Raw genomic sequence first — 72,089 nt, forward strand, 5'->3', positions numbered from 1 at the left:
TCCTATCTGGTCACGAGGAGTTCGATTTTTGCCTAGCTTTCTTCACAAATCATTCATGGACCTTTGAATCGTACAAAAACGTCAATGAATGAAGAAAATCTGAAGGTAAGTTCTTGAAATTTTGCTTTAGGATTTTCTTCAGATCTGTGAGAAATATTGGGAATAAGATTTTACAATTTGAGTAGGTTAATCTATGGAGGATGGTGCTAATAATCTTTGAAGGAGTCATAGTTGATTTAGATTATAAATAGGAGTTTCAATGTTTATCAAAAGAGGTAGGTATGGATGTTTCTTGCCAACTTTAACTAAGTTAATTATCTATCTTATTAGAAATAAATTATAAGAAATATACATACTTGTGATGATATATATTCTACAAATCTTTTGAACCAATTGTATTAATCCAATTAGGTAGAAAGAAATATGAAAATAGAAAGAAAATAGAAAATAATTGATCTTTTGGAAATCGCAATGTTGAGGAGGAATAAGATAAATGATGGGGGACACATTTCACGTGTTGAGGAGGAAAGAAAGGACCGCTGCATTGGTGAAGAAAAAATAAAGAAAATATTACACCAAGCAGGATTCGAAGACCAGCTACCTAATAACCTGCGTGCATGCAAAAAAGATGATCTGACCCGACTCAGTGTAAGAAAAATCAAACTCCCAGCAAGTGCCCACAGTTTCGAACTCACGCCCTCGATCTTGGTGGACCATTCATGTTGCGCCATATGGCAACACCTTAGCGCATGCCCTCTCCCTTCAGGCACGACCATACGTGCATGGGGCCTATGAACCAATGCGTGATGGACCTTAAGTGGTTAGAACATGTGTAATTATGACATCCATTATAAAATTGCAAAATTTCCATTAGAGAATTGAGAAACATATCTAATTAATTTTTCCAATGTGGTATGATGGAAGAAGGAATATTTTGATTTGTTCTTCAGGTGATTGATGGATGTTATCTCCCTGTTGAGCTTGTTTGATTGTTGATCGTGTGTATGATTTATGTCATGACTTTTATGCATTAAGGCTTGGTAGGAATACCTTCTTAAATAACATATGTGAAAAGATAGACATGATTTATGTATTAGAGACGGTTCCTAGTTATATTTTTTTTTAGTAGAGCACGCATCAAGATCACAGTTAAGATTAGAGTGCTATAGTTAGTGTGGTTTACATGTAGAATCAAAGGTTCGATCTATGTGCACCTAGGGATTGATTAATCCGAGAGAGTAACCTAGAATGTCCTGAAAATTGAGAAAATGGAATTTAAATTGCATGAACGCTCCTAAGAACCTAGTAGACTTCCATAGTGTATTAACATGATTTAAGTAGCCTATAGAATCACGAAACAAGTTGAGTTACTATTGAGTGTAGAGTCGAGATAGGATCGATGTTGTAATCTCGTTAAACCAGATCTTGAGAAGAACTAGGGACTAATGGATAGTTATCTTAAGACATAGACCCCTATAGAGTATAGAACAGAGGAACTTGTAAACCAGTCCTAGTTGGACTAGGGACTACACGAGTAGGTGGAGAGCCCTTATTTAGTGTAGAAATATGTGAACCTATAAACTAGTCCTTCTTTGGTGGACTAGGGACTACACGGGTAGGTGTTAAGGTTAAAGCACCTATTGAGCATAGAAACGAGTTAAGGCCAGCGCTGCGATTAGGGACTACGCAGGTAAGTGGTTTAGCATGAACAATTCAATTGAGTGTAGAAACAGGTCAAGGTCGACGTTGTGACGCCATAAACCAGATTCGACAAGGGACTAGAGACGACACGAATTGATGATGAGTGAGGAATCAATTGGAACTTCGTATAGACGAAAGGAAAGCCGTGAGAATCTACTAGGAGAAGAAAATGATGAGAACCTACATACAAATAAATTGCTTATTGAGTATTTTTTATACTCGTCCCTTTTATTTTCTTTCTTTTTCATGTAGAGGTAGAGAGGTGGTTAGGAACTGTATTGTCATGGAGGGGTATTGTTCTGAAGTGTCAACACTTCAATTTTCAAATTGGGACATTTTTTTATTTTCTTTTATATTTTTATTTCCCATTTGTAATATTTGAAATAACATCACTTTCTAACAATTTAATTTTGGTAACTTCTTTTTCTTGTTTTAAATTTTATTTTAATTTTATTTCTTTTCACTTGGGTCCTTTTAGTCTCGAATCAATTTTCGAAGTTTCAAAAATCGAGTCGTAAAAAATATAGACTTTCATTATTGATAGACTGTTTTGACCGTCTCTATCACTCAAAGGTATTTTCTCTCTTTTGTTAAAGTGTATCTTATTATATACCCAAAAGTTGAAGGTTGTTTGAGTGACGTCCCTTTCTTTTCTTATTTTTTTTTTTGTAAAATTTACCCTTCTATTTAGTTAAAGAATGAAGCATGTTTCTTGCACTTTCTGTTTAAATCGAACCATCGTGTTTAGTTAGAAGCCGAAGCCTAGTCCATTAAGGTGCATTCCTAGTAGTAAGATGCGGGGTATCAGTTATGGGGTTACTATTAGGAATCACGACTCTCCAAAATGGTATGATACTGCCATTTTGAGTGTAAGCTCTCGTGATTTTGCTTTGGGCTTCCCCAAAAGTCCTCATTATCAATGGAGATATAATTCTTACTTATAAACCCATGATCATCCCTAAATTAACCAATGTGGGACTCCCTCCCAACAATCCTCAATAGTTACCCTCAACTAGATTCTACGACAATGTGGGGACTAGTAGTTAGTGAACTTTTCATAGTGATGGGTCCGAAAATGTTGTAAGTAGATTTTTAGGAGCTTGATCTACGAGAGTTGTACCTTGAGTACACTTGTGCCAAAGATAGGCTTCATGTGACGACAACAAGGAATCTTCAACTATTTGTCGGTTGCCAAAGATAGGCTTCACGTGACCAAAATCAAGGAATCTTCAACTCTTTGTTGGTTGAGAATGTGCCCATAGGGAGAGATGACATGATGGAAGTAGCTTGGCAAGATGTAACAATAGTTATTTGAAGAAAAAAACTTTAGATATGTAACGACCCCAGACTTCAAACATAAATATACTTTATCAATAAAAGTACTGTCATGGTCTTACGTGTTCAAAACATAATTCCAAAATGAAATTGAAAATGACAATGAAATAAATTTAAAAACATGAAATGCATAACAACCTATTCTACCATAATTCTAGAAAATGAAATATATTGCTAGCCTATGCACGTGTCATTGTCTCTGTTTTACGATGCTACTATCAACCATATATGGGGCCTTTGTCTTTACTTAAAATTGATGTAGCACACTCCGTGAGTATTTCAAAGAATACTCAGTAAGTGACTCCACTACAGTGGCCGTGAAAAATGAAAACACATGCAATAATGCTCTAGGGATCTATCATTAAAACATCCTAGGAGTGACCTCCAGTCCGGACTAAGTTGGATGTGTAGTACTTTTCTACACACGACCTACATGTGCGAGCGTATATCTCTAAGCGATTTACACCCCCCTGAACCCATCATAGTCGAGCTAGTTGTTCGTAGAAACGTCTGGAGGTTAGTAGGTCCCTGAGTGTTATGCTTGGCATGATCACCATCATCATTGTAGCGTATGCATCTGTACTCATCATCATAAAAGGAAAAGTATCTCAATGCTTATGTACATAGAAAAATGCATGAGGTCCCTATAGTTTCTCGTCTTTAAAATGTCTTTATAACACAACCTTCATTTCATTCTTATATTACTAATAGTAATATATGTGCATTAGCTTTCCATTTTAACATCATAAATGCATGAGGTCTCTTTTTATTTGATTTTATTTTATTCCATAAACCCAAACCGTTACAATTTCTAATAACTTCTTTGTTTAAAATTGCACGTTTCGACCCGAATAAATGCATAACATAATATCTTGTCATTTATAGAAATAAAAATAAAATCTTAACCAAATAAGGCAAAAATGGAAAATCTGAATCATTACAATAACATCACATATTAAGGAAATAACAACATGCATCATCATCGTACGTCGTTATCACAACACTATCAAAATACGTCATAATCATCATAACACATCATCAAACATCACCATACATCATCACAAAACTCAAACAAATCATGATACATCATACGTCATAATTATAAAGCAAAAAGGACACATGCCAGTGCCGTGAGGCATGTGTCGTCATACATCAAGCTAAGTACCTAGCCTATCCTATCGTAAGACCACTTACTTGGTTGGCCTTAGCCGGCGTCCTCCCTAAATAAATACGTTAGCTCCCCTTCCTCGAAAGCTGCACTAGGTGTCACCGGAGTTCGTTTCTTAATAGGTGGTCCCATTTCTTTCATTAGTATTTCACAATTCTAAATTAAATTTAACTTGAAATTGTGAAATAGGGCATCGTAATGACCTTTAATTACAGTCAAAATCGGCTTCTGGAGGGTCAAAACGGTGGGAATCGGTGATGTTGTCTTTCATCGAGTTGAGGAGCCAAAATTTTGAGACCCGAAGCTACCGAGCCGTCTAAGCCAACTTAGTCGAAGGTGCGTCTGGCTACAAGTGTGACAGTTGTCACGGTACGAGAGGGACACATCGCTTCTACTATTTGGGTTGAAGGCGGGGGCGTACAGGTCGCGAGTCTCAGCTGTTGCAGATCACGTGGGCTGGCTGTTTGGGTTGGGTCGAATGTTCGGTTTGGGCCTCGGGTTGAATGGTTGCAGGCACTGCGGGTTTACTAACAGGTTGGGGGCTGTAGACGTACGTGGGCCGCGGTGGCTCTCGACGAATTTTCCTGTCTTTCATTCATCTCTCATGACTCCTACCCTTCACCTTCTTCACTTCCACGGTGTTATCCACCTCCAACGTACCTACAAACGTAGATCTATTGAGGTTTTAGCGAATTGGAGGTGGGTTTCCAAAGCTAACTCAGGCCGTGTGCTTATTGAGTGGGGTCACTTATTGTGCTTATGGTTGGCTGAGCTAGCTCCTACAGTGGGGTCATTTATTGAATATTCTTTGAAATACTTGGGCCATGTTCTACATCATTTTTTTCAAGTAAAGGCAAGGTGCCGTGTATAGATGACGACGGCATGGCAATCAAAGACTATAACAGGCATATGCGAGTAGCATATTTAAATTCCTAGGCGTAGGTTAGAATAGGTTGTTATGAAATTTAGGTTCTTGAATTATTTATCATTATCGTTTTTAATTTTATATCTAAATTATGTTTTTGAATACGTATGACCATGGCGGTGTTTTCAGCGATGATGTTATGTTTATCTTGAAATTATGATTTTAAAGATGATGTTTTAAGAGTTAATTTCGGCATATTACCTTAGGTAGCATAAATCTAGGGTTGTTACATTGTCCATTAAAGTACCTCGAGAAATAGAAAGCCCACTTACGTTTTTAAACCAAATCCAAAATTTATTATAAGCTAGAACTTGAATATATGAAGAAACCACAAGAGTGTTCGTTTATGAGAACACTAATAACATTGTTCTTACAAGGCCAATTAAATCTCTCACTTTTAATGTACAATGTGGCATTGGGCAAGTAAATAGTTATCGGTGCCGAGAAGCCATAAAATGACCCGAAATTTTCTACTTAATTTAAGGTCATCACTAAATACATATCATGAACATTGAATGAGGAAATACTTCACTGAATCTTTCATAAAACATCACCTTCATCTTAAAACACAGTCATCATGGACTTACGTGTTTTGAAAACACCTTTAAAACGACACAACAAAAGACTAAATAAAATAAATAAACGTTTAAATTAAAAACATCTTATTCTAGCCTAAGTCTAAGAGAATAAATGCGACTATCCTATGTATGTGTCCTAGTCTCGAGTTGTGATGTCGCCGTCAGCCGTATGAGAATGTCTTGCCTTAACTTGAAATAGAAATAGCATGTGACTTGAGTATTCAAAGAAATATTCAGTGACTCCACTATTGGAGTTAAATGCAAGATCATGCGAATGCAATGACGAGACCTATCATAACAGTCTGTTTTCCTATGGTACTATCCTAACGGGCAACTTGGATGTGTACTTTATACTTTACACACGGCCCACACGTACGAGTGTGGACCCACCAGTCGGTTCGTACACCGTTGGGCCGCTTTCCTTGTTTGCCGAGCATACTCTGGTAGCTCTCTATGTCGTACAGTCGTTAGAAGTAGTAGCCATCACGACGACATTATGTCAAACATAATGATCGTTCTCTTGCCTAGTAGTGTACGAGTTCGTACCATGCATGAGATACCAATATTTTTCTATTCTCATTATTGTTTGATACAACCCCGTTCTGTAGGTATCATATAGTCATTCATATCATTTCTCATATCGTTTATCATATCGTCATTCATATCATTTATCATATCTTTCATGCAGATTCCGGAGTTGTATTTCATGCTAGTTTGTCGTTTTGCATGTCAAATCATTTCATATAATTCAGATTACATAAATATGTCATATCATAACGTTCCATGCTTCCAGACATAACAATTTTCATCATATACATATCATATCATAACAAATCGCATCACAATATCTCATAAATCATTTCGTTTCGTGAACTTATCCTAGTCTTACTGTTACATGAACATATCTTAACCATATTGTTCTATTAGTCTATCATAATCATATCCGAACCATATTGTTCTATTAGCACGTTATGCGTCCTTCTCGTATTTTTTCTCAAACATATCATTGAGCACATCGTACCATAAGTATCATCATATAATTCACATATCATAACATATACACATCATATCGATTCATAAAAAATTCACACATATAAATATATATGACACGTACAGAACCACGGAGCACATGTCAACATCAAATGTAGTCATGTCAATAGTAAGGCCATTTATTTGGATGACCTTAGTCGAAGTTCTAACACTAACTCCAAATTATCTTGCTTTTGTCCCTCGAATTCGTTTTCACTTATGCCAAGACGCTTCTCCCTAATAAAGATGTTCACTGAATTCCTTCCTCAATTCTAATTCCTAAATTGGGTTAAGTATTTAACAAATTTTTAATCTTTCCATTTAGATTTAATGTTTAGGATATAAATATGTCTATCAAAGCAATGCCCACTAACATACAATTTATTAGATACTATAGTTTCATTATTATATTATTCTGTTCCCCCCGATACTCTTGACCAATTTTTAATCATTCATTTGGCCACTAATAAAAAATTATTGATCTGACCATTACTGATTGATAGTGATTTACTAAAATTGGTATAAAATTATTGACATCTAATTTCTAACTCAAACTTAAACAATTGCACCAGCTTAAAAAGATCTAACGTATTATTGGAGTGTGATTTTCTAAAAATAAAATTAGGATAAAAGGAAAGGGAAGATTTAACATACACCTTAATAAACTTCTACACATAAATCTGCCTCTACCTCTCTTCAAGCCAATCTGCCTCTACCTATTAAGGTCATTTTAGTTTTTTTCAAATCTGGCCTCTTGTTGTAATCTTTTGTTGTTTTTCTCTTTCGTTAGGGAGGAATTTATTTATTTTATATCTATATATATATATATATATTTGGCTACAAGCCACCGGCCTTGTCCCATGCCATTTGAAGCGCATTTGAAACGCAAGTGAAGCGTTGATCTTCCCATCGGACTTAGCTCCAAGACTATCAATATCAAATGTTAATCAATGCCAAAAGTTGAAAAGTAAAGTTTCAAAAAGAGCCCTAAGAAAACTAAATTGTTGAAGTAGTTGTGATAAGTTAGAGAAGAAAAGGAAGTAAATGATTGGAAAATGGAAGAGACTTGAAATGATATTTATAGGCTAATTTTTCCTCTCCGCACGTTTTAAATACTTAGAAAATCATTAAAAAGTTCAATATAGAACGAAAATTGTAATGGTAAGACTCAATTTAATAATATCGGAGGATCTCATATTCGATGATACTAACTATAAATTATAGTAAAAATATATCATAAAAACTCACAGTATCTACATTTTATACCGTGAAGTACCAACATTTGTGAATATAAGACATTAATTAATTTTTCAATTCTATATATTTAAAGTTTGTTTTGTTCTTGAAATATATATATATATATATATCCAAATGAACTTCTGGAAGTAACACATATGATTGAGTTTCCATTTTTGTGTTGTCTATTCAACTTTGAAATAAGTTCACAACATACTTACCATATAAGAATTACAATCGATTCTCTAATAATATTTGTAATAAGTCCAAAAATAAATTATGTGCCAATTTATATTTACATGAAATTTCAAATTTAACTTAAAATAAGTTTTTTTTTATATCAAATTTATATGGTTCACTTAACTATTTTGTCTATTAATATGACTCGGAGCGTGTGCCGTGGGTGTTTTGACCTTTGTTTACTAATTTTGTTTGTAGTAGAAATTCCGTCCTTCAAATATGGAAAATTGAGCATATAAGGCCTCCTTGATCCTCGAACAACTTCTCCTTAATTGAAGTTCAACTCCTTCTTAGAGTCCTTGAATAGAGTATACCCTTTGTTCGACATAGAAACTATGACTACACCTTTGATACTGTTTGATTATTGTCGTAGTAAAAATTTCGAGACTCACAACTTCTTTGTTTGATATTTGATGATTCTATTGACATGACTAAAGATGAGATAATAAGCTCTCAGCGGTTTGCTTTTGGTTTTCGCAAAATACCTCATACCAATGGAGATAGTATCTCTCACTCATGATTTTTTTCCTTAATTAACCAAGGTGGAACTCGAACAATTCTCAACAGGTTTATACTAACTACAAAACTCAAACCATTTTAATTCAATATTTGTCGTCAAAAGTCATGAGTTTATAAACATTCAAATGAGAATGCTACCTATGGGTCAATATCATTTTTATGAGAACTGTTTTGAGTCCCTAAGTTTTCTTTTGTGAAGTAAAGAGGAGAATGTTAGTTTTTTTTCAATGACTTTGGTATCGAACTTTAGGATAAGTATGTGATACCCGAGTAAATAAGGGGTGTATGAATGATCTGAGATCACATCCAAACCAGAGATCGTGTTACAATTTGATGTGTTACAATTTTATGAATGATGGAAAGAAAAAAAAATACTCACTTCCCATAGAATCTCTCCCTCCAAAAGTAAAATTAAATATATTAAAACATCATCTTCCTTACCTAAATCTTCTATCTGCCACTCATTTCGTTGGATTGTTATGTTTATCCAAATTTCCAAATTTGGCAACCAAAAGTTTGTCTGATAGTTTGGCAATCAAAAGTTTTGTTAGAATCGAAGTCAATTTCCAAATTTCCTTTTTCATCAAAATTTCATCAATTTCGTTAGAAAATTTTCATCAATTTCGTAGAAGTGGATTACAAAATTAAACCCCAAGAATAATTTAATTATTATAGGAAATCAAGAATCTATTAACAAATTAATAATCATATTTGATTCTTTTACGACTCATTCTCTCATGCTCAAGCTTTAGNAACAAAGTAAAGATATGAAAAGTATTAAATGGTGGGTAACAAGTGAATATAATATTATAAAAAATATATATTTTCATTTATATAAGTACCCAAATATATTATAAAATCTATCATAGTGTTAGTAGACATCTATTTGTTAGACATTTATATCCTAGAAACATTAAATCTAAATTGAAAGGTTAAATATTTGTTAAATGATCTAGTAGATATGTCGAGATATTTATTTATCTTACATAATTGGACTACAACGTATTGATCTTTGCTTGATGGATTTGAGGTTGAATTGAATCTTGAGGAGCATATTCATGTTTTTGCAAAGAATAATTAATAATTTCGATATAGGTCAACCAAGTAAGTGGTTTTACTATCAATTTGGTTAGAAGAATTACTTTATGTACGATGACACGTGCCCAATAGCATTCCACACATCATATGTGTGATATGATTTGATATGTGATGTGATGTTATGTGTCGCTATATGATATGCCAAATAATATTATGATATAAATTATATGTCATGTTGTGTTACGATAAGCTATGTTATGTTATGAAGTGTCATAATGTACTATGATATGTTACGTTAGGCCATGATATGCTATGTTATGTGTTGAAATAAGGAAATACGATGAAAAACCTCTATGCCATGATTTGAAAACTATGTTATGAATGAAATAATTTTATAAGAATTTTATGTAGGCATATTACTCAGTGTAAATGTGATGAAAGAATGGGGGTTGTCTTGTATGATTTATTACACCACCATAAAAAAATATGGGAACCTCATATATAATTGTTTGTTCACGTGCATCAGAATACATACTCTTTATCATGAGTACAGACACGTAAACTATAAGACTGAAATGACCATCATGTTTACCATGATGCTATGACGGTCACTATTTCCTCTAGGTGTTCAAAAATAGTCCATAGAGTCCACGCTTACACGTGTGAGTCGTGTGTAAAGAAATAATACACATCCAATTTTCCCGAATTGGAAACCCATATAAGAGAAGAAAGTTTTAAATTGTAAAAGCCCAAGTCCACCGCTAGCCGATATTGTCATCTTTAGGTTTTCCGTTTCGAGCTACCACTCAAGGTTTTAAAGCATGACTGCTAGAGAAAGGTTTTCACACCCTCTATATTGTTTTCTTTGGGCTTTCCCTTTCACGCTTCCCTTCATGTTTTAAAGGGAGAAGTTTCCACACCTTTATAAGAAATGTTTTGTTCTCCTCTCCAACCAATGTGGGATCTCACAATCCAGTTTTCTTGGGGGCTAACGTTCTCATTGGCATATCCTCGGTGTCTTGTCTGATACCATTAATGACAACATAAGTGTACTGCTAACCGATATTGTTCTTTTTGGGCTTTTCTACAAGGTTTTAAAACACGTGTTAGGAAAAATAAATGTATTTTTATATATGTATTTTTATTTTAGAACGAGTAAGATAAATTAACTATATTTCAATTTTGAAATATAAGAAGTACAATTAATTCTTCCATTTAAGTGTGTAATTAGTTTATATAATTTTATTAAATTAAATTATTTGAGGATGATGATTAAGATTATTATTAAATAAATACAAAAACATAAAATACATTCTTCCTCTCTTTCAAAAATTTCCAAATTTAGCATCTTTTTTTTATTGATATTTCCTCAAGTTTTTTATGGCTTAGTTGCATTGATTTTAAGGCTAATATTGATTATCTATCTTAACTTGAGGGACAATGAAATGAAGTGAAGTAGAGAACCAATTTACATGACAATATGCTTTTCACACCCATTAATTACTATATTTAAAAACTAATGGTACATTTTGGATGTAGAACATTTTTCGATATTTAAATTCATAAGACTTCGTTTATTAGGCTGAAGCAATACAACTCCAATTTTCACCTTTGTAATACACTAAGTAATAGGCTATCACCAAAATTAAGTTCGTCTATTCTAAGCAACTAGCAGGTTCAACCACACCAGAGGCAGTTCCTTTGGCACCTTCGCATGAAGCTTTAGCGATTTGATCATTATAAGTCACTTTAATGTCTTCCAAGGTGAGTCCAGTGCAAGGATTTGTTGGGCTACAATCAAATTTGACTCCTATTTCAGTGGCTGATGTTCCCTTGATATCTTCGTAAGTTACGTCGCTAATTTTTACTCCCGAATCCTATTCATGCCAATAAGAACAATCAAAATATGGCATGAAAATTGAATAAAGACAACTATCTCAAATGGTACAAGATCTTTTATGTGAAAATCAAAAAAAATAAAGCCATAAAAGCTTAGGATGATCAAAGTGGATAATATAACACTCTTTTGAAGATATGTGAATGTTACATTGTCCACCACAATTCATTACCTAAAAGTGTAGCCGAAGTAATGTTCCTAATTTAACACACGTCTTGAAGAAGATAAATTCCAACTCGTTGAAAAAAAAAAAAATTATGTATGAAATATAAAATTTAAATTCTATTAATCAAATTTAAAGATAAATATAATTTGTAAGAAGTTAACATGTTGAGGATTAGTGAGAAAATATACCTGATGGGGGCAACCTTTGTCATGTGGACAGTAATCTTGATCAATTATGATAGGGTTCTTCACGTTATCCAAAGTAATGTGTTGAAAATGAATATCCGTAGCAAACCCACTGCTTGGTCTTCCCCAAGACTTAATCCTCACTCCATTCGTAGTCTCGCTAAAAGTCGATGATGTAACTGTCACATTTTTCACTCCAGGCTCATCCGCTGACTTCCCCAAACTCCCAATGCTACAAACACATATTCAACAAATAGTGAAATAGTTAAAATCACCATATTCAAGATAAAAAAAATTTCTAAAACGTATTTTTATTCATTCAAAATCTAATTTTATATTTGGTTTTATAATTTCAAATATATTTTTCATACCAACAAAATAATTTCCAAAAATTATTTGTTGTCACCTACCTGATTCCGTGCCCAGGTCCACATGTAACACTTTCTATCCATAAGTTGGTGGTCCCTGGACCAATTGAGATGCAGTCGTCACCGGTGCCGATGTTGGAACTGAGGATGGTCACATCTGATGACTCCTGCACATGGATGCCATCTGTGTTCGGACTATCGCCAGGATCCGAAACCTTCACTCCTTGAATGTTCACATTTTGGCAACCGTGCACCACAATGTTAAATATTTGGCTATTAATTGAAGTTAATCCATTGATGATAACATTTTGTGCATTTGTGATTTCAAGATTCTACAAATTCAAAACAATTAAGAGCAAGAATTAGTACAATGCATTTTATTTCAACTTTCCCTCGAGACAAATTTTTAAATTTTGTTATATCTAGCCAAACTTAAATAATGCATACCCGTGCTCCATCGGGGCAATCATTCCCTGAGTGTTTACAATCCCATATGCCAGATCCTTTCCCATCAATAACACCGCCATGAATGGAAAGCCCATTTACGTCTTTAAACCCAATCCAAGCTTTAGTTTTAGCTAGAACTTGAATGTCCGAGGAAGCCACAAGAGTGCCATCGATGTGAATAGTAATAGCATTGTTCTTACAAGGCCCATTAAAGCTCCCACTTTGAACGTAGAATGTGCCTATAGGCACGTGAATAGTAGCTGGTCCCGTCGAGTCACAAGCCTTGGCCCATGCTGTTTGAAGTACAGGCGAGGCATCGGTCTTTCCATCAGGCTTAGCTCCAAGACTAACAATATCTAAGGTTAATCCATCAGCCAAGGCATGGTTCAAAAGTAGAAGTAGCGGAAGGGAAAGAAGAAGCATTAAGGTTTCACAGAGAGCCATATGAAAACTGAATTGTACAAATATCTGTGATAAATGTGAAAGATGAAAACCGAAGAGCTATGATATTTATAGGCTAATGCTAATGCATGCTTCCTTTTGCATGTAAGTAGTTCAGATAGATATGATTATCATTTATGGTCACTTTTTAAATGGTTAATACTTTTTTAAATACTTTTGGAAAGTTATTTAAAACTAATTCAAAAAGTGGATGTGGTTTTGGAAAGTTATTACTATCATCAAAAGATTTATTTTGACAAAATTTAGGAAACGCAGAACATAAAGAATGTGTGCGTTACATTTGTAAGAGCGATTTTGAGAAACATACTAATAATTATTTATAATCTTCAAGTTTTTACGAAGAAAATGTCTTGTTTGAGTCAACGGTCAGACTTGCATAGATAATATACAAATAATATTCCATTAGTATTCATGATTGTTGCCTTTTTTGGATGGTTTCTTTTTCCATTTTGGAGCAACTTCTAAATTTCTTACTATAATAAGAATTTCTTACTACTTTGTATAGTGATCTTAAATAAAATCTCGATAATGATGATTGGTGATAATCAAAATAATAATGATGACAAAACGCTACCATATACGCAATATTATGAAAAGTCTTTAACTTTCTATTTGTCAATATACCACACAATTTTCAAATGTAACAAGTTTATGAACTCTATCAACCATATAATGTTTTTATAGTTTATCAATATAGACTTCTATTGTTCATTGGCTATTTTGACCGTTTCTATCACTCATAGGTGTTCTTTTTTTCGTTTTGGTTAAACTTAATCTTATTATTTATTTAGAAGTCGAAGGTTGTTCGAGCTAAGTCCTTTTCTTTTCTTTTCTTTTTCTTTTTCTTTTGTAATATTTACCCTTGTATTTAGTTAAAGAACGAACCGTGGTCGAGTCAAGTCATTTCTTGTACCTTTCTGGTTAAATCGAATGTTGATCTTTAGTTAGGGATTGAAGTATGATTGAGTTAATTGCATTTCTTTGCTCTTTCTGGTTAAATTGAACTCTCGTGTTTAGTTGGTAGTCGAAGCCTGGTTGAATCACGTATATTCCTTTCTCTTTTTAGATTAAATTGAACCATGTTTTTTATTAGATCAAAGATCATTTTTTATTTTTGTTAAATTGAAGCCTATTTTTAATTAGAGATTTAAACCTAGTTACATTTTTTTCCTAAATTTAACACATGGTATAGTTAGAAGCAAAGGTTTAGTCACTTCTTTTTCGGTAGGTAATTAAATTGAATCTTTCCTAGATTGCTCTTCACATTAGTCTACCGACTATTGTATAGATGCTATTCTTTCTAGGATCCCATAAGTTCATCGTAAGATGGCATCCACCACTTGTTTAGTAGCAATATTCCGTCCATTGTAGAAAGTTTTCATTTAGATACAATGGGGAAGTCCGATGACACTTTCTAAGTATCTCCTTGAATCTCTCCCAAGCTTCACTTAGTGTTTAATCTTCAAACGTTGAAAAACAACAATTTCATTTATGAACTGTGCATTTCTAGTGGGTGGAAAATACTTTATCAAAATTTTCTCTACTAGATTATTCCAAGAATCAATTTCTAGTGGGTAACTTGCATTTTCGGCCTGATAATGCACGAATTTAGCACCTTCAAAGCTGGGCTATACTTCGATTGCTCTTTCCCTATTATTTGCTAAATGAATAGTATTAACAAGGATCCTCTAGAGTGGCCATCACTATTATATTTTCAAACTTTTGATTTGGTTGGGTTCCAAGGACTCCTTGATGTATATTCTATTATGTCATTCTCGAACAAAACAAAACATTTGTTCTCAAGATTTTCTCTATTTTGGGGTCTATAATACACTTCAAACCTTTAGGGGTGGTCATGCACCAAATTTCGCAGCAGAAATTTCAGCAACGAAAAAGTTCAGACGGTACAAAGACTAGGAGATGATGTCATACCAAGACCAGGAGATGTCAAATCAATCTCTTGCCAGTGGATTTACAAAATAAAGTGTATCTCATATGGATCAATCAAGAGATACAAAGCTCAAACTCTAGCCCCAAGAATCTCTCAACAATATCGACTTGAATGAAACTTTTAGTCATAGTGGCGAAGATCACTATCATACAATTTTCTCCAGCACTTGTGGTAAAAAAGGATTTGAAATTATGGTAGATGAATATGAAGAATGTTTTATTGGATTGAGAGTTGGACAGAGAGATTTACGTGAACAAACCAACTAGATTTGAAAATGGAGTTAGAGTCGTTAGTGAGTACATGAAAAGTGTAAAGAAGCATCACTAGCCCAACAGGGTTAAGCCCAATAGTCCAATAGGGTTAAGCTCAACAATTGAATGAGTCCTTGTATATTTATGTTACGAAAATGATTTAGAAATTTTAGGAATAAATTTAGGAAAATGATTTAGGTATTACAAGAAAAGAACTAAGAAATTTTAGGAATAAATTTTCTACCATTCACGGTAAATACCCCTCAACCTACGTTATCATCTCAAGAAATACAAACCAGTAGTATTCTACGGGGAGTTTTGTAATCTCCTCAATTTGTGTTAATAAAGAGTGTGAGTGTTTCAAGTTGTGTTTATCAACCGAATCAACATCTTAATCATACAAAATTAATAGAATAAGAAAATAAAGAAAGGAATTAGAGAGTTATCAAGCTTGTTGTTGTCCTACCATGTAAATTCTCCTCTTGTGGACTCTTGCGTCCCTCTCGTTACCTTGAGCTATCATTCTAAGTTTATTTGTCATCCGTTGCTGAATTAGGATTCTTCTACCTCATCCATTCCGTTTCTGCCATTTTGTATTTCTTTGTTTAATAATTTGGTTCTACAAAAGCCTCTAATATATTTGATTGATTATTGTCATAGTAAAAATTCCGTCCTCCATATCTACTTATTTGTCGTGCAAAAGTGCTGATATATCGATTTTGTTCAATGGGTTAAAAGAAATGTTAGAAACAATGACCCTACACATTGGTATGATATTGATTATTTTGAGCATAAGGCCTCCTTGATCCTCGAACAACCTCTCCTTAATTAAGGCTTAACTCATTCTCGGAGTCCTAAAATAAAATATACCATTTGTTGGACACATAAATCACTACAACTAAACTTTGGTACTGTTTGATTATTGTCGTAGTAAGAATTTCTTCCTTCAAATATGCTTATTATGTGATGGAAAGTGCTAATTGCAGATTCCTCTGTTATATACATGGATTTTGTTCAATGGCCAAAAATAGTGTTGCCTCCTTCGAGGCTCCTTCCAATTTCTCAAATAAAGTATACTCTTCTGTTCGACACATGAGTCACTATGAATGACTATGCCTTTGAAACTCACAATTTTTTTGTTTGATACTGGGTAAGGTTGAGATAATAACCTCTTAAGACTTTGCTTTTGGTTTTCCCAAAATGACTCGTACCAATGGAGAGACTTTTCTTTTGATTTTCCCAAAATGTCTAGTACCAATGGAGATAGTGCCCTCACTCATATATAAATGATTTTTTTCCTTAATTAACTAAGGTAAGACTCCAACTATTCTCACAAAACTTAAACCATATGAATTCATTACTTGATGGCCCAGAAACTGATGGGTTTATAAACCTTCAAATAAGTTCTTTTAATGTTGCGTAAAATTTCTACCGTTGGTTTACATCGCCTACAATAACGCTTAAGAAATGTTATAGAAGGTACAATAGTGTTTCTTGGAGTGTCGTGAAAAGACTCAACTAATTGAACTATGTTTGTTTGATTCGGGTTTGTTTGGTTGGGGTGTTATGTTTATCCGGCTCTCAATATTACATCGAAAATAGTTGTAGTTGAAATTGAAGCAAATCAATTTTCAAATTTCATTTTTAGTCAAAATTTCATTAGTTTTGTTAGGTTCAAGTTGAAGTGGATTAGAAAATTAAATACCAATTTAAATGTTCTAGAAAATCACATCACTATAGCCATTAAATTATAACAAATTAATGTAATATTATTAAAAAAAAAAAACATATATTTCCATTTATACTAGTAATTCTTTAAGTATACAAAGTGGCACCCTATTTCTTAGACATACAATAAACATTAATCTAAATTAAAAGATTAAAAATGGGTTAAATATTTAATAAAGTTTAGTAACCTAATAATTTAAATGAATAATTTACGCTAATTATTATATATATGTATACACACGCACTTATTTCTCTTCGAAAAAACGTAATAGAATTCAATCATAATTTTCAAATTTTAACGTTAGTTTCAACTTCAATATACCTTAAAATAATCAACCCAAATTATAAGAAACTAAGTGCACATGATTTTTAATTTTAAATACCAAACAACGGACTTAATTTGGAGGGAAAAAAATTGAATAGATATGTCCACGTATTTCTTTACTTTCAATAATTGGACTACAAGGTGGCTGATCTTTGGCGTCATTTTGTTCAAATTGATATCATCAAGAAAATGGATTTGAAGTTGAATTGAACCTTAAGGAGCAGATTCAGGCTGGTGCAAAGAATAATTAGTAACTCTGACATAGACCAACGAAGTAAGTGGCTCTACTATCTATATGGTTGAAATAATTGTTTATGTGATGATGACATGTGCCTAGTGGCCTACACATGTCATATGTGTGATATGCTTTGATATGTGATGTTATATTATGTGTCGTTATATGATATGTCAAATGATATTATGGTATAAATGAAATGTCATGTTATGTTACGATAAGCTATGTTATGTTATGAGATGTCATGATGTACTATGATATGTTACATTAGGCAATGATAAGCTATGTGTAACGACCCAAAATTTTCTACCTAATTTAAGGTTGCTTCTGTATACTTACCATAAACATTGAATGCGGAAGACTTCATTTCAATTCCATAAAACATAATCTTTATCTTAAAATACAGCCATGGACTTGCATGTTTCGAAAACATCTTTAAAACGACACAACAAAAGACTAAATAAAATAAATAAGAGTTTAAGTTAAAAACATCCTATTCTAGCCCAAGTCTAAGAAAATAAATACCAATACCCTCTGCATGTGCCTTGGTCTCGAGTTGCGATATCGTCGTCAACCGTACCGGAATGCCTTACCTTAACCTGAAAAATGTAGNTCATGTGCCATGGTCTCGAGTTGCGATGACGTCGTCAGCCGTACAGGAATGCCTTGCCTTAATCTAAAAAATGTAGTTGCACATGGCTTGAGTATTTAAAGAAATACTCCGTAAATGCAACAATCACATGCAAATGAGATGATGGGACCTATCTTTCAATCTGTCTTCCTATGGTGCTGTTCTAACGGGTAATTTGGACGTGTACCACATACTCTACACACAATCCATACGTGCGGGTATGGGCTCACTAGTCAGTTCGTACACCGCTGGACCACCTCACTTGTCGGGCGAGCATACACTGGGATGCTCCCTAGGCCGGACACCCGTTAGAACTAGTAACCGTCACGGCAGCGCTATGCAAAATATAACGATCGTTCTTCAGCCATTGGATGTACGCGTCCGTACCCTCATGATGGAATAGGGGTATCCCCCCAATGCATGAACACACATAATGCATGAGGTCCCCAATATTTCTACTTTTATCATTAATGAATATAACCCCGCTATCATCTTTCATGCTTAACATGTTATTTCTCATTTTTCAGTCTACTTATCATACATCATCCTAGGGGTTACATTTCATTTCATTTATTGTGGTATCATGTCATTCATAACATGCTGTATACATAAAATTTAGAAAGCATAACATAACTCTCCATGCTTTTAACATGTCGTTTCATAACGTGCAATTTATAGAACAATTACCTCAATGATCACACAAAACAATCTAAAAATAACATATCAATCACAATAGATCATATCATAAACATGTCATATCGTAAATACTTCGTGGTCATATTGTTCCCTAACTTATCATAGACTTAACATTCTTATACCTATCACAATCATATCGTTACGTGAACATACCTTAGTCATATCATCACAGGAACGTATCCTAACGCTATTGTTCTATCAATCACAAACCTATCCCTTTCTACACATATCTTAACCATATTTTTTCATCAATCTCCCCTATCCATAGCGCTCCGGTATGCAACCTAACCTTAACGTTTCATGAACGTATCTTACTCCTATCGTTACATTTCGTTTTGTGCATCCTTCTCGTGTCCTATCTCAAACATATCCTTGAACACATCGTACCATAATTATTATCATACAATCCACACATTATAACATAACATAAACATAATATAAGCATACCGATTCACAGATAATTCACACATATCAGTATATATGACACATGCAGAACCACATGCACGTGTCAACATCAAATATAACCATGCTAATAGTAAGGCCACTTACCTGGTTAGCTTAAGTCGTTGTCACGAATATATTCTTAATGAAAGTTTGATTCCGTCCTTTGAAATCCATACCAACCTATATGAGCCCGACAATTCGAATCGACCCATCCCAAACTATAGGAGTTGGGTTGAGTTGGATTAGCATTTCGAGTTAAGTTGGATTCATTTTTTTGAACCCAGACTGATTCAATTTGGTTTCGGATTTGTGGGACAAAAACTTTGAATTAACTTGAACCGAACAAAAAATTATAAAATATATTTAAAAAAAAATTAGTGTATTTATAGGTCTAATAGTGGTACTTTGGCCCATTGAAAACATTTCTATTTCTTTAATTTTTCATATTATTTTTAAACATGTTATTTATAATATGAATAAACTAACAAACAACTTTTCATACCCTTTATATTATTTTTAAATATATGGTTTATAACTTGAAATAAATTTTCTTTCAATTTTAAGAATATAATTTTTTGATAAGTTCTATGATTTATACAAAAATATATTATATTCAAAGTTCAAAATACATATTGTTTTCATTTTATCAATTCTTAAATAAATTTTTAGAAACCGAGAATTCCTGGAAATTGAATGCTTTCCATCTTTCATGGTGAATGATTTTAAATATGGAGATTTATAAATAAATAAAAAAATGTCTAAAATGTCATGTATAGTAAGTCTATTTTTTTTTTTGTTAGATTTAGTTTCTTTAAACTAATTATTTTTTTATTGTTTGGTAATTTTATCCTCTATCCTTATATTTTTCTTACATTTTAAAGTAACTAATTCTCTCAAGAAATGTCTGTATTTAGTTGTCTTTAATTTTATGATAATGTTGAACTATGTTACCATGCTACAATATGTTATTGATGAATTTTTTTTAGTGATTATAGATTAATTTGTGTTTGTTTGTGAACTTTTAATATCTTTTATCTAAGATTGCATCCTATATCTATGAATTTTGGATAAATAAAACTTTTTTAAATAAATTATATTTTTTTAACGACCCAAACCCAACAAAAAAGAAAAAAATGGAGGGTTGGGTTGGATTAGGTTGTGAAAATTTTTGGGTTGGATTGAGTTACTAATCCAACCAACCCGAACTTTTGAGTTGGTCCAAAATAATCTCTCAACCCAACCTAACCCGTACTATGTACACCATCTTTTATTATTTCTTTTCCATGTAACATAAAATACATTCTTCCTCCCCTTCACAAATTTCAAAATTGAGTAATTTTCTTGTGTGTGTGTTTATCGATTGATTTGTATATTCCATGGGCAAAATCAATTCCATAGGATTTTTTTGTTGATATTTCCTTAAGCTTTTTATGGCTTAGTTGCATTGATTTGAAGGCTCTTATTCTAATATTGATTAGTATATTAAAATGTAATAGTACATTTTCCATAAGAAATTTTGGTTGTTGAACGTTTCTTAATATATTCAAATTCATAAGAGTTCGTTTATTAGGCTTAGGCAATAGAACCCCATTAGATTTGTCTATGCTAAGCAACTAGCAGGTTCAACCACGCTAGAGGCAGTTCCTTTGTCGTCTTTGCATGAAGCTTTAGCGATTTGATTATTATAAGTCACTTTAATGTCTTCCAAGCTTAATCCAGTGCAAGGATTTGTTGGGCTACAATCAAAGTTGACTCCTATTTCAGTAGTGGCAGATGTTCCCTTGATATCTTCATACGTTACGTTGCTAATTTAAACTCCATAAGTCTATTCATGCAAACAAGAACAAAAAATGAAATAAATTAAATCAAGAAACCAAACACTAAACTATAATAAACTTTGAAATAAAACCCTCTCAAAGTAGCCATAAAATGCAAAAATTCGTGTATAGAATATATACATAAAAATGAGATATAAATCATATTGGGAGTGAGATTACCGTTCCCTGGTTAGATAAGGAAAATATCGTGATATATATAAGTTATGACAATTATCGAATTGTATGAGATCTTTTAAGTAAAAGCCAAATAAATAAATAAATAAATAAAATCTAGGATGATCAAAGTGGATAATACCACGTTGTTTTGAAGGTATGAGAGAATTACATTGTCTACCACAATACATTACCGGAAAAAATGTCATGAACAAAATAAATTCCAACTGGTTGAAGATAAAAGAAATCCTTTAGGTATGGAATTAAAACTTTAAATTTTATTGATCAAATTTAAAGTTAAATATAATTGGTAAGAATTTAAAATGTGAAGTAACGAGGAAATATACCTGATTGGGGCCGCCTTGGTCTTGTAGAAAGTAATTTTGATCAATTATGATAGGGTTGTGTACATTGTCCAAAATAATGTGTTGAAAATGAATATCAGTAGCGAACCCATTGCTTGGTCTTGCGCAAGACTTAATCCTCACTCCATTTTGAGTCCCGAGGAACGTTGATGATGTAACTGTCACATTTTTCACTCAAGGCTCATCCGTCGACTTCCCCAAGCTCCCAACGCTGCAAACATATATTCAACCGAACACCAAATTTTTTATGAGGTTTCATTTTCACGTTCTAATATAATATATTAGATAACTACTTTAATCATTATTATTACTAAGTAATAGTGAAATAATTAAAATCACTTTGCTTAAAGTTAGAAAAAATTTGATCTTATATTTGGTTTTATAATTCCTAATTAATTTTTCATGCCAATAAAATCATTTCCAAAAATTATTTGTGGTAAACCTGATTCCATGTCCGTGTCCACATGTAATACTCTCCATCTATAAGTTGGTGGTCCCTGGACCAATTGAGATGCAATCGTCACCAATGCTATGTTATAGCTAAGGATGGTCACGTTTGATGATAACTGCACATGGATGCCATCAGTGTTCGGACTATCACCAGCATCTGAGACCTTCACTCTTTGGATGTTCACATTTTGGCAACCATCCACCTCAGTATTGAACATTTGGCTATTAATCGAAGTTAATCCATTGACGATTACATTTTGTGAATTTAAGATTTGAAGGTTCTCCAAATTCAAAACAATCCAAAGCAAGAATTAGTACAAATTTGAATCAATATGGTATTTGTTATATCTAGCCAACTTAAATAATGCATACCGTTGCTCCATCAGGACAATTATTTCCCGAGTGTTTATAATTCCATATGCCAAATCCTTGCCCATTAATAACACCGCCATGAATGGAAAGTCCATTTACGCTGTGAAACTCAATCCAAGTTTTAGTTTTAGCTAAAACCTGAATGTATGAGGAAGCCACAAGAGTACCATTGATGCGAACAGTAATAGCATTGTTCTTACAAGGCTCGTTAAAGCTCACACTTTGAACGTAGAATGTGCCGTTGGGCACGATAATAGTAGCTGGTCCCAACGAGTCACAAGCCTTGGTCCATGCTGTTTGAAGCATAGGCGAGGCATCAATCATTCCATCAGGCTTGGCTCCAAGATTAACAATATCTAACGTTACTTTAGCCAAGGCATAGTTAAAAAACAAAAGCCATATGAAAACTGAATTGTACAAATACTTGTAATAAATGGAAGAGATTTGGAGTGATATTTATAGGCTAATGAAACTATTGCAGGCTTCAAATTTGGAGTGATTTTTTTAAATGGTTAAAAATATATATATATTTTTTTATATATTTGGAAAGTGATTTCAATGGACCAAACATAAAATAATCTTAATAATTATTATTATAATTAAAAGTTTTAATTTGACGGAACTTAACTTCGATGTTATGGGTTAGAAATTTTCATAAAAGTATTCAATGATAATAGGAAATTACAGGATAGGTTTCGAGAAACGTATTGATATTTATTTACAATTGTCGAATTTTTATTGAATAAAACCTATTTTTCGAGCCAACTATGGTTCTTTCCTATTCAATATATCAATCACATTTCATTAGTATTCATGATTGTGTTGCCTTTTCTTTAGTGGTTTCGTTCTTTCATTTTGGGCAACTTCTAAACTTCTAAACTTCTACTATAATAAGAAATTTATATTATTTTGTGTTCGACAATTTTGGGAGTTTGAATAGAGTTCTAAGCATTTCTAACTTAAATTGGAATAAGATAAGAAAGGAATTCATTTACTTCGAACAACAAAAAGGGGCTCAATCTAACTCTGACTTTTGTGTTTTGAAAGGAATGCTGCTTTTAAAAACGGAGGGGAAATTACAGCAAAGAAAAAGTCCGATCGCTACCGCTAACAAAATTCACACAATTTGTTTATAGAAACAACGCAGTAGACTTTTTTAGTCTCTCTCTTATCTTCTATTACTTGTTTGAGTTCCCCTCTCTCTCATCCTCTTTTCAAGTCCCACTCAGCGGCAAATACTTTTATGCATACCTCTTCCAGTTGATCTATACCATACTCGATTCTCGTAAGATGATACACACTAGCTAACAGTCCGCTTGGTGCTACATCATAAGCACATTGGGAACGTAGATAATTGTAACCATATATATATAATGACTATAATGGAATGCCACAAATAAAATCTTGATAATAATGATGGTCAAGACGATGAAGAAGACTTTGATGATATTCACAACGATAACATGGACAAAATAATACCATATATTGTTCATACTCGTTTTGGTCAGATCGTAGCCGGGGATGTTATGGAAAGTCTTTGACTTTTAATTCATAAATATATCACACAAATAAATAATTTTCAAACGTAACAATTTTTTGGACTGAATCAATGATATAACATTTTTGTAGTCTATCAATATGGATTTCTATTACTGACAGACTATTTTGACGGTCTCTATCGCTCATACATATTCTTTTTCAATTTTTGGTTAAACTCAATCTTATACACTTAGAAGTTGAATGTTGTTTGAGTTGGGTGATTTTCTTTTCTTATTTAGTCAAGTTTATTAATGGTGCCTTTCTGATTAAATCGAAAAATTGATATTTAGTTAGTAGTAGAAACCTAGTCGTAAGGTGCATTGTGTTCCCGTTTGTTTTTGGCGAAAATCCAATCCAATTATTTCCCTCAAGGTAGTTTCAAATTTATTTTTTTTCTTTTTAATTAGCAATCCAAACTTGGTCAATTAAGACTAGTTAATAAAGTTTATTTAAATTAAGTCGAATTAATTCTTTTTCCTATATAGTTAAATTGAATCTTGTTGTTGAGTTAAAAGTTCAAAACTTTATGGAGTGAGACCTATTCCGTTTCCTTATTGATTAAATCAAATCGTGCTACTTAGTTCAGAGAGGGCGAGGGTTTGTATGATGGCATCAATTATGGGATTACCCCAGCTCGATTTTATGACGATGTGGGGACTAGTAGTTGAATCATTAGCTCCGATAAGTGTACCTTTCAGATCTTGCCGAAAAATGTGAGATTCCCCCGTCTCCTTCAAGTATACTTAGTGCTGCCACGTCCTCTAGAGAAAGAAAAAAACTCCCACACGAAAACCCTTTTTGCAAACTTCTTGGGGGCACAAGTATTGTGCATTATTGGCCTTCAACAACAACGTGACGGCCTACAATCGTTAGTACAAAAATTGGTGATTCTATTGAAGTCATTGTCTTTTCCTTTTCAATTGGTTGTGGTTGGCTACAAAAATGGATTTAGGGGCGAAGAGATAAGGTCAATTCACACCGTTAGGGGCTAGCAACCCCGAGAATTTTGGCGAGTTGTCGGAATCCACGAGCAACTTCATAGAGGTATACCCAAGCAACAACGAAGCCGCATCCAAAAATTTCTAGCTCGTTCTAATTGTTCTCGCGCCCCAGCCACGTGAAAATAAAGAGAAATGAAGAAGATAAGGAAACCATAAAATGGAGAGGTGTTAACTATCTTCCTGCTCAAGGCATCAACTACCACATTAGCCTTGTCAGTTCACTAGTTCAAGCCACCTCCTTTGTCTCATATCTAACTTCTTTTGGGTGAACAAATATTTAAGGCTCTTGTGGTCGGTGTACATTTGGATTCTCTCCCCATGAAGATAATGTCGCCATGTCTTCAGTGCGAACACCACCAACAGCCAACTCCAAGTCATGGGAAGGATAATTTTGCTCGTAGTCCTTCAACTGTCTAGAAGCATACACAATTACTTTCCCATTCTACATAAGCACACAAATCAAGCCTTCGTTGAAGCGTCACTCTACACATATTAAGAAGATATTTTGGAGATATATTTTTAGAATATATCTGAGATATTTAGGGAGTGGTTAGTATAGATTTATTAACGGTATATTTTATTTATTTGCAAAATTTAGTTTAAGAAGATATTTTGGAGATATATTTTTAGAATATATATGTGAGATATTTAGGGAGTGGTTAGTATAGATTTATTAACCGTATATTTTATTTATTTACAGAATTTAGTTAGTTATATATATTTTTCTATTTTTAGGTATTAGTTGATAGTTTGTATCCTAAACGTGGTAAACCTGAATCAAGATCATACTTTCGATCCCAATTCTATTTCTATTTGTCATTCTTAACATGGTATCAGAGCACCTCTCGATCTCAATTCTATTTCTATTTGTCATTCTTAACATGGTATCAGAGCACCGATCTTGGTGTTCTTAAATATCAAAATTTCCTTTATGGCGGAATCAGCCAAATCCAGCTTCAAAATTTCGGATGTTGATTTAACACATCCTTACTATATTCATCACTCTGATCAGCCAGGATATTCACTTGTTCCAATCAAATTAAATGGAGCAAATTACCAATCCTGGAGTAAATCAGTTATGCATGCTCTTATTGCCAAGAAGAAAATTGGCTTCATTGATGGCACAATTGAGGAACCGTCCCAAGATGCAAATTCAACCGAATTCGAACTCTGGAATCAGTGCAACAGTATGATAATATCTTGGTTAACTCATTCCGTTGAAGCAGATATCGCTAAAGGCATTATTCACGCCAAGACAGCTCATCAAGTGTGGGTTGATCTTCACGATCAATTCTCACAAAAGAATGCTCCAGCAATTTTTCAAATACAAAACTCGATAGCAACGATGTCACAAGGAACCATGGCACTGTCAACATATTTCACCAAGCTCAAAGCACTCTGGGATGAACTGGAAGCGTACCGCACACCATTTACCTGTAATCAACGTCAAATACATATTGATCAACGCGAAGAAGACAAGTTGATGCAATTGCTCATGGGGCTCAATCAGTCTTATAAAACGGTGAGATCTAACATATTGATGATGTCTCCATTACCTAATGTGAGGCAAGCCTATTCATTACTTGTACAAGAAGAGATGCAGCGTCAGGTAACTTCCGAACCTACTGAGAAAATCTCGATTGCATCAGCAGTGCAAAAGAAAACAATATATTCAAAATTCGCCAAGGACAAATTGTGTGAACACTGCAATAAAAGTGGTCATACAATCAATGAGTGTCGAATTCTTAAGTTTCACTGTAACTTTTGTGATAGAAGGGGCCATACAGAAGATCGGTGTCGACAGAAAAATAATTCTGGAAGGACAAGACAAGACAATCAACACAATAACCGTGGATATCGATCATCTGCAAATATGGCCGATGTTTCACAGTTGAATACAGAAGAACAGTCACCTAATTCCATTCCAAATTTTTCTTCTGAGCAATTACGACAGATAGCACAAGCCTTATCTGCAATCAATCATCACCCTTCTGGTAATTCCGACAATCACGTCAATGTTGCAGGTTTGCTTCCCATATCTACATTATCTATTAACTCTGCGAGTTCTAATTCATGGATTCTCGATAGTGGAGCTACGGATCATATAGTATCAAAATCTTCTGTTATGACTGAACCAAAGGCTGCCATCATGTCTACAATAAATTTGCCTAATGGAGAGACAGCACGTGTGTCACATACTGGCAATATTTCCCTTAGCCCTAACCTTCAATTAAACAACGTTTTATGTGTGCCTTCATTCAATTTAAACCTAATGTCGATCAGCAAACTTACCAATAACTTGAAATGTTATGTCACCTTCTATCCTGATTCTTGTGTTATGCAGGACTTGGCTACGGGGAAGATGATTGGCTCGGGTAAACAATTTGGAGGTCTCTATCATATTTCTTCATCTCCAATCAAATCTTCAGCTCATCAAGTATCTCAGTCATCTGATTTGTGGCATTTACGCCTAGGTCATCCTACTCAAACATCCATCTTCCACCTTCTATTCCTTCACCTCCTATCCCTTCACCTACTACTTCGTCGTCTCCTCCACCTTCTCCAGATTCGCCCACTNGATGCAGCGTCAGGTAACTTAAGAACCTACTGAGAATTTCTCGATTGCATCAGCAGTGCAGAAGAAAACAATATATTCAAAATTCGCCAAGGACAAATCGTGTGAACACTGCAATAAAAGTAGTCATACAATCAATGAGTGTCGAATTCTTAAGTTTCACTGTAAGTTTTGTGATAGAAGGGAACATACAGAAGATCGGTGTCGATAGAAAAATAATTCTGGAAGGACAAGACAAGTCAATCAACACAATAATCGTGGATATCGATCATCTGCAAATATGGCCGNTCACTGCAGTTCTAATCTATGTTGATGATATTCTGTTGACAGGCAATGATCTCGAAGAAATTCAATATCTCAAGACTAGTTTACTCCAGAAATTTCTTATCAAAGATTTAGGAAATTTGAAATATTTTCTAGGCATTGAATTTTCTCGGTCTAGAAAAGAAATTTTTATGTCTCAAAGGAAGTATGCTCTAGACATCCTTCAAGACACAGGTCTTATAGGAGCACGTCTAGACAAATTTCCTATGAAGAAAAATCTGAAACTTTCTTTAACTGAAGGAGAGAAGTTGAATGATCCAAGTGTTTACAGACGGTTGATTGGCAGATTAATATATTTGACTGTCACTAGGCCTGACATAGCTTATTCAGTTCATATGCTTAGCCAATTTATGCATGAACCAAGAAAACCACATTGGGAGGCAGCTCTTCGAGTTCTGAGGTACATCAAAGGCACTCCTGGTCAAGGACTTCTACTGCCATCTGAAAACAATTTAAGATTACAGGCATATTGCGATTCTGACTGGGGTAGTTGTCGAACTTCCAGACGGTCTATTTCTAGGTTCTACATTTTTCTCGGAAATTCAATTATTTCTTGGAAGTGTAAAAAGCAGACTAATGTGTCCAGATCATCAGCAGAAGCCGAGTATCGAGCTATGGCAAATACTTGTTTAGAGTTAACTTGGTTAAGATACATTCTTCAAGACTTGAATGTTCCACTGTCCGAACCAGCATTATTATATTGTGATAATCAAGCAGCATTACATATAGCAGCCAATCCAGTTTTTCATGAACGTACGAAACACATTGAAATAGATTGTCATATAGTTCGAGAAAAGTTACAAGCTGGAATCATCAAACCATGTTATGTTTCGACCAAAATGCAATTGGCAGATGTTTTTACTAAAGCTTTGGGAAGACAGCAGTTTGACTTTTTGAAGGACAAGTTGGGTGTGATCGACATACACTCTCCAACTTGAGGGGGAGTATTAAGAGGATATTTTGGAGATATATTTTTAGAATATATGTGAGATATTTAGGGAGTGGTTAGTATAGATTTGATTAACCGTATATTTTATTTATTTACCAGATTTAGTTAGATATATATTTTTTCTATTTTTAGGTATTAGTTGATAGTTTGTATCCTATTTAAACGTGTTAAACATGAATGAAGATCATACTTTNTTGATAGTTTGTGGTAAACCTGAATGAAGATCATACTTTCGATCCCAATTCTATTTCTATTTCTCATTCTTAACAACACAACAAGGTTGTCTATTCCATCGAGTATTGTGAGGATTGGTATAGTCACCGACCTCCTTTTCAACTCTTGGAAGCTTTCTACACAAGCTAGAGTCTACACAAAGGGCTTCCCCTTTTTGGTCAACTAAGTCATCGTAGCCAATATTTTCGAGAAGCCTTGGACAAACCTCCTGTAGTAGCCAGTCAGCCATAAAAGTTTCTTACCTTTTGTCATAATTGTTGGCCTAATCCATGTCATCTTACCTTTTGTCATAATTGTTGGCCTAATCCATCTCATGACAGCTTCAATCTTAGTTGAATCCATAGTAATTCTCTTTTTTGAGACCACATGTCTAAATGCTACTTCCAATAGCCAGAACTAACAATTAGAAAACTTGGCATACAACTTCTGAGTTCTCAACACAATCAGAACCATTCGCAGGTGATCTTTATGTTCTACTTAAGTCAAGGAATACACTAATATATCATCGATGAACAAGATCACAAAGGAACCGAGGTAATCCTTGTACACCTCATTTATAACTGTGAACTCGTAACGTCCATAGAGACTTCTGAAGGTTGCCTTAGAGATGTCCTCTTCTCTAATCCTCAATTGATGGTACCCCAACCTCAGATCTATCTTAGAGAATACAGACGCCCCTTGCAAATAATTGAGCAAATGATCTATCCTCGGAAGGTGATACTTGTTTTTTATAGTGACCTTGTTTAACTCTCGATAGTCTATTCAAAGACGCAAGGTCCCATTTACTTTTTCACGAAAAGTACAAGGGCTCCCCAGGGTGAGACGCTAGGGTTCATGTCCAAGAGCTCCTGTATTTGTTCCTTTAGTTTCTTAAGTTCAGTGGGTGTTGTTTTGTATAGTGCCTTAGATATCGGTGTCGTTCCAGGTTCCACGTTGATTCCAAAATCAACTTCTTTGTTAGGAGGCAACCCAGGTAGGTCTTCAAGAAAAAACGTCTTTGAACTCTCTCACTACTGGGACTAAGGAGACAATGGGCATAACTCCCCCATCCACAGTCACACTGGCTAGAAATGCCCACGCCGAGATCACCCCTGGGGTCTCCCTAGTTGACGACCCCTGAAGGCCAGGCTCTCCCCTAATGAAATTCGGAAGGTTACCATTCGAGACTCACAATCAATCACAACTCAGTTCATATTTAACCAATCCATACCAAGAATAATATTGAAGTCCACCATGGTTAGCACAACCAAGTCGGCCTCAAAATCTCAACCAGATACCGTTATTCTTCCAGCCTTCACTATATGTGTGACCTTTAGCAATTTCTCTAACGGTATGGATACCAAAAGTACATTCTCTTGTGGCTCTAATCCTAACAATGGTTGCTCAGCAAATCCAGCCGAAATAAAAGAGTGTGTAGAACCAGAGTTAAATATAGTGAACGTTGAATAACAAAATACAGGTAGCGTACCTACTACCACGGTAGCATGGGCTACTGCTCGCCCCTGCTCCCTAATTCTAAGCGGCAGGTCGGTTCACCTCAAGTACATTTCTATGGGGATAATCAGCAACTCGGTGGCCTGGCTTGCCACACCCAAAACATCCACGTAAGGCGTAACACTCTCCCTTATGAACCTTGTTGCATTTGGGGCACGGTGCCTTATCTTGTTCAGCAGTCCGTCTGCGATGACAAGAACGTCCACGAGTACGCCTATCAAATGTATGGCCATGTCTATTAGCTATTCTCTTTTGACCTGAAATTGTGGGGGCGAACGGGGCTACAGTAATCGACTTGTCTTTTAGATGGTGCATATTCATCGCAAACCTTAAGGCAGAAACATAATCTGGAGGATCATGAGCCACAACAAATCCTTGGATCTCATCCTTGAGGCCCATAATAAAGCGATTGATTTGCATTGATTTGCATTTTTTCGATGCTTACAAACTCAGAAGAAAAACGTACCAATTTGTTGAATGGTGTTTTCACACCCTTATAAATGGTGTTTTGTTCTTCTCCCCGACCTATGTGGGACATCACAATCCACCCCCTTCGGGGCCCAGCATCCTCGCTGGCACTCTTTCCTTCCTCCAATCGATGTGGGACCACCCCCAAATCCACCCCCCTTCGGGACCCAGCGTCCTTACTGGCACACTGTCTTGTGTCTACCCCCCTTCGGGGAACAACGAGAAAGCTAGCACATCGTCCGGTGTCTGGCTCTAATACCATTTGTAACGACCCAGATCCACCGCTAGCAGATATTGTCCTCTTTGGACATTCTCTTTCGGGCTTCCCCTTAAGGCTTTAAAATGCGTCTGCTAGGGGAAAGTTTCCACACCCTTATAAATGGTGTTTTGTTCTCCTCCCCAACCAATCTGGGACATCACAACTGTAACGACCCAAAACTTTCTACTTAATTTAAGGTTGCTACTGTATACGTACCATAAACATTGAATGCGGAAGACTTCATTTAAATTCTATAAAACATAACCTTTATCTTAAAACACAGTCATGGACTTACGTGTTTCGAAAACATCTTTAAAACAACATAACAAAAGACTAAATAAATAAATAAGCATTTAAGTTAAAAAAAACATCCTATTCTAGCCTAAGTCTAAGAAAATAAATACCACTATCCTATGCATGTGCCATGGTCTCGAGTTGGATGCCATCGTCAGCCGTATAGGAATGCTTGCCTTAACGTGAAAAATGTAGTAGCACATGGCTTGAGTATTTAAAGAAACACTCAGTAAGTGACCCCACTATTGGGGGTTAAATGCAAGAACATGCGAATGCAATAACCGGACCTATCCTTTCAATCTATTTTCCTACGGTACTGTTCTAACGGGTAATTTGGACGTGTACCATATACTCTACATACAGCTCATACGTGTGGGTATGGGCTCACCAGTCAGTTCGCACACCACTGGGCCATCTTACTTGTCAGGCGAACATACACTTGGACGCTCCCTAAGCCGAACACCCATTAGAACTAGTAACCTTCACGGCAGCGCTATGCAAAACATAATGATCGTTGTCCTACCATTGAATGTACGCGTCCGTACCCTCGTGATGGAATAGGAAAATCCCCCCAATGCATGAACACACATAATGCATGAGGTCCCAAATATTTCTACTTTTATCATTAATGAATATAACCCCGCTATCATCTTTCATGCTTAACATGTCATTTCTCATTTTTCAGTCGACGTATCACACATAAGCCTAACGGGGTTACATTTCATGTCGTTTACCGTGATTTCATGTCATATATCACATGCTGTTTACATTTAGAATTATAGTACCCCATTCACACCAGAAAAATCCAGACGCATCATAAACGTCATAAACATAACACATCATATCACAGCATACATTCACATTTCACAAGCGTACTTAATCGAGTATAACAGGCTAGCATACAATTTAATGACACGTGCGAATCCACGGGCACGTGCCAACATACAACATACAACGCGTAACCTACGACAGGTGAGCCACTTCCCTGGTTAGCTTAAGTCGTTGTCACCAATATATCCTTAATGAAAGTTTGATTCCGTCCTTTGAAATCCAAGTCAACCTATGTGAGCCCATGACATCAGTTTCAAGTTTGAACTCTATAAAATTATTTCTAATCTACATTGAAACGTTAAAAGTCTTGAAGTGTTGTATATATAATGCTATTTTCACTAAATATCTTATTTTCTATCATTACTGTTGTAGGGAATAGATTGTTACTTGACAAAATTTAACAGAGTTTCTTGTCGTCTCATATTTCCTATTTTATTTTTAATTATATTCACCAAATCTTTCCTCAATCTTCCCTACTCACTCCTCAGATTTTCATTCTCTAAACAGACATTACTTCTGCTCAATATTTATTTTCTAAACAGATATTATTGGCCAATTTTAATCGATTGTTTGCCTAATCTTACACATTTATATAACTGCCCACAAAATCTAATTAATTGGATACATGAAAATGAGATTTGATTATTACATGATCGGGGTAAAATATTTGATAAAGAAAAGAAGATCTGATCCTAAATTAATTTCTTATAACTGTCACAGCCCAAAATTTGAATCTCGAAATCAACGGCTGGACCAACAGACTATGCAATGAAATCATGTAAAAAACCCGATGGTCAAGACGAAATTACAAAAAAAACTTTAGCAATTATGTAGAGTTTAAAATCTAAAACAAGGTGTTCAAGTAGCATATGAGTTCTATGAAAAGTATGTAAATGGTTTACAAAACAATGCATGACATATCTAACAAGAATATGCACAGACTCCTAGACGCCTCATGACACTTCTCTGTGACATTAAGAATTAGCACGCATTCCCGCCTAGAACCATGACATCACTCACCTGAAAAAAAAAAGAGTAGAAAGGAATAAGTATAAAAATACTCAGTAAGCAGTCTACTTGTAGGCTCTTTTCATATCCTTATCTTGGTAGGTATCCACAGTCTTTCTCGGGTTTCTAAGGAGAGCGATCTAAGCTACAACTTTCTTTTCGGTATCTCAAGGGGTTTGCCCAACTTATGCAGTGTGGAATGAAAAATGTCCTGAGGTGAGGAGCGACCTCATAAGTAAATCTGAGGGGATCGTATGGCTGGATCTGAATACATAACTCTCTCTGAGCATCATCCATGGAGGTTAACTAACAACCCTTATACAGGACCATACATCCACTAAAATTGGGGGAGTTGCGATCCCTTATGTACTGGTCAGCTACTAAGTCATCCTAGTGGTTCCACGTCCCCCGCTCAGGGATGGGTTTCTACGGCCCAGGAGTCCTGTTCAGAAGACCCCTTAGCTATCACCACTAGGTCTGGGCACCTGTCACACTTCCCTGTCCGGATCTGCCAGGCTCAACAATCTCCGTACTGAAGCTCTGTCTCGACGGTACGGTATCGGAGCAGAGAGGGAAGTGGAGGTTCTGATGGCACTATCCACACTGCTCAACTCTAGCGGGCTACCTACTGTTACCGTGGTGTCCTACTATTCTTTCTAGGGTGGAACTTGGTGGCTTAGACTTGGTTTCATGCATCTATAGGAATCTTGTGCAAGGTCTCACAAACCTATCGGGTTTGGGATTCTAGGCTCTAGATCTGTTGGTAATCGTTTTGCGGGACTATATGCACGGTATTCTAGAGGTCTCCTAATCTAAAATCTCGTCTAGCCTACTTAGTCACATCCTAATCGAAGCTCATAATTTCTTCCTATTCAACAAGAAAGATAACACAAGCAATCATCATGCATAGGAGTTCTCACGCAATAGTTCATGCAATAATAACAAACATGCTCAACGGAAAGATTGTTGGGTTTTATGTCCTAAAACTCATAGTTTGTAAACAAAAATATATTCTATTTTCAATAAAATTATTATTGTTGTTTATTCAGTAAAGATTGTTATTGAATAAAGTAAACTTTACGATCATTAATCTAAATCCAATAAACTAAGAACACTCTGGCTATAGTATGATTACTTGAACTATATGTAGAGACATAAGAGTGGATCAAGTTCAAGTATATAGTCAAAATGATCTATAGTATAAGGATAAGGCTGAGTACCTTATTCTGGGGACACTATGGATGCGGCCCACTTTTGTATATGATATAAACAATGTGATCACTAAATTGTGCATGTGGAGACATGTGAGTGGGGGCGTCCTATGCAATGAGTATTGCATAAGATCGGACCATGAAGAAAACCACTCTCACTTTATAAAGTCGTTTACTGTTGAGACTGATTTTCTTTTCATTCGATAACCTAGGTAACTCGGTTTTAATCCTGAGCTAACCATGAACTCCTGTTTATTCGGAATTATCCTTAGATTTGCATGGGTGAGAGTGGCTCTAGTTCGCCGACTCAATAGGCCTCCCATTTCAGGGGTAAGACTGGGTGAATGGCTGGGGACGTGGGGTGCAAGATGGAATTCACTCCTACCCACTTTTAGGGATAGAAGAAAGGTAGTTCCCTTAAGCACTGACTCCAGGTCTTGAACAAGGGGCCCCACCCTCTCATTGGCCTGAGAGGGATTCGGTTTACTGGTTGGACCACAAACCAATTGTTCATTAGAGGATCAGTGAGACATAAGGAACAAGAAGTAACTTCAGGGGTAAAACGGTAAATTGACCCAGCTCTAGTTACGAACAACCTGTGAAGGATCGACTTACTAATCATGGTTATATCAAATGGACAGAAATATATCTATAGTGAGGGGAGTGCAACTACTAGGCTATAGTGGAGTGTCCTAGTAGTTAACGAATGTTGGTTAACAAGGTTAATGAGTTTAACCGGTTAATCTTGGATCGTTGGAGCCCATGATCTATAGGTCCATTAGGTCCCTCTGCTAGCTCATATCGGACTAAACCATAGAACAGTGTGACGAGTGAGTTCGAAGTGTTCGAATTCAAATTAGGGAATATGCGCTACATATATACGATATATTTAACCGCATTTTTGTTTTATTTACGAATTAAACAAAAAGAGAGAATTTGAGATATTTAAATAAGTTTTAAATATTTTAATCAAATATGTGTCGGAATTTATTGGGATTGGCTTTTGAGTTAATATTAAATATTAATTAAATAGTTTAATTAATCATTTAATATTACTTTAATTTGAAATTAATTATTCAAATTAATTGTTGAATTAAAATGAAGAAAGTCAAAATGTTGACTTCATTTAATGGAAAAATACATGTTAGTGGAATTTTGAGGTGTCAAAATTTGGTTTAACCAAACTTGCATGGTTGCCAAATAAACCGCAATAAACCCCACAAGTTTGAGTGGAATTTTGAGTGTCAAAAATTGGTTAACTCAAACATGCATGCTTGCCACATAATCCAAACATTTTAGTGGAATTTTGAGTGTCAAAATTTGGTGATCTCAAATTTGCATGAACATGCAAACATGACTCTATAAATAGAGTGATCATGGTACATGAAAGGTCTTCTTGGTGAAAAACCTTGAGAAAAACCTCTCACAAACACTCTCTTCATATATACAAAATCCCTCCCAAGTTTAGTCACTCACGAGATTCTACAATCCCGTTCTAAGGCCAGAGGATAGGGGAGAAGACACTAGTGGTGATTCGAAACCGGTTCGTGAGGAAAAAGGAATTTGAACTACAAAAGGTTAGTATTCAAATTCATTAGGTTTTAATACTTATGAACATGCTAGTTGCTTACTATAATTGATGTTCTAAAAGTGCCTAATATCCAAATTGCTTCCGCATGTGTTATATTAACACCATAAAAGATAATGTCCATCTTCACCCGGAGCGCATATTTCACAAGTTTCTCATCCTCCTCATCGATACATACTTTATCAGAATCTCAATCAAAACAAATTTAATAAACATTTCATATCTAGCTTTTCTTAATCATTTCATTTTTGCAGTTTCCATACTAATATGTTAGGTTCGGCTAGCTGAGTTCATGGGTGGTAGCATGCATGCTTGTTCCTAGCGGTTCCTAAAAGTACTGCTCGTGGGAATCCAAATAAATGGCTACTTACTTGGTTGACTCGTGCCTTCCCAAGCTCGAGTTTTCTTGACAGAAAGAATTCCAAAAATTCTGGAATTTTCTTGACAGGTCCTAATTCACATAATAATAATAAGGTCAGTATCAAAATCAGAACGAAAAACAAGCAAACGGAGACCGAACGGAAAGACAAACAATGACTCGCGCGTCACACGCACCCTAAAGGGTTTCTACGAGCAGCTCCTATGCACGCGTGTCCACGTGCGGCTTCCCGAGAAGTCGCGGGGTCTGAGGCACCGGGTCAAGGTGGTTTCTGGGCGGAGCGGTTTGCCAGTTCCGGATCGCGTGCGATTCAGGGTTGGGTCAGCCTGGATCCACGTGCCTGACACGTCTCCGCTGCCAGGTGAGGACGCGCCTCACCAGTCAATGACCACCACGTGTTGATCACTGGTTCCGCCGTGCTCCTCCATACGCTGGCCGATGCGTGGCAGCGTGTAAGGATTCGAATTTTTGTTTTATTTATTTTAGATTTTATGCTAAGATTTTATTTTTGCTGCCAAAACGAAAAGATATTATGCTGCATTTATTGTCGCTGGAAAAGGTATGATTTCTAGCAAGGAAATTACTACCTTAATGGAAAAGTCATAAAGACCTTTTATATTCCCATATACAACTCTCCTTCTTCATTGGAAACAACTTTTGCTCTCCAAACGTTTAGGGTTTTCGAGGGTGTCTGAGAGTATGGAAAAATCGAGAGGGTTAGCCAGGAAAAACGTGTGAGGTGGTTTGCTGGATCTTCTTCGGTGAGTGGCCAGAGGGAGAAGCGACCGAGGCTATCGGTGTTGAATATCGTTGCACGTCGGTCGGAATAGGCGAGGGGTATCGTCGCATCGTCGGAATCGGGGTTGTGACGTCGTCGTTGGTGGCGCAACGACGATTAGGGTTTTCGTGAGATTTCGGGTAAGGAAGACGAAGGAAAACGGGTTGGGTTCACGTTTGGCCTCTGGACCAGCCCACGGAACGAACGCGAGCCCTGTGCGTTTCGGCCCAACGTGGACGCGCGCTGCAGCCTTGGTCTCGACTCCGCACGCGTGCTCTCGGCTCGGCTTGACGTGTACGGTGGCCCGGCTCCATCAAAATCCGAGGAAGAGCATGCATGCTTGTTCCTAGCGGTTCCTAAAAGTACTGCTCGTGGGAATCCAAATAAATGGCTACTTACTTGGTTGACTCGTGCCTTCCCAAGCTCAAGTTTTCTTGACGGAAAGGATTCCAAAAATTCTGGAATTTTCTTGACAGGTCCTAATTCACATAATAATAAGGTCAGTGTTAAGGATATTTAGTAATAAATTATAGTTTACCATATATATTATATTTGATATTTTATTATAAGGCAAATATTAGATATTTGCCTTATTACCATAGGTATCTTTCCATTTATTGTTATTTCCATTTATTACTATTTCCATATCTAATTTATTTGATTATAAATAAGATAACTTTCACACCATTTAGGTGTGGTGGATTAATCAAACATTCACATGGTATCAAAGCCCTTTCGGTTTAGCAACCCCGATCCTTTATTTTTAATGGCTTATGAATCCCCTACTCATCTTCTTCTCCACCACCCCTGCTGGCTTTGATGCTCCAGGCGCAGTCTCCATAGCTACCGCAGGCAGAGCCGATTGATTACTCTTCGGCTCCGCTCTTTTGACCTCCAAATCACCTTTAGCCATATTCTGTACATACAACCTCACCTTTTCCAAACATAGCCTCTTTCATTTTCTTTCCAATTTTCCGTTCATCCTTCACAGAAACCCTAATCTTAGGATCTTCATCAGCATTCCTCTTCGAAAATATACAAAATCTCGATAAGNAGCTACCGCAGGCAGAGCCGATTGATTACTCTTCGGCTCCGCTCTTTTGACCTCCAAATCACCTTTAGCCATATTCTGTACATACAACCTCACCTTTTCCAAACATAGCCTCTTTCATTTTCTTCCCAATTTTCCGTTCATCCTTCACAGAAACCCTAATCTTAGGATCTTCATCAGCATTCCTCTTCGAAAATATACAAAATCTCGATAAGCCTATCGACCTTTTGCAGAGATTTACCTTTGGAATCTAGGCGCCGCACTGGCATCTTCGCCAACCAAGTTGCCGCCGCCCTTCTCGCCAAAATTGGCTCCTTCGCCCCAATGTGGCGACTCTTCCGGCTGCCCTTCTTGCCAAAATTGGCTCCTTCGCCCAATGTGGCGACTCTTCCGGCTTCAACATTGTCTTTGTCCCTTGCTCTAGGTTTCCCCTTGTACTTCTTGGGGTTAGACATATTCTCACCAGAGCCAAGGCAGCATCGTCGCTAAGCAACAATCCCTCTTCATGGGTTAGACATATTCTCGCCGAAGCCAAGGCAGCATCGTCGCTGAGTGGCGATCCCTCTGCAATTTTCGATGGCCAAGAAAGTGTTTCTCTACGCCTCCTCTGAATCAGGTTGTTGACATCTTCACGAAAAGTGTTTCTCAACCTCTTTGAATTTTTCAGATCCAAGCTTCACGTTCGTTCAAATCCGACACTCAGCTTGCGGTGGGGTGTTAAGGATATTTAGTAATAAATTATAGTTTACCATATATATTATATTTGATATTTTATTATAAGGCAAATATTAGATATTTGCCTTATTACCATAGGTATCTTTCCATTTACTGTTATTTCCATTTATTACTATTTCCATATCCTTGTAATTTATTTGATTATAAATAAGATAACTTTCACACCATTTAGGTGTGGTGGATTAATCAAACATTCACAGTCAGTATCAAAATCAGGACGAAAAACAAGCGAACGGAAAGAAAAACAGTGACTCACGCGTCACACGCACCCTGAAGGGTTTTTACGCGCAGCTCGTACGCATGCGTGTCCACGTGCGGCTTCCCGAGAAGTCGCGGCGTCTGAGGCACCGGGTCGAGGTGGTTTATGGGCGGAGCGGTTTGCCGGTTTCGGATCGCGTGCGGTTCAGGGTTGGGTCAGCCCGGATCCGCGTGCCTGACACGTCTCCGCTGCCGGGTGAGGACGCGCCTCACCAGTCGATGACCACCACGTGTTGATCACCGATTCCGCCGTGCTCCTCCATACACTTGCCGATGCGTGGCGGCGTCTCTTCCCTCTCTCCTGCGTGTTTCAATTTTCCAAATGTTAACCTCTTTCGCGTTTCCATCTATTTTCTTCCGATTTTTTTATCTTCCAATCCGTAATCCGATTCAACAAATTTTCTTCACAAACCTTGTAGATCTCATATTCTACTCCTTTCAAATAATTTCCATATATTTTTAGGATAATTACACATCTTAATATTCGAGTTCGAATTCGGAGAAAATATAAGTTCTTATTCGCCAGCTCTCTTCATGGTAAGTGCATCGGCCTTATCCGACATCCCCAGTTTCGATTCCAAATCCACGGAGGTGGAGGTAATCACGACGTAACTGCTACTCTGGTGAGCGTCGAACCCGAGGAAGAGCTCCAGTTGGGCGTAGCAAAGGCACCAGCTGGGGAGCCAATTCAACTGAAGGAGGAGCGAGTGTTCCGCTCAGATCGGCGAGAGTGACGAGCAGCATGAGCACAGGCGATGGGTCCTTGACACAAGGGCAACAAACCATATGACCGGGGCTAGATCAGCGTTCTCTGAGCTCGACTTGGGGATTCGCGGGACGGTGAAATTTGGCGACAGCTCTGTCGTCAAGATCGAAGGGCGCGACACCATCCTGTTCATCAGCAAGGGAGGCGAGCACCGCAAGCTGACCGGCGTCTACTTCATCTCGAGGCTCAAGGCTAACCTTGTGAGCCTAGGTCAACTTGATGAGGCCGGCTGCTTCATTTTCATCGAGCGCAAGCTACTCAAAATCTGTGATGATCGACGACGGCTGCTCACGCAAGTTCGGCGCACGACAAACCGTCTTTACATCAGCAGAGGCAATTAAGTGCATTCAGGCTCGAGCAGAGGCCGAATGCGGGAAGAAGATGCGAGTGCTGCGCACGAACTGAGACAGAGAATTCACCTCAGCGAGCTTCAGTAAGTACTGTGACGAGCTCGGCATGCAGCGACAACTAACGGCGCCCTACTCCCCCCAGCAGAACGAGGTGGTAGAACGCCAAAATCAGACCATCATCGAGATAGCAAGGTCATTACTAATGACAGTCGGGATGCCTAGGAGATTCTGGGGAGATGCGGTAATGACGGCAGTCTACCTCCTCAATCGTTCACCGATGTGAAGCCTCGAGGGGAAGACGCCACACGAGGCCTGGTACAACAAGAAGCCAATGGCACACCATCTCCGAGTGTTCGGTTGCGTTGCATACATGAAGGTAGCGCGTCCCCACCTCGCCAAGCTCGATCCCAGGGGGTTGAAAGTCGTCTTCATCGGCTACGAACCCGGGAGAAAGGCATACAAACTTTATGATCCTACGGGGGGGCGAGCTCACGCATCTCGCGACGTGATCTTCGACGAAAGCACCTTCTGGTAGTGGAACGACGTGATCGAGGCAGACCATAACCCAAATCAATTCACTATGGAGTACCTCGTCACCGAGCCGAAAGGAGGAGCCCAGCATCAGGAACTGTCACCGCCGCCAGCAACTGCACCCCCTGAACCAGTGGAGTTCGCAACGCCACGGACTGCGGATTCGACGTTGGATGCCGATCATGATGATGATCTAGTGGCCAGGTACCGGAGGATGGACGACCTAATGGGAGGAGGTGAACCACTTGGACTGGCGGCGCGCGAACTCGAACAAGAGGTGGCTGAACTGCATGCCATCAACGTAGATGAACTGAACACCTTCGCCGAAGCAGAAAGAAACCCATGCTGGCTGAATGCAATGCAGGAGGAGATGACATCCATCACCGAGAACCAGTCATGGAGTCTGGAGGATATGCTTCCTGGACACCGAGCCATAGGGCTCAAATGGGTCTTCAAACTGAAGCGCAATGAAAAGGGAGAAGGTGTGAAGCATAAGGCCCGTCTGGTGGCAAAGGGCTACGTCCAGAAGCAAGGAGCGGACTTCGAAGAGGTATTTGCGCCGATGGTAAGGCTAGAATCCGTCCACCTTTTGCTGGCAATCGCGGCACATTGCTCTTGGGAGATCCACCACATAGATGTGAAGTTCGCTTTCCTTAACGGAGAGCTGAAAGAGATCGTGTACGTTCGACAACCACCTGGCTTCCTGGACAACGACAACCCGAGTAAGGTACTGCGCCTACACAAGGCACTCTACGGGCTTCGACAAGCACCACGAGCCTAGAACGCGAAGCCCGACAGTACCCTACTGTCACTGAAGTTCAAGTGTTGTGCCTCTGAGCATGACATGTACACGCACGGCCATGGCGAGCAGCGACTATTTGTGGGAGTGTACGCCGACGACCTCATAATCACTGGAGGCGACATGAAAATCCTCGAAAGGTTCAAGAGGGAGATGTCAAAGAACTTCAAGATGAGCGATCTCGGCGTACTCAGCTACTACCTCGGCATCGAAGTGCAACAGAGTACTACCGGCATCACCATGTGCCAAAGTGCATACGCGAAGAAGCTGCTGGACACAACTGGGCTTGCGGACAGTAACCCTACAAGGATGCTAATGGAGGCCCGACTCCAGCGAAAGAAGGCCGGCACTACGACGACAGTCGATGCCACTAATTACCGCAGCATTGTCGGGAGCCTGCGGTATCTGGTAAACACACGCCCTGACCTTGCTTACTCAGTTGGATATGTGAGTAGATTCATGGAAGCACCTCGGGAGGAGCATCTTGTGGCTTTCAAGCGCATCCTACGTTATGTAGCTAGAACCAGAGGCTGGGGTGTGAGATAGAGCGCAGGGAAAGGAAAGACGAAGCTTGAGCTGGTAAGCTACAGTGATAGTGACATGGCCGGTGACGTTGATGATCGTAAGAGCACCAGCGGGATGATCTACTTCCTCTCATGCGGCTATCTGCTGGCAATCATCAAAACAAAAGGTAGTTGCTTTGTCTTCCTGCAAAGCAGAATACATTGTCGCTTCGACCGCGGCAACACAGGGGGGCTTGCGTGACTGATGGAAGAACTCATCGAAGAGAAAACGATCCACCAATGCTATACGTGGACAAAAAAGCTACGATCTCCCTAATAAAAAATCCAAGCACGACCGGAGCAAGCACATAGAAATCAGATTTTACTACATCCGAGAATGTGCAGATCGAGGGCTCATCAAGATTGATTTCATCCGACCAGAGGAATAACTTGGAGACATTTTCACCAAGTCCCTGGCGCGGATAAAGTTTGAAGAACTACGCTCAAAGATCGAAGTTCAAATAATAAGGTAGATATACCACAGCTTTTAGGAGGAGATTGTTAAATAAAAGCTACGATTTCCTTAGGTTTCGTTAGTTGTTTTTTACTTTTGAAAAATTTGAATTAACGCTCCCCGTTGAATGGAAGAGCGTATTTTTGCTGGCCATTTTGGCCAACTTTGGGCGCAAGTTTTTGCCCACTACTTTCCATTTTTAGGATTAAAGTTGTTATTTAAAGTATTCAAGTGAATTGAAATTGTATCATCGAGTCGTCAACAAATCTCTCTCTCTCCTTTTACTTTCTCTTATTTTTTCTTCAAATAAATTTCTTTCAGCCAATTTTTTTTCGTCGATGTTTTCCTCTCAATCGCCAGAAGTCAACATTGCCCAGGCTCCCTGATACAACAACTTTCTAGCCTTCAACGTTGTGATGACCCTAGGGGTACTTCTGGATATATCCCCTTTGAATTCAAAGTTCTCTCCTATCAGGGGCCTAAAGGTTACCTTTCTCACTTCGTGATCAATGAGGGCACGATTCTTGCCCAACCAATCCATTCCTAAGATCACATCGAAGTCTTGCATACATAGAACAATGAGGGATGCTACAAGCTTTCGCACTGTAATTGTCACACTACCACCTCTAACTCTATGGGTAGCAGTCAAGTATTTATTTGCTGGTGTAGACACAGTATGGGAAAACTCTAGGAGTTCTAGTTCTAAGTTTGTAGATTTCACAAACCCCTCAGAAATAAAAGAGTGGGTAGCACCAGAGTCAAATAATGTAAATGCTAGGTGATCAAAGATAGGTAGTGTACCTGTCACCACTGTGTCAGTCTCTTCTGCTTTCCTAGTCGTGATAGCGTGGGCCACAGCTCAGGTCTCCTGTGAGGCTCCCAGACCTCTCAAATTTTGTCCCACTGGTTTGTTTCCCTCATGGTTTCTCTTATGAGGACAATCTGATACGCGATAGCCTAGCTTGCCACAACCAAAGCATCCTCCTGTTCTAACAAAACACTCCCCCTCGTGATATCTCTTACAGTTAGGGCATTCAGGTCTGTTTTGCTTTGGGGCTTTACCCCGATGCTCAAATTGCCCTCGAGACTATCTGTCAGATCTGAAGGAATTTGTGTTAGGCCTTCTTCGTTGGCTAGAGGTATTCTGAGTGGTCATTATCAGCACATTTTTCTTTGCCATCTGTCGTGGCATATCCATCAGCGTTGCCATTCTCAGGGCTACAGCATAATCTCATGATGCTTGTACCATACCTGGACCCTGAATCTCTATCCGGAGACCAGCGACAAAACGATCAGTTTTCATCTTCTCATTACTGACATACTCAGGGCAGAACCTTGCCAGTTTATTAAACTCAAGATCGTATTCCTCAACAGTTTTGTCCCCTTGTTTCAGTTCTAGGAATGCTGTATGACACTTGAGTCGGGTAACTACTGGGTAATATTTATACAGGTAGGCTTCCTTGAACTGATTCCAGGAAATATAACCTCCCTCTGGTGTAATAGTCCTCTATGCACCTTTCCACAAAAAATGAGTGAACCCTTCAGCATGTAAGTCCCATAATGGACTTGATATTCTGGTGGACATTTAATGTACATAAAGGCTGTCTCTATAGCTTCCAACCAGATCTCAACTGCAACCGGATCCATCTTACCCTCGTCAAAAGTGGGCAGTTTATATCTCTAAAAGTCCTTCAAATAACAGGACTCCACAGTCGTACCCGGATCTCTCGTCCCTTGCATGATAGCCTAATTTGTCACCAGTGTCTGCATTAACTAAGCCATCTGTGCCTGAGTTTCAATGGTGGTTCTCATGAAAGTCTGAAACTCATCCCTTGAAACGGTTGTCGTTGACTGAGCAGGCACCACAGGAATCGATGTTGGCGCTAGTGGAGCTTCTTCAGGTACCTGATCCTGAGGAGCAGTCTCTAGAATAACTCGAGGCTTGACCTTCCTTCGGCCTCTCCTCGACACGGGTGGCGGTAGCGATGTCTATTCCTCATCCAAGGTTAGCTCTGTGTTCTCCTCCAGAGGTGGGTGCTGCTTTACCTCGAGGAAAGGAAAATTTGGGTCCTCTTCGACCCTTCTCCTGCCCCTCCTAGGGCCAGACCCAAGATAATCTTCTTTTCTCTTAGGCACTATTATCTGTCAACAGACGGGGAGTGAGAGTCAATACTACGTTCTCATTGTGCCTAATTCAAAAGAAGCACATTCCTTATTAATTCTCATCTTAGATCTCGTAACATATAACTCAAGTCTTCCTACTTCCCAATTATCAGAGAACTTACCAAGTCGCAGCGGAGCGTATCGAAACTTAAGCCTCAGAGATGCTAGACTCTAGCACCTAATGTCTACAGGACCTAAAACCATGCTCTAATACCAAACTGTCACAGCCCAAAATTTGAATCTCGAAATCAGCAGCTGGACCAACAGACTATGCAATGAAATCATGTAAAAATCCAATGGTAAAGACGAAATTACAAAAAAAAAAAAAAAACTTTAACAATTATGTAGAGTTTAAAATTCAAAAAAATAGGTGTTCAAGTAGCATATGAGTTCTATGAAAAGTATGTAAATGGTTTACAAAACAATGCATGACATATCTAACAAGAATATGCACAGACTCCTAGACGCCCCGTGACACTCCTCTGTGGCATTAAGAATCAGCACGCATTCCCGCCTCGAACCATGGCATCACTCACCTGAAAAAAAAAGCGTAGAAAGGAATGAGTATAAAATACTCAGTAAGCAGCCTACTTGTAGGCTCTTTTTGCATCCTTATCTTGGTAGGTATCCACGGTCTTTCTCGGATTTCTAAGGAGAGCAATCTAAGCTACAACTTTCTTTTCGGTATCTTAAGGGGTTTGCCCAACTTATGCAGTGGAATGACCAATTTTCTGAGGTGAGGAGAAACCTCATAAGTAAATCTGAGGGAATCGTATGGCTGAATCTGAATATATAACTCTCTCTAAACATCATCCATGGAGGTTAGCTGACAACCCTCACACGAGACCNCCCAACTTATGCAGTGGAATGACCAATTTTCTGAGGTGAGGAGAAACCTCATAAGTAAATCTGAGGGAATCGTATGGCTGAATCTGAATATATAACTCTCTCTAAACATCATCCATGGAGGTTAGCTGACAACCCTCACACGAGACCATACATCCACTAAAATCGGGGGTTGCGATTCCTTGTGTGCCGGTCAGCTACTAAGTCATCCTAGTGGTTCCACATCCCCCGCTCAGGGACAGGTTTCTACGGCCCAGGAGTCCTATTCAGAAGACCCTTTAGCTATCACCACTAGGTCTGGGCACCTGTCACACTTCCCTGTCCGGATCTGCCAAGCTCAACGATCTCCATACCGGAGCTCTGTCTCAACGGTACGGTATCGGAGCATTGAGGGAAGTGGAGGTTCTGATGACACTATCCACACTGCTCAACTCTAGCGGGCTACCTATTGTTACCGTGGTGTCCTACTATTCTTTCTAGGATGGAACTTGGTGGCTTAGACTTTGTTTCATGCATCTCTAGGAATCTTGTGCAAGGTCTCACAAACCTATCGGGTTTGGGATTCTGGGCTCTAGATTCGTTGGTAATCGTTTTCGCAGGACTATATGCACGGTATTCTAGAGGTCTGCCAATCTAGGATCTCGTCTAGCCTACTTAGTCACAAGCACCCTAATCTAAGCTCATAATTTCTTCCTATTCAACAAGAAAAATAACACAAGTAATCATCATGCATAGGAGTTCTCACACAACAGTTCCTGCAATAATAACAAACATGCTCAACGGGAAGATAACGTCCATCTTCACCTGGAGCGCAGATTTCACAAGTTTCTCATCCTTCTCATGCATACATACTTTATCAGAATCTCAATCAAAACAAATTTAATAAACATTTCATATCTAGCTTTCCTTAATCATTTCATTTTCGCGGTTTCCATACTAATATGCTAGGTCCTACTAGCTAAGTTCAAGGTTGGTAGCATGCATGCTTGTTCCTAGCGGTTCCTACAAGTACTGCTCCTGGGAATCCAAATGGCTACTTACTTGGTTGACGTGTGTCTTCCCAAGCTCGAGTTTTCTTGACGGAAAGGATTCCAAAAATTCTGGAATTTCCTTGACAGGTCTTAATTCACATAATAATAGGGTCAGTATCAAAATCGGGACAAAAAACAAGCAAACGGAGACCGAATGGAAAGAAAAATAGTGACTCACGCGCCTACACGCGCGTCACATGCACCCTGGAGGGTTTCTACGCGCAGCTCCTACGCACGCGTGTCCACGCGTGGCTTCCCGAGCAGTCGCGCGGTCTGAGGCACCAGGTCGGGGCGGACTACAGGCGAAGCGGTTTGCCGGTTCCGGGTCGCGTGCAGTTCAGGGTCGGGTCGGCCCAGATCCGCATGCTTGACACATGTCCGCTGTTGGGTGAAGACACGCCTCATCAGTCGATGACCGCCATGTGTCGATCACCGGTTCTGCTGCACTCCTTCGTACGCTGGCCGACGCGTGGCCGCGTCTCTTCCCTCTCTCCTGCGTGTTTCAATTTTCCAAATGTTAGCCTCTTTCGCGTTTCGATCTATTTTCTTCCAATTTTTTTATCTTCCAATCCGTAACCCGATTCAACAAATTTTCTTCACAAACCTTGTAGATCTCATATTCTACTCCTTTAAAACAAATTTCTTATATTTTTCTAATAATCACAGATCTTAATATTCGAGTTCGAATTTGGAGAAAACACGAGTTCTTACCGAAAATCACGTTTTCTTGAAACTCCAATTCGAACGCCAATATTGGCCGCCTTCACTCCGAAACTTAACCAGATCACGTTGTTGAGGGTAAAAGTCCAAGGATCAACATAAAACATCGCTAACACACAAAAATCTTGATGACTTCTCGATCTAGACACTCGCGGACTAACTTGAAGTTCTTGAACGTTTTGACGAAATAGGAAGGTGCGATTCGTGAGAGCACCTTGCCTCAAACTGTTGATGGTTTAGATTGGGGACTCAGATCTCCGGCGTCGGTTTTGATCCGATCTCGTCCTTCTACCTCAAAACCCTAATCTTCTCTCTTTCTTCTTCCTCCTCATTCTCTCCCCCTTTTCAAAAATAGGACAAAATGACTAGTTTGCCTCTATTGTGACTTTGAACTAAAAAAAAAAAAAACTAGGGTGCTACAATAACCATAACTTTAAAAGAAAAAGAAATCTGAGATACGATCTTACAGTAACTGACCAAAATCTCTAAATCTCCAATCTACTTCTATTGAAGACTTTTTACTTTTTTCTCAAATCTGACATTTTTTCTGTTTATGGACTGTGATATTTTTCTCAAATTTGACATTTTTCCGTTTATTTTTGGACTGTGATATCATGGGTTGATGTGGGTTGAGGAGAGAGGATGAGATTGGAATGAGAGGTTAGTGGAGAGAGAGGTGGGTAAGTTTTATTTTTTTTTAATTTTTTTATTTTTAAGTAATTCTTTTATTATTTATTTATGAATTATTATTTTGACGTATATTTTTTTTAATTGTTTATTATTTTTTTTGGGCTAATAGAGTATCGTTTTATCAATCTATCATAAACATAACGTTTTCTATACATAACCTTATCGTATCGTTTTACCAATCTATCATAATCATAGAGTTTTCTATACCTAACCTTATCATATTGTTTTATCAATCTATCATAACTATAGCATTTTCTACCCATAACCATATCGTATGTTTATCAATCTATCATAACCATACTGTTTTCTATATATAATCTTATCGTATCGTTTTATCAATCTATCATAACTATAGCATTTCAATACATAACCTAACAATAACGTTTTATGAATAGATCTTAGTCCTATCGTTACATTACGTTTATCGCATTCTTCTCGTATCCTATCTCAAACATATCGTTGAACACATCGTACCGTAAATATTATCATACAATTCACATATCATAACATAGACATATCATATCATAGTCATATTGATTCATAAACAATTCACACATCAATATATATGACATATGTAGAACCACAGTACACATGTTAACATCAAATAACCATGCCGATAGTAAGATCCCTTACTTGATTGGTGTTAGCCAATGTTCTATTATATTTCCATGATTGACTTGACTTATCCCTCGAAATTTGTAACAGCCTTATAGATGAGTGGAGTTAACGATTTTGAACAACACATTTTCAAATCAAGTTGAAAAGGCGGGACAGAAATTACCCGGAGGTGGGTAATTTTCTTTTCTTTTCTTTTTTTTCAGCCCCTACATTATGTAGTATATAGACTAACAATATCATAGATGATTAATGAAGAAAATGAAAGTTAATTATATAATATGATAAACATGTGGGAAAGCATGTGAATAAGAAAATGAAATAAGATAAAAGAGTTTGAATGAGTATCAAGAGGACAAAACATAAACTTCGTTATATATTATACGCTAAGATTTTACGCCATTGACATACCCAATATATTGGTTCATCCAATCACACATAAACCTTAAGGATTAAGAAAAATTAAATGTTTTTAATTGAGAAAGCAACAAAACGAATACTAGTGGAATAGCAATAATCCATAATCTCTCTCTTCTCTTCTAATCAATGTGTTTGTATACAAAGGAACACAGCCAACTTACATACTATGACTTGCAAACACAATCTTTTTCCATTATTGCTTGATCTAAAATTGTGATGTGTTTCATGTAACAGCTCAAGCTCAAGCCCATCGCTGGCAGATATGGTCTGTTTTAGACTTTCCTTTTGAGCTTCCCTTTAAAGTTTTAGTCTGCTAGGGAGAGATTTTCATACCCTTATAAAGGGTGTTTCGTTCTCCTCCTCAACCGATGTGAGATCTCACAATCCACCCCCTTCAAGGTCCAGCATACTTGCTGGCACTTGTTCCCCTCTCCAATCAATGTGCGACCCCCCAATCCATACTCCTCTGAGGCTCATCATCCCTGCTAACACATCGTCCGGTATCTACTTTGATACCATTTGTAAGAGTCCAAGCTCACCGCTAGCAGATATTATACTCTTTGGGCTTTTCCTAAAAAAAATTTAAATAGTGTGCTAGAGAGAGATTTCCACACGGTTATAAGAGTATTTCATTCTCTTTCCTAATAGACGGATGATCTCACATTTCATTAATTCCCTTTAAATGAAGTTGAATTTGATTTCATGAAAAGTTGTTTCATTACATCTAGAAAACTTAATGTTGACTCTTGACACGACTGCCCATAGTGGGTTGCTAAGACCATAACCTCAACCTTGGAACTTGTATCGATATCATAAAATATTACATAGTTCTATGATTTCCCTACAAACAACTTGATGGCTGAACTAAGCCAGCAGCAGTTCCATCAGCATTGCTACAAGAAGCTTCAGCTACGTCATTCTTGTAACTCAGCTTCACATTCTCGAGCGTTATCCCTCTGCATGGAAACTTTGAGCTACAATCGAATTTCATCGCAACTTGAGTGGCTGATGTTCCGTGGATGTTTTGATAACTCACATTGCTAATTTCGACTCCAGAAACCTATTCGTAAGCGAATGAAATAAGATTTAGAAGTAATAATGATAGGATTTTGTATAGAGATGTCGATACAGACCTGTCCTGGACAACCTTTGTTGTTGGGGCAGTAATTTTGGTCGATGATGATAGGATTTTGAACGTTATTCATTATAATATCTTGAAAAAGAATGTTTCTTGCAAACCCTTTGCTTGGCTTTCCCCATGTTTTTATTCTCACACCATTTTGAGTATTGGTGAACGTAGCTGTTTTCACTGTCACGTTCTGAACGCCATCCTCTTCCACGTCTTTTCCTAAACTCCCAATGCTGCACCAACCCAACCAAACAAATTGATATCACTAATGAAGCATATGGAGCTCAAAAAGTTTATTAAACTTCGAAAACAAGTACCTAATTCCATGTCCAGGTCCACAAGCAACATTCTCAATCCACAAATTGGACGTGCCAGGACCTATTGAAATACAGTCATCGCCAGTGCTAATGCTAGATGTGATTATGGTGACTTGTGAAGATAGCGCTACGTGAATGCCATCAGTGTTCGGACTATTGCCAGCGGCTGAAATCTTGATTCCTTGCATTTTTACATTTTGACATCCATTGACTACGATGTGAAACATTTGACTATTGAGCGAGGTCAACCCACTCACAATTATGTTTTTTGAATTCGAAAATTCCAATGACTGTACGGACACACACAAAAAAGAGGAAAATCATTGTATAAAATTGGTAACTTTACTAATATACATATATATTATTTACCGTGGCTCCAAGGGGACAACTCTTGTGTGAATTTTTGCAATCCCATAATCCAGCTCCTTGACCATCAAGAACGCCACCAAAGACACTAACTCCATCAACATGTCTAAAAGTGATCCAATTTTCGACGCCATAGTCGGAGGGAGCGACGAGCGTGCCATCGACGTGCATGGTGATTTCATTATTACTACAAGGGCCATTGAAAGTTGTAGTTGAGAGATAAAATCTTCCCTTGGGAACATAAATTGTGACCGCAGCCGAAGAACGGCAGGCACTAGTCCAAGCTGCCTCAAATGCCTTCGACATGTCGGTTTTGGAGTCGGGTTTGGCTCCAAAATCGACGACGTTGAAGGTAGTTGAGGAAACCGAGAAGAAGAAGAAGAAAAAGAGAGGCAAGAGAATGAAGGGGGTTGAAGGAATAGCCATAGGGGAAGAGTTGAGGGATATGGTGGTTGTGGGGAAGTTGTATGGGTTTGAAGGATTTATATAAAAAGAGTACTTGATGGAGTGAAATGACGGATATGCCCTCACATGACTCTTCAACGGTTGGCCATTCATTCCCCGCTATGCGTGCCCTTGATTGCTAATCATAATGTCAAAATAATTCGGAGAAATAAAATATTTTCTTAAAATGTAAAATAAGATTTAAATATATTACTTTATTTTTGTACTAAAAAATAATAAAGAAAAAAAATTTATCCTTAAATTTATTTTTAAATTTAAACCTTTAATTTTGTATTTAAGTTTTTTAAGAATTATTATTATTATTTTTTTCTTTCTCATAGGTTGGAAGTGTAATATAATGACGTAATTATTATTATTATTATTATTTTCTTTCTCATAGGTTGAAAGCTCAAAGTTTATTTTACTGTATTTTTCAAGTCTACTTACGAATATAGCTTTATATAGTTTCAAAATGAAACTATTAAAGGGCATTCCGAGAGTTAGTAACATTCATATTTTATAGTCATAATTAACTATTATGTAGATGTAATCAAAAGTAAATAAAAAGTCTTAAAATATATTAATGAAATAGAATTACTCTAAATTGTAATCTACTCAAAATTTATAACAATGAAACTTCATTCTTATTCCACGTGACATAAATTGAAATATCTTTGATAATTTCGACAACATTTCTTCACATCTTTATTGAAGTATATTGTATGATTAATGTCTCTTGGTTCATATCATTCTTCATTTCTTTAAGAGGATTCGTCCTCGAATTTATTTGTGAAACTTTGCTGCAAAAAATAAGTTATGGAAATACAAAAGACGTCACAACACTCTCTGACGTGTATACACTCAAGGAATTTTAGGTCACTCTATTTGTACTCATTTACACAAATGAAGCTCTCGTTGTCACCTCTCAAAATTTTCAATAGAGCCAAGATTCGATTTTAAACTCTGGGTCGATTAAAAAATTAGGATATAAATCAATTAGGTAAAATAAAATAAAATTGGTTTACTTTGGATTAGGAAAAGGAAAAGGGGGTAGGACGGTAATTTCGCAAAGTGGGAGAAATATGGAGAGGAAAAAGGGGAACAAATGGAACGGAAAATGTGGAACGGCGTAAGAGGCGGAGATAAAAACGGAGAAGAAATCGGCGGTGCCGTTTCCTGCCCTCCAAATTAAATACCAATTTTACCATTCCGACATGTCGTCTTGTCTTCGACCTAATTCTTGGGAATTATTGTAGCTTGGCGTAAGCATTTTACGTTTGCTTACCTCATTATTACTATTACAATTATTGATTAATTTAATTTTTATTTCTCTTTTTTTTTTTCAATTAATTTATTTTTTTATATTTTTTTATTTTGAATTTTGGAATTTCTTGTAATGTTTTATCCACAATTTAATTTCCATATTTTAGTATAAATTTAATATCAAATATTTTTAGAAATTAGTATATTAATAAAACTTAATTTTTTACCAAACTTAATATTATAGAAATGAGTGAATTTACATATAGTTTTACATTGTTTATGGATAAAAATTAATGGATGAATTTATAATCCATTCCAATTTGATAAAATGGTAAGTTTAAGGTAAAAATGGATAAAAGATATTAAGTTGAGAGGTAATAAATGAGATTTTGTTTCTATTAAAAATACTAATTAAATTATATAACATTTAACATGAACTACAATAAAGTTAAAATTTTAAGGGAGAGAGTTTGTTGTGCAGGCTAGCTATTGAGTGATCCGTTGCTACCTCTTAAGACGGCTTTACAGTGCAACGGTCCTACTTAAAAGACCCTTGGTCATTTCTACAAGACAATGACACCTAATAGCCTTGACGTGCTATCTTATTTTAGGTCAAGTTTGACGGTATTTTTCCTATATACCTACCGCTTGGTAGGGGCGCTATAAGGTATGACCTAGGTCATTGATAATGCTAATGGTGTACCGAGGAGATAGTAAATTGAGGCTTTGGTGATACTATTCACCGTGCTAGTAGGCTTGATAACTTTCTTAGTCTTCTTTAGGTGTCATGGAGGTTAATTAGGTTCTTGTGGCGTCTAGACTAATTAAATCTCGGACATCATTCTCAAGACTCTTTGGACTAGTTTCTTGGGGCTAATTTAGTTTTAGGAGCACTAGAGTCAAAGCTCGACAATCATGCATGCTAATTATCGTAAAATCGTCCTAACTCTAGTATCCTTACTTAACTAAATACGTGCATACATGCTTAAACATGGACATAATTAATCAATCACCTTAATATATAGTTTTCCTTCTCAATTTAGAGTATCTAGCATAGCATAATTCATCTCATATAGTATATTGTTCAAGATTTTCATTCTTGGAGCCGACAGCATACATAGCATGCTTACCATTTCAGCTCATTCCAATGCCCTAAACATTCCTTTTTTTCAAATATATAAAGTAGTTCATGCTTGCATGCTAGCATTTCTTAGCGATCTTTACAAGTGCTACTCAAATGAATTCAAATGGCTACTTACATAGTCGTGCATGTCTTGCCTACTTTCGTTTCTCACTTGCTCGGTGTTCTAAATCTCCAAAAATGCCACTGCCTAGCCCTAATTCAAGTTATAATAGGCTTATCATTAAAATGATAACATAACGTTTAAACAAAGGTTGTATGAGTGAAAAATTACCCTTCACGTGCCCCACGTGCAACTAGGAAGGCTTCTACATGCAATTACAACACCCGAGTTTGACACACATCTCATCCACAGGGAGCACATCCTCGCATCGAGCTTAGAAAAATGCTTCCAACGTTTATTTTTCTTCTATTTATGTAGGGCCAACGTGTATCCTTCCTATAATCTTAATTGTTGGGAGTCCGCCTTCGAATCCTAGCTTTGGTAAAACATTCACCTGTCGATTGTACATCGACCTGTCGGAAAACTCAAAACTCTCTCGCAAGCGTCTTTCTTAGGTCAGCATTTGAGACCTTGCTAGTTCGATTTTGGCTCATTCTTTTTATTGCATGTCTGCTCATTCTTTTATCTCTTAACAAAATCCAACAATTTGAAACTAAAAAAGGAAAGGTAATAAGGCTACCTTCTTGGCTAGGGTGTTATAGATAAGGTCTCTAACCCTAAACGGAGGATAAAAAGGAAAGAGGAGCTGGAAACCGAAGCTAGTGAGTGACCCCTCTGTTGAGTTATGGAGTCTGCTCCCTGTATTTATAGCTTGGTTAATGGCTATATCCGGTAAAGCTATATTTAGTAAAGCTATATATGGTAAAGCTATATCCGGTAAAGCTATATATGGTACATAGCTATATATAGTAGATGGTTAAATCTGGTAAAGCTATATTTAGTAGACTGAACCATATATATATCCCGTCCAGTAAAGCTCTTAAATGTACTTTTCTATTCTCTGTACTCTCTTGTTGTACATGCCTGAAGTCATCAATAAAAAATCCTTTTAGCCAGAGTTCTCCTTGCAACTTCTCTCTATCCTTCTCTTTGTGTTCATCTAGATCGAGCGTGTGCGTTGTTGTGCGATCCTAACAACTGGTATCGATCCTAACAACTGGTATCAGAGCAAGGCAAAATTCACCACGATCTGTGAAGATGGAAAGTTCAAAGATTGGAATTGAGAAGTTCGATGGATCCGATTTCGGTTTCTGGAAGATGCAGATTGAAGATTATCTGTACCAGAAAGATCTTCACGAACCTCTGTTGGGGGTGAAGCCGGATACCATGACCACGGAACAGTGGAAGCTCAAGGATCGACAAGCCTTAGGGATGATCCGGTTGACGCTATCCAGAAACGTGGCGTTTAACATCATCAAGGAGAAGACAACGTCAGATCTGATGAAGGCGCTGTCAAATATGTATGAAAAACCGTCGGCTATGAACAAGGTGTATTTGATGCGTAGATTGTTCAATCTACAGATGTCTGAAGGTGGACGTGTTGCGGATCATATAAATGAATTCAATATGATCATAAGTCAACTGGGTTCGGTGGAAATTAATTTCGAAGATGAAATTAAAGCGTTGATTTTGATGTCATCCTTACCCGAGTCATGGGATACTGTTGTTGCCGCAATCAGCAGTTCCCGAGGATCTGATAAACTGAAGTTTGATGAAATTCGAGATGTAGTTCTCAGCGAAAGTATTCGCAAACGGGAAACTGGAGATTCATCAGGCAATGCTCTCAGTGTTGATCGAAGGGGAAGAAGCAAATCAAAGAGCTCAAACAAACATGGGCGTTCAAAATCAAAGAACCGGGGAAAATCTCCAAACAAACCCAACGTAACGTGTTGGAGCTGTGGGGGAAAAGGACACTTTCGGACAGATTGTACAAAGCTAAAGAAGAAGCAGAATCATAAATCTGAAGATGATGATGATTCTATATACACAACAGAAGATGCTGAGGACGTTTTAATCCTTAGTGTGGATAGCCCAGCTGAATCCTGGATTTTGGATTCAGGTGCATCGTTCCATTCGTCTCCAAGTAAGGAATTGTTTCGAAATTTCAAATCAGGAAATTTCGGGAAGGTGTATCTTGCCGACAATAAAACCTTGGAGATTGAAGGAAAGGGAGATGTCTCCATACAAACTCCAGCAGGAAATCAATGGACATTACAAGATGTCAGATACATTCCTGGTCTCAAGAAGAACCTGATCTCTATTGGTCAGTTGGATAGCACAGGCTATGCAGCAGAGTTTGGAAAGAGTTCCTGGAAGATTGTGAAGGGCGCCATGGTTGTTGCGCGTGGCACAAAATCTGGAACCTTATACACTACTGCAGAGTGTATAAACATGACTGCTGCTGCTGAGAGTGCTTCCAATTCAAGTCTATGGCACAATAGACTTGGACATATGAGCGTCAAAGGAATGAAGATGCTCACTGCGAAAGGAGCTTTAGAAGGCTTAAAATCTGTTGATATGGGTCTTTGTGAGAGCTGCGTTATGGGCAAACAGAAACGAGTTAGTTTCACAAAGGCTGCCAGAGAACCGAAGAAAGTGCGGTTGGAAATGGTCCATACAGACGTCTGGGGACCATCTCCAGTTTCATCACTTGGTGGATCAAGGTACTACGTCACCTTCATCGATGACTTCAGCAGGAAGGTATGGGTTTACTTTCTGAAACATAAGTCAGATGTGTTTACCACCTTCAAGAAGTGGAAAGCTGAAGTTGAAAATCAGACCGGCTTGAAGATCAAATGCCTGAGGTCTGACAATGGAGGAGAGTACAACAAATCAGAGTTTATAACATTTTGTGCAGCTGAGGGAATTAGATTAATAAGAACAATTCCCGGTAAGGCAAGACAAAATGGTATTGCAGAAAGGATGAACAGAACCTTGAATGAGCGAGCAAGAAGCATGAGGATTCATTCTGGATTGCCAAAGGCATTCTGGGCTGATGCTGTGAACACAGCAGCATATTTGATTAATAGAGGGCCGTCAGTACCCTTGAAGTTCAAATTGCCCGAAGAAGTATGGACAGGAAAAGAACTCAAGTACTCTCACTTGAGAACCTTTGGCTGTACTGCGTATGTTCATGTTGATCCAGAGAAGAGAGATAAGCTTGATGCTAAGGCTGTGAAATGCTACTTCATAGGCTATGGCTCTGACATGTTCGGGTATAGGTTTTGGGATGAGAAAAATATGAAGATCCTAAGACACTGTGATGTGACCTTTGATGAAAATGTCATGTACAAGGACAGAGAGAAGATAAACTCTGAGACTACGAAGCAAGTGGGAGTTGAATTTGAGTGGCAAGAAAATTCACACAGTGATGGTACAACAGAAGCTCAAGAAACTCCTGATCCTATTGCTGAAGAACCAGACGTGGCTGATCCTATTGCTGAAGAACCAGACGTGGAGCAAGTTGCACCTGAACAGGTGTTGAGAAGATCATCCAGAACTACCAGAGCACCAGACAGATATTCAACCTCATTACACTATCTGTTGCTGACTGACGAAGGAGAACCAGAGTCCTTTGATGAGGCCCTACAAGTGGAAGATTCAACTAAGTGGGAGCAAGCCATGGATGATGAGATGAGCTCACTTGAAAGGAATAATACGTGGGTGCTGACTGAGTTGCCTACAGGAAAGAGAGCTCTGTTGAACAAATGGGTGTTCAAAATCAAGGTTGAACCAGATGGCAGAAGGAGGTTTAAGGCTCGGTTAGTAGTTAAAGGATATTCACAAAGAAAAGGCATTGATTATGCTGAGATCTTTTCTCCAGTTGTGAAATTAACTACTATCCGAATTCTACTGAGTATTGTTGCATCGGAGAATTTGCACCTTGAGCAAATGGATGTAAAAACGGCATTTTTACATGGAGATCTAGACGAGGAGATCTATATGCAACAACCCGAAGGATTTGCAGCTCCAAGCAAGGAGCACATGGTGTGTAAGCTCAATAAGAGCTTGTATGGACTGAAACAAGCACCGAGACAATGGTACAAGAAGTTTGACTCCTTCATGAGCAAGAGTGGTTTCCACAGAAGTGAAAAGGATCAGTGTTGCTACCTCAAGAAATACACTGATTCTTATGTGTTTCTACTCCTGTATGTGGATGATATACTAATTGCTGGATCAAGTATGAGGGAGATAAACCACCTGAAGGCAAGCTTGTCTTCAGTATTTGAGATGAAAGATTTAGGTGCAGCGAAGCAGATCCTTGGGATGAGGATTTCTCGAGATAGATCTGCTGGCACATTAAATCTATCCCAAGAGCAGTACATTGAGAAGGTGTTGTCCAAATTCAAGATGAATAACGCTAAACCCAGGACTACCCCCTTGGCAAATCATATTAAATTGTCAAAGGGGCAATCTCCCAAGACAGTTGAGGAACGTGAGCACATGGCATCAGTTCCGTACGCTTCTGCAGTTGGGAGTTTGATGTATGCTATGGTCTGCACTAGACCTGACATAACACATGCAGTGGGAGTTGTTAGCAAGTACATGGCAAATCCAGGGAAGGAACATTGGGAAGCTGTGAAGTGGCTTCTAAGATATCTGAGAGGTACATCCAATACTACACTTTGTTATGGCAATGGCAAAGTAGTTCTGCAAGGTTTTGTGGATGCTGATCTGAGTGGAGATGTAGACTCCAGCAAGAGCACATCTGGGTATATCTACACTATAGATGGAACAGCAGTGAGTTGGATGTCTAAGCTTCAGAAATGCGTTGCTCTTTCATCTACTGAAGCTGAGTACGTGGCCATAGCTGAAGCTGGAAAGGAGATGATATGGATGACAGACTATCTAGAAGAATTAGGCCGGAAGCAGTGCAAGAAGATCCTTTATACAGATAGTCAGAGTGCCATACAGTTGGTGAAAAACCCAGTCTATCATTCAAGAACAAAACACATTAGAAGACGGTACCATTTCACTCGCAGGTTAGTGGAAGAAGGCGATATGTGTTTGGAGAAGATAGAGGGTGCAAAGAATCCAGCAGACATGTTGACAAAATGTGTTGATGTTGGAAAATTAAAGCTATGCAAAGCCCTAATTGGTATGGTGTAGGATCAGTCTCCAAGTGGGAGAATTGTTGAGTTATGGAGTCTGCTCCCTGTATTTATAACTTGGTCAACGGCTATATCCGATAAAGCTATATTTGGTAAAGCCATATATGGTAAAGCTATAAACGGTAAAACTATATATGGTACATAGCTATATATAGTAGATGGTTAAATCTGGTAAAGCTATATTTAGTAGACTGAACCATATATATATCCCGTCCAGTAAAGTTTTGAAACGTACTTTCTATTCTCTGTACTCTCTCTTGTTGTACATACCTGAAGTCATCAATAAAAAAAATCCTTTTAGCCAGAGTTCTCCTTACAATTCTCTCTATCCTTTTCTTTGTGATCATCTAGATCGAGCGTGTGCGTTGTTGTGCGATCCTAACACCCTCTTCTTCAATGGATATCTTTGTGTCTAATAATCTATTTTGAATGAAACCAATTCCTAGAACTTCATGGATGTCAAGGAACAAAGTTGAGAGGACCATTATAGAGGGTTGGTAACTCGAGTTTCAGGTGCTTGGAGGTAGGTCAAACATGTCTCATTCTTATCCACATGAAGAAGATGATAACATGAACGAATCGATTGATCTGGGCACGTCTTAATTTTTTGGACCGCTCTCAATTTTTAGCCTAGTTAACCTTCTTTAACAAGTCTGATTCAGTTCAAGGGGTCTATCCAAAATATTTTCTTAAGCCGGTAATCGTAGGGATTGCTTGATGCCCTAGAAAATTAAGTTTACTTAGTATTAAGAGAATATGGAAAGATTATGATAAGAACCACGTATTAAGGACCTTAGGTTAAAATTGAGAAAAAATAGAGGGAAGGTCACGGTCGTTTAACATATCTGATTCAGTTGAACCGGCCACATCATCGTCTTCTTCATTTAGATAGGAAAGAAGACGCACGCATTTATGTGTGCCGTCGTTTGAAACTTCCCTCCTCCAGCTCCATACACAACGTTTCTCCCCTCGATTTCTTCATGAAATTTAAAGATGGTGTTATAAGGAAGAGCTAGGGATTGATTCATACCTTCTCATGGATCGTAGACTAAGATATTTACCTCCAAACTTCGTCAAAAATCTGATTTCTTGCCAGAGTTAGAAATAGAGGATTTATTATTGGGTAGCCAATTCAGAGTTTTTAGGGCTCGACTTCTTCATGGAATCTCTACCTTATTCTTCCCTCAAGCTAAAAGAATTGATTTGGAGGGACGTCTTTGAGTGCGAGACCTTAATTTTGAAAAATCGTCCTCCGTCTGCAACTCACCCGAAAATGTGAAATTTCCTTTTCTTAGGCAGCTCATTCTATACGTTTATCTCTCAATTCCTTCATCAAAGTTACTCAACTTAATCCTATGAAGCTAAAAGATTGCTTAATTTTAAGAGAAATGAATTGTAGGAGGGAATTCGATACTTACCCCCAAATTCTACCCGAATCTAATTTTCTTCAATTGGACACATTCTATGGAAATACTCCTTGGAGATGCAGAAACTGATTGGGATTGGTTTCACTCTACAAATTGGCTTGTATCCTCGGATTGGATTTTTAAGCTTTCTTTGAAGTTCTTTAATGGCGATCTCTATTGGTGGAATAGGTTCTGAGCTTTTTCAGCGCTCGATTCCTTCATAGAACTTGTGGGTAATCTTCTTTTGCAGCTGTGGAGACAAGTTTGAAGGAAAATTGTAGATAATTGCTCTCGAATTTGGAAGAAATCCAAGAGTAGGAGACCTAAAATCTAAACGACTATTACTTGTGATTGGGAGCTCGATTCAACTTGTTTCTTGTTCCATACTATTGCCCAACTTCAAAATTTATAGGGGAAGATTAAACCACGTTGAAACCTCCAAAATCGTCGTGATCTAGAGAATGAATTTTCTGGATTATCCATCAGAAATATCCTATCCGATCAGCGAGCTATCGAATTCCAATTTGAATTCTAGCCGTTGGATGTGATGAGCTATGTGTTTTCTAGAAAATACTCAAAATTGGTGAAAATCCAATAGTTGGATTAGAATATTTTAGAGTTTTTTTTTTTTTAATGACGGTCCACTGTCGCAGATCTGATTTTCTGATTTGTGGTATTTTCGTAATTATCTTAAAGTTTAGGAGCATTTTGGTCTTTTATCCTTTTCTGAATATTTTACTATTATTTTTCTCGAAAAATCTAAAATTTTTGTAAAAATGTTTCATCTTTTGCTGGTCATTGTTTGGTTCTTGAGTATCTTGAAATTCTTTCTATAAGAAATTAAATGTGGAAATACTTCATTGAAACTTTCATAAAAGATCACCTTCATCAAAGTCATGGACTTACATGTTTTGAAAACACCTTTAAAACGATACAACAAAAGACTAAATGAAATAAATAAACATTTAACTTAAAAACATCCTATTCTAGCCTAAGTCTAAAAAAAATGCGACTACTCTATGCATGTGCCATGGTCTCAAGTTGTGATGTCGTCGTCGCCGTACAGGAATGTCTTGCATTAACCTAAAATAGAAGTAGCACGTATCTTGAGTATTTAAAGAAATAGTCAAGTGACTCCACTATTGGGGTTAAATTCAAGAACATGCGAATGTAATGACGGGACTTATCATAACAGTTTATTTTCCTATGGTACTCTCCTAACGGGCAACTTGGATGTGTACCATATACTTTACACATGACCCACACGTGCGAGTGTGGACCCACCAGTTGGTTTGCACACCACTGGGCCCCTTTCCTTGTCGGGCGAGCATGCTCTGGTAGATCTCTGTGTCAAACACCCATTAGAAGTAGTAGCTGTCACGGCAGCATTATGTAAAACATAATGGTCGTTCTTCTGCCTAGTAGTTTACGTGTCTGTACCATCTTGAAGGAATAAGGGTATCCCTCAATGCATGAGCACACGTAATGCATGAGGTCCCAATATTTTTTCATTTTTATTATCTTTTAATACAACCCCGCTAGTATTTCGTACATATTATATCGTTTATCATATCATTTCTCATATCATTTATCATATCATATGCATACGTCAGGGTTGAATTTCATGCTAGTTCGTTGTTTTGCATGTCAATCATATCATCATTCAGATTACATAAATATGTCATATCATGACGTCTCATGCTTCTAGACATAATAATTTTCATCATATACATATCATATGATAACATATATCACAACATATATATGATATATATATATATATATATATATATATATATATATATATATATATATATATATATNTATATATATATATATCCGTCATTCACATGTCGTATCATAATCATATCCTTTCGTAAACATTTCGTAATCATATTGTTTCCATATGCATGTTCTAGTTGTTTCCTAAACTTGTCATAGTCTTATCGTCCTTATACATCTCAGTCACATCATTTCATGAACATACATTAGTCATATTGTTTACATATGCATATCCTAGCCATATCGATTCCTAAACTTGTCATAGTCTTATCATCCTTATACATCTCAGAGTCGTATCATGAACATACCTTAGTTATATCATATCCCAACATATCCTAAATCATATCGTTTCATTAACATATCCTAGTCTTACCGTTACAGGAACATATCCTAACCATATCTTTCTATCAATCTATCAAAATCATATCCTCGTAGTCATATCATTTCCTTATGCATATCCTTAGACCTATAGTTACAGTATGTTTATCACATCCTTCTTGTTTCCTATCATTGAGCACATCGTACCGTAAGTATCATCATACAATTCACATATCATAACATATACATATGATATAATAATCATATCGATTCATAAACAATTCACACATATCAATATATGTAACATATACAGAACTACGGGGCACATGTCAACATCAAATATAACCATGTCGATAGTAAGACCACTTACTCATTTAGCTTAAGCTTGTGTCACCAATTTGAAGTATTCTCTACTTTCTTAATCATCTCCAAAACTCCACTTTCTTTCGTTCTTACTCTGTTTTTCTTTTAATTATGTTCTCAATTGTTTTTGGACCATTTTAATCCACTGTTTTTTTTTTTTTCCTAAAAAAAAAAAATCCTATTGAACCTGGTCTCATTTTCTATAAAACAAAAATGATATCTAAAATTTAAATAATTTCTATAAAATAAAAATAAAATAAAAAACATCCTAATAAATTAAATATAATATAATGTTCCGCCCATTTCTAAAACTTAAATTTCAATACGACAATAGAGTCTACACACTTTATATATCCATCTATCTCTCTCTATATATATACATACACACGTATACATGTGTATGGGGTCGGGATGGGGACAAAATGCAAATTAATGAAGATAAATCTCTCCTCAGTGCCTCCTTCATTCTTCGTTTAAACTAGATTTTTCGTCTTATTCGGAGTCTGTCTCCACAAGTTCAATGTACATAATCATAGTCTATTAAACGTAAAATTTGTTACACTCGAAAATTATTATCTATGCAAAGTAATTATAAATTATTTCTAAATTTGAAAACCAATTTGACAACTCATTATTTTTTTACATATTTGCAAATAAAAATTCAAATAATTTTTTTACTATTAAGAATCGATTTAGTATGTGCAAGTGCGCTCCATCTCCATTGCACAAACAACAGATTCTCTTCCAAATTTGACGCAAACAAACTCTTTCTTTTACTTTCTTTCTCATTTTCCTTTCAACTTTCTATATATCTATATATTCATAGATACTTTTTTCGAAATCTCGCATCCCGCTTTTAAGTTCAAATAAAAATAAAATCGATCAACAGACAAATCTGTTTAGATATCAAATCACCGAGTATTATAATTATAATTGATATCTTATACACGAAATTAGACTTAGAATACCAAATATTGGTATGAGTCAAACAATCAGATATATTAGAATTAAAAAGAGTTGAACGGTATATAAATAATAACAATATTAATACTTGAGACAAGCGATCAAAGTCTTCAAGTAAGCTGGAATTAGAGTAAAATTTATTATCCGTACCATCGAATGTCAGATTCTCGGATATTACTTAAATTTGTCGGATTAAGTCTTAGGATAACTTTTTATGTATATTTTTTAAAATTAACAATTTAAATATCATTCTTAATTTGCCTATAAATATCGGCTTCTTCTTTCCCTTCAACTTATGTTTTTGAACCATGCCTTAGCTACTGAATTAACATTTGATATTGTTAGTCTCGGAGCAAAGCTCGATGGAAAGACTGACATCTCGCCTGTGCTTCAAAAGGCATGGGATAATGTCTGTGGCTCGTCGGCACCAGCAACTATTTATGTGCCCAATGACATATTCTACGTTCAAAATGGGAGCTTTAATGGGCCTTGTAAGAATAATGCTATTACTGTTCGCATCGAGGGCACTCTTGTGGCTTCTTCAGACATTCGGGTTCTAGCTAAAGCTCGATCTTGGATTGTGTTTAGAGACCTAAATGGGCTTTCCATTTCTAGTGGTGTTCTTGATGGACGAGGAACTGACTTATGGAAATGTAAACGCTCAGGGCAGAGTTGTCCCAATGGAGCCACGGTAGGCAAAATTTAAGTTCAGTAAATATATAAAAAAATTTGAAAAGTTGTCTTGGACTAGAAGTTGAAAGAAAATGAATTAAATTGTTTACTATACTAATTTAAATTTGTACTAGTTCTCACTCTTGATTGTTTTAAATTGGTAGAATCTTGAAATCGTCCATGCACAAAACATAAACATCAATGGATTATCTTCAATTAACAGCCAAATGTTCAGCATGGATTATCTTCAATTAACAGCTAAATGTTCAGCATTGTGGTGCTTGGGTGCAAAAATGTGCATATGACAGGAGTAAATGTCTCGGCTCCCGACGATAGTCCAAACACTGATGGTATCCATGTGCAACAATCATCAGATGTGACCATTCTCAGCTCGAGCATTGGCACCGGTGACGACTGCATCTCAATCGGTTCAGGGACCTCCAACTTGTGGATGGAAAGTATTACATGTGGACCTGGACACGGAATCAGGTAGGTAAAGATAGAAGATGACAACCATGTTCGAAAATGGTTTTTTAAAGGATTTAAAAAGCTTTATTACATTCAAAATTATTTCACAAACATGCTTTTAATTATTAAAAATAAGATTCGATGATATGAAAATTAATTTTAAAAATATAGCTAGATGTTAAATCAAATTTAATGATTAAAAATATGTTACTTTAAACCTAAGAAAAGTGATTTAAACAATTTTAAAATTATCTTAGATCAAAATAATTATATAATATATTACCTTAGAACGAGGAAATTAAACCTAAAATTTTGTGTTTCATTGAATGTGTGTTCATAGCATTGGGAGCTTGGGAAAAGAGGCTAATGAGGCGGGAGTGCGAAACGTGACAGTAAAATCATCTAATTTTACGGAGACTCAGAATGGAATGAAAATTAAGTCGTGGGGAAGATCAAGCAATGGGTTCGTTAGATATGTTCATTTTCAACATATTATTATGGATAACGTGGAAAACCCTATCGTAATTGATCAAAATTACTGTCCACATCACCATGACTGCCCCGATCAGGTATATTTCTTCATTAATCCATGCATGTCCAAGAATTATTCAATTCATCAGAAAAAAGTTTTTCTGTTGTGACCAAAGATATCTTTTTTTGTATCATTTCAAAAAAAGTTGATAGACTGGGTGGATATGTAAAAACTATTCTGTCTTTTCCGTCACTTTGGCATGTATAAAAAAAATATTGTGCCATTTCAGTTCTAACAGCATTTTCTAACTTTTTTTCAAATTATATTTAAACTTTAACTTTGATGTATAGAACTTAAATTTTAGAATAGATTTCATTTTGTTAAGACGTGTTAAATTAAGAGACTTATCTTGGCAAAATATAGTTAAAACTTTATGGGTAATGAATTTAACGACAAAGATCTCGTATCATTAGAAATAGTTGCCCTAACTTAAGTAGATTCCAACTCTCGAGATAATGTGAGACTTTGAGAGCAATCCCAATAACATTAATATGTTATTGTTATATGTATATAGATCTTTTAGATGGATTGGTTTTAACATTTTTTTGGCTTTAGGTTTTAGTTTCAAAGCTTATCCTAGTTTAGGGTTTCGTTTAAAATTTAAAACAAGTTTACATGTAAAATATTTGAAAAATGACCTTATTTATTCCATTTTCATACCATATTTTGATGGTTCTTGTTTTCATGAATAGAATTCGGGAGTTAAAATCAACGAAGTAACATACGAAGACATCAAAGGAACATCAGCCACTGAAGTAGCAATCAATTTTGATTGCAGCCCAACAAATCTTTGCACTGGCGTGAGCTTGAAAGACATTAAACTGACTTATAATAATAAANTGTAAATTTAAAACAAGTTTACATGTAAAATATTTGAAAAATGACCTTATTTATTCCATTTTCATACCATATTTTGATGGTTCTTGTTTTCATGAATAGAATTCGGGAGTTAAAATCAACGAAGTAACATACGAAGACATCAAAGGAACATCAGCCACTGAAGTAGCAATCAATTTTGATTGCAGCCCAACAAATCTTTGCACTGGCGTGAGCTTGAAAGACATTAAACTGACTTATAATAATAAAATCGCTGAAGCTTCATGCAAAAAAGTCAAAGGAACTGCTTCTGGTGTGGTTGAACCTTCTAGTTGCTTAGCTAAGTAGTGTATTACGAAGGAGAGAATGATAAATTAGAATTTCAAGAAGTGTTTTGTAGCCAACAAATCTACCATCCAAGTATTAATAACAGTGACAAAGTGCGCCTCCCCTTAATCGAGGCGGAGTTAGTATTCCTCACTTATAAACCCATGATCATTCCCTAAATTAGCCGATGTGGGACTTCCATCATCCAACATTTCTATGCATATATAAAGGATCGTCTAGGATGGTTCTGAGACATTGAGATTGAGTGTTATTTTGTATTTACCTTGTGGTATTTGGGAGGAATTTTGTTGAGTGAGAATTTGTAGTGTGAGAGTGTGAGATATACACTTTGTAAACACTTTCTTTATTATGACTGGTTGCACCCCGTGGATGTAGTGGAATTTTTTATCTTAGAACTACAAGTCTTTGTTTCTCTTTGTTTAATTTCTGATTCTTAGGTGTGTGTGAGTGTGATTGATCTTGTTATCACTTATGTTGCAATAGGATGTACATCAACTCAAAAGCCTAAAAAATCCAATTAACCCAACTCGAATTATTAGTATATTGAGTTGGGTAATTTTTCTGAAATTGAAATAGTTCGGTTTGGGTTTCAGGTTCATTGGACAAAGATCCGAATCAACTCGAACTCTACCTATCCATTATAAATAAATAACATGTATGTATGTCATATTCTTTCAATGCATTTAGATTTTTCTTCAACCATCACAGACGTACCTCTCGCAACTCCTCACCCTTATATCGTAGTTATCGCATCGATACATTGCACACCCTTTGCCTTAATAGCGGCTAGTTATCACATGCCCTTCAATCCATGCCGCTTGTAAACACACGCTACTCCCACTCCCTTTTTTAGCACACGCTTAACCAACGAAATAAAGTAACAAGTCAACATTTAAATTAAATTTGTTGTTGATTGTTGTTATTGTATTTATGCATGTATTTTACAAGATTTCAAGTATGATCGAGACACCGAATTAAGGATGAACTGCTCAAATAAGTAATCTTAATGTCCTAACAAGATTTTATAATGATTGTGTGCCTTTGAAAAATGTTTGTAAAAGAAATGGTAAGCATAAACGGTAAAAATGTCATTTTTCTAATTTTAAGGAAACTCCTTGGATTTCTAACTCTTTATGAATCCATCAATTCAGGGATAATGTCTTTCTTATTTCTACCCTACTTCAGAATTTTCTAATGGTGAAAAGGTAAAAAATGGATAGGTGTTGTGACATTCATTTCTCTTTTTAACTAGCACGCTGTTGATGAATTTTTACACAAGAGGTACATAACTTTGTTTTATTGAGAAGAGTACAATGAATTTTTTCACCTTTCTATTTTAGTAGTGGTTTGTGTTGTAATTATATTTGGCTTTCTTTACCGTAATGGAACCTTCTTGTATCGAGTTGAAGAATGTATTGGCTTGGAGGCTCAAAATCTAGCATCGATTAGGAGGTCGAAGACAGCTCCAGCTCATAGCAATCCTGCAACCCCTCCCCCAACCGAAATTTTTTCAAGAAGATCTGTGGAATGAGTTGGAACTACCTCTAATGCTCAACTACGAATGGTGGCTCTAATTTAAAGAGAGGCTCTATTTTCACTAAATTTAAAAAAAATGATGAAGTAACCCTTGTTGACTTTAGGAATCTTATTGAAAAATAAAGTCAAGTAGAAAAAAAAAAAGGGGAAATCGAGATATAGTCGGCAAAATCTTTTGTCAAATTGAATCAAGGGTATATGTTTTACCTATATGGAGAGCAACTAAAAGACGGTACCTTAGACACATATTATCGACAAATGGATATTTGCTAAAGTGCTCCTGATACACGGATTCATACAACAATTCCAAATTTCGATCTCTTTCTTTAATGTTTGCTGCTTTTTCAATCTGACAAAAGAACAACATTTTTTAAAGAAAGTGTTGGTATTTTCAAGTCTCTCATGCTAAAGGAATTGGTTAGAAAGAACTACTTTGAGTTGGTATTTTCAATTATGGAGATTCGCTCTCGGTCTGCAAGCTGTCCAAAATACCAGATTTTTGTTCTCTTGGGTAGCTCGTTCTACGACGTTTCAGCTCTCAATTCCTTCATAAAGTTGCTGAATTTGACCTTCTAAACCTAAAGGAATCCTCAATTTGAAGGAAAAGAAACCATAGATAGGAATTCGATACTTACCCAAAATGAATTTTCTTTAATTGGGCACATTCATAAGATTATTTCTCTTTGTGATCTCTATGGAAACACTCCTTGGAGGTGCAGAAATTGATTGAGATTGGCTTTGCTCGATAAATTTGTGTGTTGGCTTGGATCTGATTTTCTAGTTTTTCTTGAAGCTTGTCGATGGTGGATTGAATTGGGGGAATTGTTTCTAGGTACTTTCTGTTGAACACAACTCTCTGTGGGAAACGCACTTTTTATTAAGACCAATCGAAAAAAGAATACAAGACACTCTCTAGAATACTAGAGCCTTTTATTGTTTTTGGATTTCTTGAATGAATAACCTAGATAGGGTGGAGGAGTATTTATACCGTAGCCTACGCAATCTAGACCAAATCTGAATATATACCTAACAAATCTGAATATATACCTAACAAATCTGAATCTTTTTCCTAAAATATCTAGATCTGTTTGTCCTCGGTATTTTTCCTAAATCTCTACTAACATAAATATATGATGGGCTCGTACAATTATTGGGCTTGACTCTATTGGGCTAGTACAATTATTGGGCTTAACTCTATTGGGCTAGTGATGATATTTCAACACTTTCAGCACTCGATTTCTTCATAGAACTTTTGGGTAATCTTGTTTAGAAACTGTACGAACAAGTTTGAAAAGAAACGATGGAGAATTTCTCTCGAATTTGGAAGAAATTCAAGAGTAGGAGATTCAAAATCTAAACACTTAATAGCTTGCAATTTGGAGCTTGACCTTCCTCAATTATTGTTCTATACTAATGCCCCCAACTTACTTTATAGGAGAAACTTTCACCGACGTTGAAACCTTTAGAATCATCGTGTTTTGGAGATTGAATTGTTTAGATAATTCGTCGAGATTATCCTCTCCAATAAACAAGCTACTGACTTCCAATTTAAATTTTGATTGTTGGATATGATGATCTGTGAACATTCTAGATTGCGTACAATTTTGGAGGAGATCCAATGCCTGATTTTTTAGTTTCGAAGAATTTTGTGCAAAACTTCAATGTGGAAGTTCGGATTCTTAAGCAAAATGGCATTTTCGTAATTATCCATATTTTCAGAAGTATTTTGGTACTTTGCTATCATTTTAATATTTTGATATTATTTTTCTCGAAAAATTCATAATTATTTTAAACAATCTTCATCCTTGGTCACTTTTTTAAATTACTTCTACATAAATAATTAAAAATTTGGAAATTTTCCTTAAAATTGAAAAAAAAAAGACTTTTTGTCCTCCAAGCTTAGTTTTTCTTCCTTACCTTAAAATTACTTTTTATAGTATTAGGATGTCTTGCTTAATATCCTTGTTCTTGGTTAAATGTCTTAATTCCTTTTTTTGGTGAGGCTCCCACAAGTACTCACAAGTTCATGTTCGAGTCAAAGCTAAAAAGACTTTATAGAAAATTAGGAGATTCACTTACGATAAGTTGGTGGAAAAATATTACGGTCTTGCCAAGGCTTTCTTCTTAGATATGATCCAAACATCTCAATCATTCAGTATAAACTTTAAGGACGGTTTCATTTATTCTTAGATAATTACAAATTTTGGGTAGATCATAATCTAGAGTTATGGTGTTTCATTAATGTGTTTTTATGATTTTTTATTTATTTAAGGTTATATTTACATAGTGGCTTATTGTGTTCATAAAATATGAATGTTACAACTCTTGAAACGACTCATCAAAGGAGTCATGAAAGGTCAAATGCCTCCTTTTGAGGCTATATAAAACCATGTATGTTGTGTTTGCTGCAATCATTTGGAATGAAATCAACTTGATTTGGAGGGACTACGATGTTGCATATCAAAGAATTTATGAGTATTCTTACACTCGACTAGTTAGGGTTACCATATCAACATTGGTCTCCCTCTAAGATTTTGCACAATTGATGTCTTGTCGAGAAATTGAACTCTCACGTAGTGTCACAGATATGCTTGTCCGAAACGTAATGTTTGTGGTAGGATCAAAATGTAGAGCACGCGGATGCCATTGCCCATTTAACCTATGTGTGGTATCTATATTAATTTTAGATTACAATATTACTTTCCCTTTCCAAATGTTTTTAAAAAAAAAAAAAAACAAATCTCTGATTTGATTTTCAAAAACCGTCTTTTAAGAGGGGGACGTAGAGACTTGAGCATATGTCATCCGTGCCAACAACGACCCAAATTTTAGTTAGTTGACTTACTTAAGATTAAATGTCGCACGATCGTGTTCCGAGTCCTAAAAGAATATGATTGTGGCATCATAGCCCTAATCCATATTTGGCCCAAATTCAATGTTTGATGGACCTAGCCAGCCCAACCCATTCACTTGCCACCATTTCCAAAATAAGGTTGGCCCATTAGGTCGGTCAATAATATCAATAATTTTATAAAGTAAAATTAATTTAAAAAAAAAAAAAAAAAAGACCTACAATTTTAAAATAAATAAATTAGAAATATAAATTTATTAAGTTTTAATAACCCATGAATTAGAAAATCTAAAAATATATTTATTAAAAATTATTAAATAATTACGTTCAATTGATTAACTCAACGAGTTGGTTGAACCAAGGTCGACCTAAGTTGGATGCAAACCTTGACCCAATGGGACCGAAGCAAGTTAGGGCTTTCACTTTTTTTTTATGGACCGACCTAATGGTGAATCTAATTAATTATAATTTTATCATTTTTTTTTTTAATATTTTAAACCAATATTGTAGTTTTATAAAAAGTAGAATATTTATATATTAAAATATGGGTTTTGTGCATTTTTTAAAAATAAATATTGTATGTTTTTTAATGAATAATCCTC

The 72,089-nt window shown here is 36.8% G+C and overlaps 4 protein-coding genes and 1 pseudogene across 4 annotated transcripts; 2 read left to right on the forward strand and 3 right to left on the reverse strand.

Moving 5' to 3' along the window:
* Window positions 1–11,320: 11,320 nt before the first annotated feature.
* On the reverse strand, window positions 11,321–13,288 carry LOC111811250 (polygalacturonase-like). The gene is made up of 4 exons (XM_023698012.1): window positions 12,833–13,288; window positions 12,428–12,717; window positions 12,021–12,249; window positions 11,321–11,646 (listed from the first exon to the last, which is right to left on the reverse strand). Exons 1-4 carry the CDS (start codon window positions 13,274–13,276, stop codon window positions 11,425–11,427), a joined length of 1,185 nt encoding a protein of 394 aa, XP_023553780.1. The 5' UTR covers window positions 13,277–13,288; the 3' UTR covers window positions 11,321–11,424.
* A 7,867-nt stretch (window positions 13,289–21,155) lies between these two features.
* Window positions 21,156–26,060, reverse strand: LOC111776365 (annotated as a pseudogene).
* Window positions 26,061–26,411: 351 nt separating this feature from the next.
* LOC111776274 lies at window positions 26,412–27,658 on the forward strand. The gene is made up of 2 exons (XM_023655685.1): window positions 26,412–27,297; window positions 27,618–27,658. Exons 1-2 carry the CDS (start codon window positions 26,463–26,465, stop codon window positions 27,650–27,652), a joined length of 870 nt encoding a protein of 289 aa, XP_023511453.1. The 5' UTR covers window positions 26,412–26,462; the 3' UTR covers window positions 27,653–27,658.
* A 22,840-nt stretch (window positions 27,659–50,498) lies between these two features.
* On the reverse strand, window positions 50,499–51,895 carry LOC111776276 (polygalacturonase-like). The gene is made up of 4 exons (XM_023655687.1): window positions 51,473–51,895; window positions 51,104–51,393; window positions 50,791–51,019; window positions 50,499–50,717 (listed from the first exon to the last, which is right to left on the reverse strand). Exons 1-4 carry the CDS (start codon window positions 51,893–51,895, stop codon window positions 50,499–50,501), a joined length of 1,161 nt encoding a protein of 386 aa, XP_023511455.1.
* A 12,664-nt stretch (window positions 51,896–64,559) lies between these two features.
* On the forward strand, window positions 64,560–67,100 carry LOC111776367 (polygalacturonase-like). The gene is made up of 5 exons (XM_023655800.1): window positions 64,560–64,955; window positions 65,101–65,165; window positions 65,207–65,425; window positions 65,745–65,973; window positions 66,876–67,100. The coding sequence occupies exons 1-5, from the start codon at window positions 64,560–64,562 to the stop codon at window positions 67,098–67,100; spliced, it is 1,134 nt and encodes a 377-aa protein (XP_023511568.1).
* The last annotated feature ends 4,989 nt before the right edge of the window (window positions 67,101–72,089 follow it).

The sequence above is a fragment of the Cucurbita pepo genome, chromosome LG15 (genome assembly GCF_002806865.2).
Source record: "Cucurbita pepo subsp. pepo cultivar mu-cu-16 chromosome LG15, ASM280686v2, whole genome shotgun sequence".
NCBI lineage: Eukaryota > Viridiplantae > Streptophyta > Magnoliopsida > Cucurbitales > Cucurbitaceae > Cucurbita > Cucurbita pepo.

Bases quoted from the DNA above. Each gene is read 5' to 3' on its own strand.
- LOC111811250 (XM_023698012.1), bottom strand. From the start codon at position 13,276: ATGGCTCTCTGTGAAACCTTAATGCTTCTTCTTTCCCTTCCGCTACTT. The intron at 12,718-12,832 runs GTATGCATTATT...TTGAATTTGTAG, and splicing joins ATTGCCCCGATGGAGCACGG to AATCTTGAAATCACAAATGC. The intron at 11,647-12,020 runs GTATATTTTCTC...TGGCATGAATAG, and splicing joins ACAAAGGTTGCCCCCATCAG to GATTCGGGAGTAAAAATTAG.
- LOC111776274 (XM_023655685.1), top strand. From the start codon at position 26,463: ATGATAATATCTTGGTTAACTCATTCCGTTGAAGCAGATATCGCTAAA. The intron at 27,298-27,617 runs GTTTGCTTCCCA...TGTGTTATGCAG, and splicing joins CAATCACGTCAATGTTGCAG to GACTTGGCTACGGGGAAGAT.
- LOC111776276 (XM_023655687.1), bottom strand. From the start codon at position 51,895: ATGGCTATTCCTTCAACCCCCTTCATTCTCTTGCCTCTCTTTTTCTTC. The intron at 51,020-51,103 runs GTACTTGTTTTC...GGGTTGGTGCAG, and splicing joins GGACCTGGACATGGAATTAG to CATTGGGAGTTTAGGAAAAG. The intron at 50,718-50,790 runs GTCTGTATCGAC...GCTTACGAATAG, and splicing joins ACAAAGGTTGTCCAGGACAG to GTTTCTGGAGTCGAAATTAG.
- LOC111776367 (XM_023655800.1), top strand. From the start codon at position 64,560: ATGTTTTTGAACCATGCCTTAGCTACTGAATTAACATTTGATATTGTT. The intron at 64,956-65,100 runs GTAGGCAAAATT...TTAAATTGGTAG, and splicing joins GTTGTCCCAATGGAGCCACG to AATCTTGAAATCGTCCATGC. The intron at 65,974-66,875 runs GTATATTTCTTC...TTTCATGAATAG, and splicing joins ACCATGACTGCCCCGATCAG to AATTCGGGAGTTAAAATCAA.